The 72089-nt window shown below is 40.2% G+C and overlaps 3 protein-coding genes and 1 non-coding gene across 6 annotated transcripts; 3 read left to right on the forward strand and 1 right to left on the reverse strand.

The window, feature by feature from the left end:
* Positions 1-1651: 1651 nt before the first annotated feature.
* Positions 1652-1723, reverse strand: trnaw-cca (transfer RNA tryptophan (anticodon CCA)). Its single transcript has one exon. It is a non-coding gene; the product is annotated as a tRNA-Trp (tRNA).
* Positions 1724-3317: 1594 nt separating this feature from the next.
* spon2a (spondin 2a, extracellular matrix protein) lies at positions 3318-15419 on the forward strand. The gene is made up of 6 exons (XM_030145778.1): positions 3318-3478; positions 6592-6820; positions 8633-8853; positions 11913-12104; positions 12432-12603; positions 14456-15419. Exons 2-6 carry the CDS (start codon positions 6592-6594, stop codon positions 14641-14643), a joined length of 1002 nt encoding a protein of 333 aa, XP_030001638.1. The 5' UTR covers positions 3318-3478; the 3' UTR covers positions 14644-15419.
* Positions 15420-19418: 3999 nt separating this feature from the next.
* kdm3b (lysine (K)-specific demethylase 3B) lies at positions 19419-40639 on the forward strand. Of its 3 annotated transcripts, none has more exons than XM_030144891.1 (25): positions 19419-19918; positions 27173-27337; positions 27730-27843; positions 28225-28330; positions 28694-28818; positions 28898-28957; positions 29061-29762; positions 29935-31129; positions 31218-31434; positions 31537-31751; positions 31896-32048; positions 32251-32358; positions 32480-32607; positions 32704-33004; positions 33128-33381; positions 33823-34095; positions 34182-34353; positions 34743-34833; positions 35069-35199; positions 35312-35437; positions 36754-36777; positions 38373-38512; positions 38658-38834; positions 39287-39421; positions 39650-40639. In XM_030144891.1, exons 1-25 carry the CDS (start codon positions 19712-19714, stop codon positions 39728-39730), a joined length of 5400 nt encoding a protein of 1799 aa, XP_030000751.1. In that variant the 5' UTR covers positions 19419-19711; the 3' UTR covers positions 39731-40639. The 3 variants fall into 3 exon arrangements, with proteins under 3 accessions (XP_030000751.1, XP_030000752.1, XP_030000753.1); XM_030144892.1 differs by having other exon boundaries at positions 32707-33004; XM_030144893.1 differs by lacking the exon at positions 36754-36777.
* Positions 40640-41198: 559 nt separating this feature from the next.
* reep2 (receptor accessory protein 2) lies at positions 41199-55169 on the forward strand. The gene is made up of 8 exons (XM_030145771.1): positions 41199-41432; positions 43883-43955; positions 46580-46656; positions 46954-47074; positions 47462-47575; positions 49261-49441; positions 51792-51958; positions 52574-55169. Exons 1-8 carry the CDS (start codon positions 41401-41403, stop codon positions 52643-52645), a joined length of 837 nt encoding a protein of 278 aa, XP_030001631.1. The 5' UTR covers positions 41199-41400; the 3' UTR covers positions 52646-55169.
* The last annotated feature ends 16920 nt before the right edge of the window (positions 55170-72089 follow it).

Here is a 72089-nt window from a genome sequence, read left to right on the forward strand (position 1 = left end):
CCAGAAGAGCGGTCCTGGGTCCCTGCGTCCTTCATCCTGGACCCGGAGCTCATCAGGGATTTCCATCATCGCCACCCTGAGGTTCCTGGGCCGTCTGGAGCCGTCCCTTGAGGGGGGGGTTCTGTCATATCAGTCCCTGGACTTTTTCTTGTTTTGTGTGTTTCCTGTTTTATTTTGTTAGTTTCCCTCATGTGTCTTGTCTGGTGTCTTTACTTCCTCTTTGTGTTCACCTTTGCCCTGATTACCTGCCTCCTCCCTGATTGTCTCCACCTGTGTCCAATTGTCTTCCCGCCCTCTTGTGTATTTAAACCCTGTGTTTCCCCCTGTTCGTTGCCAGTTCGTTTTCAACCCTTGGTGTGATTACTTACCAGCGTTTTTTGATCCTGTCTGCCTGTTGTGACCTGTTTTGCCCCTCGACCTCCGACTCTGCCTGTTCCTCGTCTGCCTGCTCGTCTGTCTTCGACCTGGTTTGTCATCACACCTGAGTATACGCCTGACCCCTGTCTGTTCCTCTGCCTTGGTGCCTTTTCCTGGTTTGACCCCTGCCTGGACTACTGGTACGTGAGCCTGCCTGACCCTATGTACGTTTGCCTGTCTGATAGTCTGCCCGTGTATGACCTGGTCTGTCCACTGATTCTCCTTTGCTCTCTCCTAGTCGGGTTCCCCTCGTGTGCTCCCGACCTGGGCCGTAACGAGGTTCACTTAAGATCCGAAGCCGAGACGATTCCCCATCTCAGTCCAGCTGAAGATACATTCATTACCATTCTGTGTGAACCTGTTACTCTGATTATTTCTAATAAATCCATTTTAATTGTACTCCTGTCTGAGGGTCTTGCATCTGGGTCCAGTACTCGTACAATCTGTCCTAACAGTAAAGGTTGGATAAATGAGACCTGCCCATTCATAATGAAGTCACATTGCAAAATAATCAGATACGTATTGGATTTAGGACAACATATGAAAGTGGCCTGGGTCAGATTTGAAAAAAATCGGATATATGCTGTTAGAACTGTCTTTAACAGATCAGATACAGATCACATATTGGCAAAAAAATCGGATTATGGCCACATTTGCCTGCGGTTTTAGTTTTTAGTGTAGTTTATTTCAGACACAAATGTAATACAAAATATAGGAAAAAAAACCCAAAACTGTTGTGTCTGAACGGGAGTAGGAAGAAGCCACTGCTTATCTAGTTCTACCCTCCGTTTCCAGTCCTCAGACTGTTAGTACCTAATCACATAATATACAATATAAGATTGTGATTATCTATAAACATATATATATATACCCCCACATACCTGCATACTTATACACATACCGCCACGTACACATATACATACATACCAAATTATGTATACCTCTGTACACCAACCCATATCTGCACATCTATGTATACATATGTACATACATACTTCCACAAAAAACACAGTATAACAACCTGACAATCCAAGTAACAATCACTCCCTTCCTTGAGGAATATATTGTGACATAACTGTGTCTTTGTACATTATGTTGAATTTTTGGACACTCCCTGAGGTCTACCCCCAACCCATTCTAAAGCTTAACCCTGCAGTCTGAATGTAGCCTATGTGTCCACTGAAGTACATTACAAATATAATCATGTGTTCTGAGTAGGAAAGAATAAGGTAACTGACCCTGACGTGATTTGAACACGCAACCTTCTGATCTGGAGTCAGACGCGCTACCGTTGCGCCACAGAGTCTGGTGTCACTGCATGTTCCTCCTCAAAACAAACTGATCACAGAAACAGGTCTGTAAAGGCTTTTTGTTAGTTTAATTAATGGTGTACCAACAATTCTTAATGACTGTAGCCATTAGTGCATAATACATATTTTAAATTGTTACACTCATAAAACATTTAAAGTCATAAACATTATAGGAAGGAAAGTTGAATTGCACATATAAAAGAGGAATTTATTGGCAGATAGATAGATAGATAGATAGATAGATAGATAGATAGATAGATAGATAGATAGATAGATAGATAGATAGATAGATAGATAGATAGATAGATAGATAGATAGATAGATAGATAGATAGAGAAGGGAAAATGAGGAAAGCAGATGATGAAAGGGGATGAAAAGAGTAAGAAGAAACAGATGGAGTGAGAATGTAATTGTTTATTTGATTGTTAACATCCGCAGGACACAGACTTCTGCAAATTGTTACCTGATCTTCTCGTGTTCCCTGCCTCATTTCTCCTCGTTCTTTGGAAGGTTCATAGCAGAACCCGGCAGTGACATGGCCAAGTTGTTTTTAAGGCCCGTGAGTCCCCAGATCCAGACTTGTCTATTAGATCTGGTTAATGTTAGTCGGGTCATCTGCAGTTGAGTTGATAGAGTAGGTCTAAGGAGTAACTGTGCCTGGTCCACATAGCTCATAGTCAACGTAGACCAGGGTGAACACGTGTGCAAAGTGAATTCTTCAATGAAATGTCTGTCCTGCTGAAAAAGGCCATCTGCTCTGTTGCATCATCTGGAAGCGAAATAATCAGTAAAGTAGCAAAAGTAACTAAAAGGTTTTCCGCAGAGTCACACATGCTCACACTGCCTCATTTAGTTTGAGCCTTGACACGTTGATAAGTGAGTGGCGGCTGGTAACAGAAACCTCCCTGGTTGGCCATGTGTGTACCAGCTGTGGTAACTGGTGGTCACACATGTCTCATATACACACACACACACACACACCATGACTTAAGGAAAAGGGGTTCCTCGACTGAGATCACAGCTGGATCAGCCACAGGACGCAAGACCTATTTGGAAGGAAAAAGACGGTAACCATTTAAAAGCCTCTTGATTCTCTGCAAAGTCCAATCAGTAAATGAACTGCAGAAATAAAAGGCTGTGCTCCTGTCTACACTCAACTCAGCTGTTATACAGGTTGCATATCTGTGCGCAAGGCCTATTTCTCATTTCTGCCCTTATTTTACTGCCATTATTCAGCAACTCTACACCTCGTAAGTCTGACAGTGTGAGCAGAAGAACAAGGATAGGAAAATACACAATGCTGAATGGCATATATTAAACGAAGCCAATGTGGTGTTGATTACCTTGTCAGCAGTGAGGTTACTTAGTTTACCACTGAAAGAGGGAGAGAAAAGGAGTGAGAGAAAGACAAGAGGGAGAGAAGGACAGTGGAGAAGAGGAGTCAGGCTTTAACTGCCTTTCCATACAAGGAGAAGTAGGGGGAGAAAAGAGAAGGAGGGGGAGGAGAAAAGTAGAGGGAGCGAGAGAAAGTGAGAGAGGGGAAGGTAATCTGAGGAGATACAATGAGAGAGAGAAGGGAGGAGGAGAAAATTTTGGAAAGAGAGATAAAGACTGAGGATAGAGGGATAAGAGCTGATAAGGTTGCAGCAGCCGACAGCCAGTTGGAGTAAAGAAGAAGAAGAAGCTGTATCCTCTCTGAGCTGCCGACACAGATTCTGCTGCAGGTTTTGTGACTGACTGATCCAACACAGGTAGGACACACACTGAGCCTCCATTCATTCAGTCTCATGTCAGTCCTCACTGCTGTCGAGAACTGAAAGTGTGCACGCTTCCTCAGGAATCGTATTCAGATTGTCAAGTAAAACTAAATCAATGTTGGCAGTAAAATGTATCCGTGGTTTTATTTTCATTCATGCATTTAAATGTAAGCAACAATTCAATGTAGCAGCAAATTTGCAGGTTGCAGTACTTAATATACTGTGGATGGTAGAATGTCATAATTCATCACATGTTTTAAATATAAAACTTTGTCTGAAATCAGCTGTCTCTCATTAAAAGTCTTCTTCTTTGAGTATGTTAATGACATTTTTCATTATTAAATGAATGCCACATTTGTTTCTTATGCAACAATAGTGTGCCCAGATGTCCTTTTATGAGATACATCTTGCTGGCTTTGCAGACTTCTCATATCTGAATGTAGATCTATTTCCTTTGAAATCATAGCTTCAGGAGATCCTTTTAGTACTTACTTTCGCCTGTTGCTGTCACGATTTCTCCTCTGCCTCCACTGAAACAGTGAGATTTCTGATGGATTCCAGCTTGAGTCTGTCTATGTACCAGTGTACAAGAAGTAAATGGCACCAATACAGTATGTGGACTTTGTAAGATGTTTTTGGCAAGAAACACTTTGTTTCTTCATTCTGTGCAAACTGTTCAGTCCGCTGCTGTTTCCTTGGCTTAAAGAAAAGCAGCTAATTACCTCCCTGCCCTCTCCTTGTTAAAATGAACATAAGTCCTGCTGCGTTCACAAATCTGTGTCTGTGCCCGAATACCTGCATGCCTGTGTATATGAGCTGAGGTGAATGTGTGTATTATCTCTGCATGAGTTTGCTGAAATTGCACAGTAAAGGTGCCCACGGGGAGCCAGCCGCTACTTTTGGCCCCTCGCCATATCCCCTCATTTTATTGTGTTTTGTGCCTAAGAGAGAGAAAAAAAACTCCCGTGGCTCTGTTTACGTTGAGTGACGAGGCCCGGTCTGCGGTGTGAGTTTTTTATTTATGTCAACTGAAATGGTCATATAGTCTGTTATTATTTCTATACTTGTTTTCAGGTCTGTGTGTCAACTGATGAAATGCCCAGGGTCAGTGTGACAAGTTCAAAGGGAAGCTTTCAGAATCCACTCATGTGTCTTAGAGCAAATTTGGGCCAAAACCTAGAAACTATATACAATAAGTGTTTTGTTGTTAGCCTGCAATTAAGACATACTTCTTTATATAGACTGGAATGTAAATGTATGTGTGTATGCGTAAAACAGGCTGTAAAAGCTAAATCTTTGCAACAGCTTGTTACAAGACTGACCTCTTTTCCAATACCCAAACAGAGTTGACAGAACAGACAGTAAAGTAATAGTTAAGATCACATACTAACGTGAAAAACTTTCAGTTCAAGTGGGTGAACTCCCATTAACCCCAGTTTGCGTAGCTCACAAATTCATGGAAAAATGTATGCTTATGATAAGTTTCTGCAAGAACTCATGTTTGGTTGCATGCTTAAGCATCTTCGTGCTGAGTCTTTTGTGCTTCCTGCAGAGTACTGGAGTTGCAGCTGATCAGTAAGATCAAATCTGAGCACTGTATGTCTCCATAACTGCAGTATTTTTATGGGGGTCTTTTGAAATACACAGTGGTTAATATACATTTAATGGAGATGGGGAATTGATAAAACACTCAGTGACATATAAAGTTGTGATCAGAAAAGTGTCAGAGTTGGAGTTTTGCAGCTATACTGGCAGAGTAATACTATCTGACCTCTGGAAATAGACTTCAGGGACAATGTGCAACAAGACATGAGTGTTATGTGTATGTGTGTGTATGTGTGTGCATCAGTGCATAGGTGTTTGTGTGTTTGTCCACTTGCCCAAATGTAACTGTCTGCATTCTGCAGCTGCTTTGAGGTTTAGTTGTAGAGTAGTAACTCATAGAAACACCACTGCACACTACAGCTACAAACCATCACTCTTACTTTTTGTAACATGCATAAAAAAATCACAATCTGGCATCAAAAGAAAATGAAAAGCATCTGCAAGTCAGACAGGCAAACCAGTGTAAGGGTCAGGCAATTTTTTTTCCCCCGAAGTTTCAGCGCCAATGACTGGAACTGGAACGTCCCAAAGCCGTATTTGCTTTTGGGATTTACAGTGAATAGACCCCACAACTCAAGTAAATTGTTAAGATGAGAAAATGAAATTATTTGCACAAACCATGCAAGCAGGAGAGAAGAGTGATGATGGAGTGATAATACAGATGAAGAAAGTTAAAGGATGATAATGTACAATGTAGGATGTTCACAGAGGAAAGGTGATAAGAGAGATTACTGGCAATGAGGGAAGCAACAAAAATGAATAAACAAGTGATTAAAAAACAGTATATTTTTAAGTGATACAATAATATTAAGAACTAAAATAAGTTCAGATCTGTTTGATGTGATCATCCCGCCCACGCCTGCCTCCTTTTTCTGTCTCTTAATAGAGTGTGAGTCTGACTCAGCAGTCAGTGGTCAGTGCATGGTCAGTCAGTGAGGTCAGTAGAGCAGAGCAGACGGTACTCATCTATCCTTAGGATGTCATCCATATTATATTTATTTTAAGGCGCCTTCTGTAGCAGACATTACTGTGACAGCTATGAATGTTAACCATTTTGCCGTGGAGCCACAGATTGGCTCAGGACCAGCACACTCAAGATAGGAATAAGAGGATTTTTTTAATCAAAAGCTGGAGGGTCAGCGAGTTCAATAAGCTTTATCCTTAAAATGGATGTGTTGTGATATGAAGCAGGAACCAGGAATTTCCTTCTTTTACTGTTTTTCCAGTATTGTCTGGGTTGGGTTTCCTAAATTTTTAAGTTCAGAGCCTTTCATTTGCTTGCATATGGACAAAGATTATACAGCCCTAGTCCTTCTGAGAGACTTCTTGCCACACATTTCATGATGTTCAGGAAAGCTCAATAGTGAGAGCAATATTTCATGAGGATACATTTTTGTGTTTTGCCAGGAGCCTGGCAGAGGCAGAGCATGCTGCGTGATACTTCTTGTCCACTGGTGAGGAATACAGTTTTTTTTTTTTTTTAATTTCTCCGTGTCTTTCAGATGATGTCATCAGAACACCTGACCTGCGGTTGGCTGCAGCAGCTCCTCTTTGTGCTTATGAAGCTTTCCCTCAGTTTTGCTGGGCCTCTGCGACCACTCAACGGGACCGAATGCACGGCCAAGGGTCCTGCTTCCTACATCCTGGTCTTTACAGGTCACTGGAGCCCGCAGGCTTTCCCCAAGCAATATCCACTGTTCCGGCCCCCTGCACAGTGGTCCAAACTCATAGGTGAGAAAGGCCAAAAATCCTCCATTTCTCGCTCAGGCCTCAGCTTTAATTCAGCACAGATCCCTCTCTCTTCAGCCTGAGTTAAACACTTGTACACAGTAGCACATTTGAGAGATGTTAATGAGTAAAGCAGCAAGAAGAGAGCAATAAGAAGGACAGCCTAAATGCTAACAGATGGGGCGTCTCTCTGTTTCTCTAATTTCTATCCCATCATATCTTCAATATTTCTCTATTGCTTTCAATCCTACACGCCTTCCCACATTTCCGCTGGTTCACCACAGTGTTGGCGGTAAAGCCTGCAGACAACGCTTTGGGACTAGTGAAGGTGGGTGATGATAGTCAGGGTGTGGTGGGGTCAGACCACTTACCTCTATGCCAGGAGGAGTAGAGGAAGAGGAAATTGGGGCTCGCCTTTTTTTCTTGTTCTTTTTTTTTTCCAAGCCAGGGAGTATGGGATGGATGGCAGATGTTTGTATGCGTGTACATGGATGTTTTTTAGGTGTGTTTTTAGTCTACTCCTGTGCATCACTGTCTGTGGTGATCGTGGCTTTGTCTGTTTTCCAACTCTCACAATAGCCACCCTGCCAGAGGATGATGGTCAACTTACTGTATATAGAGACAGGCACCAGAGATTGAGACACACCCCTAATGGCTTTTAACGTCCCTGTGTGCTAGACCCTGCAATGGGCTTTGTCACAAGAAAAGAAAAACACCAGACTGATGTGTGGCCAGTGGGGACAGGAGGGAAAACACTTGGAACTTTGGACATGGAATTTGTCACAGTCCAAAAAAAATATAACCTGCCGAGAGGTTTAGGGGCCCATGACAGTTTTGTATTGTTCAATTGTGAAACCAGGGTTCAAGGGACCAAGGACACTGCCAGAGGAGAGAGGGAATGGAGTTTGTCATGGCCAAAGAAAAAACAGAAGCAATTTAGGAAGGGCGGGAAGTGGGCTTTAACGTCTTGGTGGGGCTTAAATGTGATGTGTTATTGAATTTCAAGGACTTGACGCTTGTGGGAAATTTGTTGGGATGGAAATGCAATTAAGTGAATAAGTAATAGCAGTTCGGGGAGAAACAAGATAGTGTGTGAAGTGTGCTGGGCATGTTGTGTGTGTGGCTTGTGTGGTGTGTGTGTTAATACATGTGTCAAGAGTGCTTAAATATGAGTGTACAGTTGTGTATGTGTGCCTGAATGCAGCTCTGAAAAGTGAGGTAAGGCAGAACCATCAGAGCATTTGTCAGCGTGTTTCTGGCTAACCTTACTCTGCCCTTAAACCACTGGTCCAGGCCAGTGGCTCTGTGGGTTTCAGTTCTGAGATCCTGGACCTGCGGCACAAACAGTTTAACCTCTTGATTCTTAACAGATTTCATTGATAACCAGAACTAAATATCTGAATATGGGAATGTGAAGCAGATGTTCTATTGGCTCAAAATGTTCAAAAAAGAATGAGGGTTTGCAAAATTGTTTAATTTTTTTTGTCCTGTTTGGTTGCTGACTTTGAAATCATGACCTATACTCTGGCAGCTACAGCTGGTGTTGTGGTTTTATCAGTGATAGAAGAAGAAAAGATGTAACTATAGCTGTGCAGTAATGCTAAAGACACACATGTGGGCAATTCCTTAAGAATTATCTGTTTAAGTGAAGGGAAAAGGAGGCAGCCATTGAAATACATACAGTCTCTGTGGTGGAAATGATCTCACCCTCTGGCTCAGCCTCAGTGGTACTTTACTGACATTGATAGGCACTCACAGGAATAAGCATCTTACTCCTGTGTTTTCTGTTTTTTTGTGTTTCTTTTCTCTCTTTAGCGGTCAGCCATAATCGTCATTTTCGACTGTGGGAAGAGGGGGCTTCAGCCAGTGCAGGGTTGCAGAGCTTTGCTGAACTCGGGGTGACGGTGGAGATAATGAAGGGGGCCAAGGAGGCAAGAAAGAGACGTGCAGTCGGCGCCATGTACAGAACAGCCGGGATCCCAAATGGCATTGGCCACAGCTCCACAGAGCTGCTCATGCTACCTCGAAGCTCACTGGTAGGCACAAATAAAACTTTAGTAGAAACAATATTCCTTGTTGAAGCATATATTCCCTCGGAAAAGCACACACATGCTCAGACACGGTAAGTCACTCAAACTGTCGGCTTGACTCAATCTATTCGGTCATCAGGGACCATGGCCTCCCCATAACGTTGCCCTTCCGCTCCTACCAAACACTTCACCACTTATTTCCACTATCCAATCAGGCTATGTTTAGCCAATACGCCGTAGTCCTGCAGCCACAAACGCCCACATCCATCCTGTGCGGTCTGCACTCTGTCTGCTGCCTGTCCCACTGAACTCAGGAGAAGGGCCCTGGAAGACATTTAGTCAAAGTTCAATCCAAGGTAATGGATAGGTTAAGAATCATTTAAGCCCAAGATAAACAAAATACACATGCCAACATGTAAAATGAAAGATTTTTACTTTAATCGTTCCTACCCCTGGCACTGACGCGACCCCTTTATACCGTGACTGCAATATAAGACAGTTTTTCATACAATAATCTTGAGCTGAGCAGTAGCTAATATGAGGTTTCAGCAGTCAAAGCAAAACCAAGTGGATATTTTAGCGCAGAATTCCCTCTTTATCACACAATCCCTTTAGCACAGCAAGAGAACACTATCTAGAAAAACAGAGTATATACAGTATGTATTCAGCTGTTTTTATTAAACACTAACTTATCCTCTGAGCTCATCTAGAATCTGGATTGTTTCAATAACTCAGGTGTGGAGGCATCTGTTAGCTGATGATATCTTCAGAAAACAGGCTCAGTGTTCAACCAGACTGTAATGTAACTTTGCTTTTTTGTAAATTACAGACTACCTGCGCTGCTCAAAGCTGAAGGTGTCTGAGAGCAAAGTTCACAGTTGGCGTCTGTTTTGAGCCTCAGCCTAAATTTAGGATGAAGGCTTTTAAACAAAGGCAGAGGATTTGAGGAGGCATGACACAGTGGATACAAGCAATGTGTTGCAATAGTCACACAGTTTAAGTTATTAAATGAAGTATTAAACCATGTGTATGCATATATAGCTGGTGAATTAGCAGAAGGGTGTGACAGGGAATAGAACAGAAGAGGATGAAGAAGAAATGCTGTAGGTGCATGCCTGCCTGAAAGTCTGGTGACCTACATTTGTTTATTGGTTATTCCACTGCTTGCAGGCTTTAAAAAAAATCACAAACAACATAAGACAGAGGAGACTTTAGTAAGTACTCGTCACGGACAGCAGCTTAACAGCATGCCGTCGAGGTGCGTGATGTCTGCAACTGCATTTAAATTGGCTCATCTGTTTTTAGATCAGTGGAAAACGCATGGTAAAACAATGTATTTGTGCAGAATGTGACTATGACAGAATTAATGATGTGTAACCGTTGACAGCTTGATCTGTTAGTCTGCTTTTCTGTCTCTTTCAGAGCGAAGGATGAGATCCACTTATATGAATCCCATCCTTTTTCTCTTTCCCACTAAAACAAAACATTCACATGCAATGCCCCAAAAATCCCAAACACATGAGTCAGTTCTCCATATTCATGAGCCTTCTGCTATTGCTGTTAAAAGTGTAATTCAAAGCAGACAGATAACAGAAAAACAGAGGGTCCAGTCGGGCTCATTCTTATAAATTCAGTATTTTCTAACTGGCACCAGAGAAAGTGCAAACATAGCACCTGTCTATTAAGTGTGTTTTTCTGGTTAATTTGTTTTCTAGGGCGCTTCGTTTTCATTTTTTTTGGTGAAAAATTTGCTGTGATGGAGACAAAGTCATAAGAATCATGGGAGCTTTGAGGAACTGTCTGCCAGGTCTGGTTAAACCTGTGATGAGGGATAGCCCTTCGGTAGACATCCTTGCTGTGTGACCCAGTGGATAGAGCAGGACGGCTTCTTGGCTTCTTGGCAAAAACGTTTCAGAGGAGATTGAAAGGTACAGGAGGAAGGAGAGATGTTAGAAGAGAAGCAAAGAAAGCAAAGAGAAAGGAAGGAAGTGAGGAAGGAGGGGATCAGTGGAGGATTCTGAAAAGCAACAGAGCTGCTTCTGATCCGGCCTCTCTGTTTCTCGCTGTGCGTCACAGGCATGAAACAGACCCGGTGTGTCATGCTGACACTGCCGTCCTCCTGTCCCAAGTGGTCTGCTCTGCCTGGTGAACGGTTTTGATATCTGTTCCAGCACTCTTTCATCCAGCTCTTTTCTCCAGCCCGTCCCACTTCATCCAAGTCCGTCAGGAGTTTTATAAGCCCACCCATCCTATTCCAGTCCAGAGAGGCTCAGGTCTTCAAACATCAGGCTGCAAACAGGGAGGCGCTTTCCACTGTTCACTGCTGTTTTTTGGGTGTCTGCCACCTCAGCGTGTGCTGACCCCCAGGGCATTTCCTGTATGAGGTCACCAGCTTTCAGGAAGCATACATCACAGAGGAGACGCAGTCTGACCTGCGCTGGAAACTGAGTGGGTGCATGCATGTGTACACACGCAATCCCCAATCCCTGCAAATATAAATTACAAAGTTTAAGAGGTCTGGCATTGGCTATGTGTGTGTGTAGTCATGTGTGCTATACCATAGTCATTGACCTGCTTTCTTAACTTACTAACTGCACACAACATATGAAATACATAAAAGATGAGGTGGTAACAGAAAATTGCGAGTATGATTGGTTTTCATCACTTCCTTTCTGTGCTCCTAAGAGAACTATTATTCAGCTGGTACACTTCCAGAACTGCAGTCAGACATCTGATTGATGTTAGAACTATAGCTGTTGGCACTGTGATGTCTGATTTCAATATACTTTTTGCTTGATGTAATTGTTTTATTTAATTACAGTTTGACAAAAAGGAAAGAGAAATAAAGAATATAATGGGTTCAGTAATATGAGTAATATTATTCAAAACATAAAAAACAATGATCCTTGAAGAAATATGCCTGAAATCATTGTTCTTGGCAAAACAGGTACATGTTAAAATGAGGATGACTAATGATCTGTTTTATGGTTTAAGTGAAACTCAATGTACCCCTGCAGTGCAGTAAAGTATGACATTAAGGTGCTATCTTTCTCTCTGACCACCAGTTGTCCCTGATGGTGAAGATGATTCCCAGTCCAGACTGGTTCGTTGGTGTGGACAGCCTAAACCTTTGTGACGGTAACCAGTGGAAAGAGGAAGTGACTGTTGACCTCCATCCTTATGATGCAGGGACAGACAGTGGATTTACTTTCTCCTCTCCAAATTTTCCCACCAGCCCTCCAGAAAACATCACCAAGGTACGTCAGCTTTTCCCTCCAGAAAGTTCAGAATTTCATAAGTGGTTATGATTTACTGTCAACTCTTCACTCATTCAGTCCATAGTGAGACAATACAATGTGGAAGGTTCACCTGATTCTTTAAATAGGCTCCTGTAGCATATGGGACTTCATTCTTAGCTGTCTCCACTTAGGTGATTGCTCTGCAGACCGTGTGACCAGCCTGAAATGATTTTAGTAAAAAGGGCCTCTGTTACATAATAGATCATCTATCTTTGCCGTGCATATGTTTCAAAGCTGAGATCTTGCTGGCTTTCCTGATGAATTATCCCTGCGTGTCTTGCTCAGATCACATCTCAGATGCCAAACCATCCGGCAAACTCCTTCTACTACCCACGCCTTAAAGAGCTCCCACCGATTGCCAGCGTAAAGCTCACGCAACAGAGCAGATCGCTTCACCGTCAAACTGTGATGTCCAATCATATTTTACCGAATTCTATCAGCCCCCAGCGTTTCTCAGGTAAGGGACGTTTATTTGTAAGTGAAAAAAACAGGTCATCAGACTTCAAGAAACATATATACTTATATTCACTTCATATAATATAGTAAGAATTCTTACGCTGTGTTTGGGGGTTTAACCCATAAAGACCCAAACAGCCATTGGCGACCAAAACCATCTACTGATCTAAACTGTTTAATACCTGCTGATCCACTAATCCTATCAATCCATGTAAATAATTGTTGTAAAATAGTTACTCATTTTTTCATGTCCAACAGATATGACCCATTTGGACGTTCAGAAGCTCCGTAGTGAACGTGGAAACACCATCATCTTCTACAACATTGATTCACCAGTAAAACCCATGCAGTTGGTTCAGTGACAGTGGATGGACACATTGGGTTTATGTTCAGTTAATGAGAGATTTTGCTGAAAAAGTCACTTTTTCATCAGTTTTCTCTGGTATTGATATAATAATGATCAACTTTAATCTGAGCTTGTATGAACATCTACTTGATCAGTGAATTAAATGTTGGAAAATACCTGATTTTAACTGGAAAAAAAACTACAAAATACAAAAGATAATATTACAGTAAATGGGGATAAACCACTTAAGGATGGTTAAATATAGAGGAAAAAATTATTTTGGAACTGCCACAAATGTCACACGGTCCTCATGGGTTAAATCTCATTATATCATTAATTTCTTAAATATGGTGAATGCAAACCTATATGATTAGATGATTAATCATGTAAAAGCACATATTTGGAGATAGAGAAGCTCACTTAGTTTAGCTGTGTTCACAATCAATAACAGTACTGTATAACTTCTACTATTACTTGTGTTATTATTATTAATCAGCCATAATAGGGCACTAAAATGGGAGGTGACGGAGTGAAACCTTTCAGGACTTCAGTTAATGCACATACAGATAAGAATGCTATAAGTGAAGCCTCCTTCAAATAGATCCTAGTCTGCTCTGTTAAGGTGATCAATATGTGACCTACAAATTATATCTTTAACCCTTAAAGACCAAGAACTATTTTCATGTTGACTTCCAAATGAGTTTCTGTCTACATTTAACCATTCCTAAGTGATTTATCACCTTTTATTATAATATTAATCTCTGTATTTTGCATTTTTTCAGTGTAAATCAGGTATTTTCCTATATTTAATTTACTGATCATATAGATGTTCATAAAAGCTCAGAGTCAGTTCAAAGGTTATTCTATCAAAACAGAGAAAACTGAGAAAGAAGTGACTTTTTCAGCAAAATATATCAACTGAACAAAATAACAAGCATCTCCAACCACTGTCATTTGTCACATTACTTGGGTTTTACTATGCTGGAGAAGATGATGGTGTTTCCATGTTCACTATGGAGCCTCTGAATGACTAAATGGGTCATATCTGATGACCATCAAAACATGAGAATCGGACTTTTACCTCAATTAGTTACATGTGTTGATAGGAATAGTAGATCAACAGTATTTAAACATTTTAGATCAGTAGATACTTCTGGTTGATTTGGTGTTAAGAACCTAATATGCATTAATATATCGTGTAATATTCAGCAGTTGACTTTTGATATGACTGAAGACACCTTTATGCTGTGCTTGGGGTTTTAAGTCTGTTAAGTGCTCATTATGTCATTTATTTCTTAAATATGTTTAATGTAAACTAAATGGCTTGATGATACATCCTGTAAAAGCATAGTTTTTGGAGATAGAGAGGCCCATATCTACAGTGCAGGTTTACGTCACGTCTACTCTCAGCAGTAGTGGAAGCAGTTTTAGCCACAGATGATGCATTTACATTCTTTGTCTTTATGATGAATGTGTTCGTTTTGTCACTTCTCTCCTTCCAACACAGCAACACCACTTGACTGTGAAGTGTCTCTTTGGTCGTCCTGGGGTTTGTGTTTGGGTCCATGCTCCAGAGGTGGTGTTCGCCACCGTACACGCTACATCCTGTTGCGGCCCGCTAATTCTGGGAACCCCTGCCCTGAGCTGGAGGAACAGGCCGAATGCGTACCACACAGTTGTCTGAAACGCCAGTAACTAACACAAACACCAACACTGCCAGTATCCGACACTGGGACTTTCATTTGGTCGCTGCTGGACTGAGAAATGTTGCTGTATCTTGAAAATCTCTTTGATTAAGTAAAGGATATGTGTGTGTGTGTGTGTGTGTGTGTGTGTGTGTGTGTGTTTGTGTTTGTGTGTGTGTGTGTTTGTGTGTGCGTGTGTGTGTGTGTGTGTGTGTGTGTGTGTGTGTCTGTTACAGCCGGGTGGTGGAAATTAAAAGATGCTGCATTTAATGAATACAGCATGTACTCCTTTGTGTCGGTAATTACAGTAAAACAGAGTTGAACGTGAAGTGTAGCAGAGCAGTTTTAATCTGTTGGAGTAAAAAGTGGATTTAATGAACTGTCTTGTACTCAGAACAGAGTGGAACATACATAATAAGAAACCAGTGCTGATAATGTCACACTAAAGTCACATCTTCAACACAGTGTACGCGGGTGAACACAAAAATCTCCACACAAATGCCGCTGCACATACTACATACTTTAACAGGCAGAGAGGCATTAGTTTACATACTGTAGGTAACCTATACATGCTTGGCACATGCATGTCTTTCAAAATAACCTCACACCCTGGTTTATTAATATCATCTTTCATAAGTAGAAAATAATGTCTGACTTGGAGCCAATCTAAAGAAGCTGGCCTACTTTTGTAACGTGATGCAGGTTTTTATAGAAATAAATATTTGTATTATGATCTCTTTTGATATTTTGTATATACTGTATATGTACAGAGTGGGGAAGCAAAATTTACAATGAACATTTAGTTGTTTTTTCTCAGCAGGCACTACGTCAGTTGTTTTGAAACCAAACATATATTGATATCATAATCATACCTAACACTATTATCCATACCTTTTCAGAAACTTTTGCCCATATGAGTTATCAGGAAAGCAAACGTCAAAGAGTGTGTGATTTGCTGAATGCACTCGTCACACCTCAGCTTTCGATTTTGCGATAAATCTGTCATTTCTGCGGTTCAGTACAGCATCGACAGTGAAGATCTTTTCATCTGAAAAGATCATTACAATGGAGGACTTTTTCTTGAACCATGTAAGAATTTTCTTGCACCTTTCCAATCTCTTTTCCTTCATAGCTGTTGTCAACAAGTGTTTTGGTGTTCTTGTGTAAGAGTTTAACTTCAAATCATATTTTACTGCATTTCTAACGGTCTTGTTGTCTACCTCAAGTTCAATTGCCATTTTTTTCATGGATTTGGTTGGATCCTTTAGGATTTTGGATTTGAGAGTTTTAATAAAAGCTTTGGTACGTTTTTTTGTTGCTTCCTCCACTTCCAGACTTTCTCGTAATAGTTTTGCTCATAGTCATTCTCTTCTTTCCATTATAAACAGTCTTTATGGACACTCCAACTATTTTTGAAATCTCCTTTGGTGTGACAAGTGCATTCAGCAAATCACACACTCTTTGACGTTTGCTTTCCTGATTACTCATATGGGCAAAAGGTTCTGAAAAGGTATGGATAATAGTGTTAGGTATGATTATGACATCAATCATCATGTTATTATTATAATCTATGTTTGGTTTCAAAACAATTGACGTAGTGCCTGCTGAGAAAAAACAACTAAATGTTCATTGTAAATTTGGCTTCCCCACCCCGTATCTTGTCTTGTATAACTCTTGAATAAAGGTAGAGGTGTGTTTTTCAGATGGGAATGGTCTGTCTTCCTCTATTATGGATTGCTTTCTTGTTATCATGTGAATGTAACATCTACATTTAAAGAACATCCTTCATCAGCATAGCTCCAGTAATACGTGAAGAAGTCAACTTATTTGTGTACGCCAGAACATAATTTCACCAGTATTGACACGTCTTTATTTGGGTTGAGAGAACTCACAGCCTAAACGCAAAAATACACAGCCATAAATATCGCCGTATGAAACAGTCATGATGTTTTAGATTCACCAAAAACAGAAGTCACACTTCTTCATGGCCCTGGGCTGCTTTTCTTATAGCATCTGGGTAGTTAACTGAACGTAAATGTTTTTGTAGAGACTGCAAGGTTTAATGTCACTCCAGAGGAAGACGGATTTCATTTAACAAGGCTCATTTCTGTTTTTTAGTACTCAATGATCTACTTTTTTGGCAAAACATCCTCCATTCATGTTGATTTCTTTTGGCAGGAGAATTCTGAAAAACTTCAACTGTGCCTAAGGAAGGGAACCTTTTACTTTTATGTGGCAGATTTTATTTGACATGCTTGGAAGAGACCAAATGTTAAAATAACCTGTCGTCTTCCACTTAAATGTTTGACCACTGCAACTGGTGTCATAATGGTTGAACGTTGCATGTGCATGAGACAAGAATTAAAGCATCAGTTAATTTTGTGAATTAAAATTTAGATTGTGTGAATGTCAGCCTGAACTAAAGGTTTCATGTTTCTTTTAATGGCTGCAATGAGGGGATTGTAATAGTGTAGCACCTCCTGTTGGTCGCAACAAACAGTACTGAGAAACTCCTGCAATTACGACTCCTGTTATCACTGTTACTGCTGTTAATGAGACATAGCCATAACCTTTGAGGATTTCACATATGGAGAAACGTAGGATGCCATTAGTGAAGCGTTCTTTAAAGAAGCCAGAGAATGAGCTGTAAAGATGGTAAGGTTGTTTTTCTAGGTCCAAACTTAGTGTAAACGGTAAAGCATCACAACCCAGCTCACTGTACCTGCATCTACGAATAATAAGAGGACATTTCTGCTTAAATGTTCCTAACCATTTTAACAACCACTTCCTCATTGCCTTACACCTGCCTCTCCCAAAGTAAGTGTCATGACCCAAAATGTGTCACAGAACTGTTAATATGGTGTCACAGTATAAGACAAGAAAACAAGATATACCTGAATTCATTTTCCAAATTATAATAGTAGAAGAGTGTTCTGTGGATGAGTTTTGGTATGCTGACTTCAGCAAAGCCATGTGAAATGCAGAGGGGAGTTAAGAGATGGAACAAGAGCAAAATGATGACAACGGGATGAAAATGAAAAGAGGTAGATGAAACAATGTGAAAGACATAACAAGATAAAAACAACATACATTAAAACTGTAAGCAGTGAGGAATTGGTCATTGCGTCCACATGCAACTTGGGATGGGCCACTGTCACAGGGGCCCATGCAATATGGGGAGGGGCCTGCGTTCCACAGATTTATTTTGTAGCCATGCAGACATCCTAAGGCCTGGTCTTGATCAGATTGTTAAGCATGGACCTGGACTGACAGTGTTTCCCAACCAATAATGTGTCATATGGCTGTATATCCTGTGTGGAACACATACATAACATATGCAAATGTCCACTTAGTGTTTGTCACGAATTAATAAGAATGAAAAAGAGAAAACCTTTATTCAGCCTTTAAGAGAAATTCATACAGCTCAAAGTCATGATTGCCCCACAGGGTTTACATTCTGTTACCAGTAGGTGGCGCTATATCTCAATATTGGCATGTAAATGTACTCAAGCCCAGACTCTTAAAAAGCACAAAAATCTGACAAAAGACTGGATAAATTCCTTTCTGAGTAATAACAGGTTCGCAATCAATGGTGGAAAGACCAAAATTTTACACAACACCACACACAAACCATGTGGAAAACATTTACACAGCAAACAAAATAACAAAAAAAAATGTTCAAATGACCTGGGTTTCTTAAACCTCTCTCCTGTGATAGGCGTTACAGAATGGAATAAGCCAAAACCAATAGATTCAAGGACAGATTCTTTCCCCAGGCAGTCACTCTGCTGAATGCCAAACTGAGACAGATAGTATATGGATGTATGCACCTATCCTGGATTACACTATTATCCTTGTATAGTGCACTATTGCTTTTCATTTCTGGATTGCACTACCACTGCTACTGTAAATAGGTTTGATTTATATCTTTTAAATTCTCTTATTCTTTATCTTTTATGCCACTCTGTGTATTCTTATTCTATTTTTACCTCTCTTTTTAATTGTATGTCATTTACACAATAAGGTGAGAGAGAAACAGCATCTCAATTCTCTGTGTCCTATGCAGCTAGTGAATTGATAAAAGCAAAAAAATATATTTGAATCCTGAAAAAATTCTTGAATTTTACTCTTGCACTATTGTTCTGTTTAGTGTTTGGTCCCACACTACTCGTACAGTTTTATAAAAAAAAACAAAAACAAAAAAAAAAAAAAAAAAATCTTTTATAACCAATGAGAACTAAGGTTAAGTCAAATTCCTTGTTTGTGTGCACACAAACTTGGCCAATAAAGCTGACTGATTCTAAAATGACTAAAACAACAGAAATTCCAGGCTATAATATGCATGAATGCAAAACTTTCATATCATCCTGAGCCCCAGAAATTCATTTTTGTTATCTGTAGGGGACAAGAGCTTTACATAAAAAAAATAAACAAAACAAAACCGCTGCCCTGTAAATGACATCCCACAAAAAATGCAGCTGAAGAAATTGTTACACCATTCTGTTTCCAATCAAGACAGTTATTTAACATGAAAAAGCCAAAACATTTCCTTTCTGAGTTCCATTAGGATGTATTGATACTGATACTGGATCCTAACTGACTTATATTTTAATTTCAGTCACTTGCAGAGGTGGTCCACCCTCAACAAAACACTGCGGGTAATCCTGAAAACCCATGCGTTTCATTGTACATTAGTAATCATTAAGCTGGTTCTGGGACCTACCGCTAGAGGTCGCCGTTTGCGCAGACCTGCCCTGTGTCTCCGCAGTGCTGCCTGTGTACGAGGAGTGCGTTTGATTGTTGCAGAGCTCAATGGCGGACAGAGTAGGATAGTCGTTTAGCACCGAGGACAATAACATCGACACTATCTAAATTCCTGGCGTGACTCGGTCCGCCGCCCCGTGCTCCCGGGTGCGCCCTCTAAAAGGAAACCTCTCTGCAGACTGAAAAACAAAGTCGCCGCAGCTTTTTTCCCCCCTCGCCCTGCTTTATCTTCCTCCTTTCTTGAGTTCCATCCCGAGCTAAGAAGTTACACTGTTCATGGTGGCTCTCTGAGGCAGCTAGCTAGCGAGCAAACCATGGGGGACTCTCTCGAACTGATAGGGAAGCGTCTGCTTTTGCTCCTCGACGACGGCAGGTCCGCGAATGGATCCGAGGCTGACCAGGCTGCACTGGCTCGGGACTGGCTCCGGGGAACGGTGCGGGCGGTCAGCGTAATTGGTCTGGCCGCCCCGGAGGTTAGCGGAGGAGAGGCGACAACAACAACCGCCGCTGCAGGGCTCACGGTCAGTGTTTACATACAAGCGCTGCCGTACTTTGCGGATAAAAGCTAAATTAACCGACAGTTTAAGTGTTTGCAAGCTGTTAACTATTACTCGAACCAAATTTAACACATTTTTAACCGTTACCCATGGTGCGTTTCGTCGGCTTGTGCAAATATTAGCGATCTAGAAGTCGCAGGCAATGGGGGCGAAGCTAAACTCGAGGCCGGGGATTTTCGGGCCTTTGCTTTGTTCGCTTTTTATCTCGTCAAAGTATTACATTTACCTTCACTAACGGTAACCGCAGCGTCGTAGCAAACATCTACATAGTACTTTTAGCCGATATGAATATCTAAACGCCGGGGGAAATGTCACAAACGGCTATCATCGGTTGAGAATAGCAGCATTAGCTTGTCAAACTGCGAAAGCTAATGTCAGTGGAGTAACGGCCTCACAAGTTCAGATGAGGATCGGGGTGAACCGTGGATTCCTTCGACAACATCCACATCGTTATCCATTTAACTAACCATCTTGTCTGGAATCAGTGAACACGAATAACTTAATTAATCTGCTGACGCTACGTAAAGTGTAACGTTACATATCTTCGGGCTATGTACTTATAGAGACATTTGGGTTTGCAAATACTGGGGTGGTGGTGGTGGCTGACCTACATAAATATACTCCTCAAAATGGATAAAATGTACTGCAATCATGCAACGAGCTTTTCATAGTAGCTTTTTATAAAGTAAAACATGTTTTCAGTGAACAACCTGTGAAGGTTCTTGGAGAGTGCAGAAATGTAATTTTCACTGGCAAGTATTGTGACTGGCAGAAAACATAAACAAAAAGCCTTGAAAAATAAACGTATTGTTGTCATGTGAAGAGCAAGGTATGTTTAACATTTGACGTACTTTGTGGAGAATGCATTTATTTTGCAACTTTAAACACCACTGCAGTTGGTCTGATCCTTCAGGATGTGTGGCAGAAGGAGCAGAGCTTTTTAATAAGTTACTAAACAAAAATAAGCAACAAGTTTAATAAGTTAACAATTGTTACAGAAGAAATTTTCTGGCTGCAGTGTCTAAAGTGTATATATTTCAGTTTTTCTCTGGTTTTTGATTCAAGATTCAAAAGTTTATTTGCCATTCATGCATACACTCATAGGAACTCTTGTGCGGTCGCTCAGAGTGTCAGACAAAAGATACAAGAAAAACACATAATTCTATTTAAAAAAGCCACACACATCTATAAATATATAAGTGCATAAACTAGACTGAAAACTTTTGATGGTAGTACTCCACTGGGAGAGTAGGATGGACTGTAATATACTATCAGCAAATGTCAGAATTGGCTGGTGAACATCACTGCAGGCTAAATTTGAAGGCACCTTGCTAATGGAAAGGAGCTTTGCCTTGGATCAAAAGTGAGCACAGTATCCTCTGACTTTACAAAAAATCAATTTATGCTTCAGGCGAATAACATTGCTGTGCTCACCGCTTGCCCTGTACACAAACTTTTATTGGAGACAATTGAAGAAAGATTTAGGGTGATACTGCTTTTATCATATTTTTGGACAGTGGAAGATTTTTCAATAAAGTGTAACTTAAAAAGAGAGATCCACATTGTATCTGGATTTTTGCATTTGTAGGTGTAGAACAGTCTAGGTGTCTGAATCATTACCCAAGTTCACCAGAGTTAGGATCCCCTTCTGTTACCCAGTCGGACAAACCCAAACATAGTTACCATGCTATGTGGAACTCCAAATGTAGTTATCACCTCACTCTGTCAACCCAAGGCTTGTTAGTGTGTTCAGGTGACCAATCTCATGGACATGGGTAACTTTAGATCAGCTGCATATTTCTCACCGGAGGAACAAATTCATTTTAAAGAGATATGAAGAATTAAAATACAGGCAACAAAGTAACACAGCTGCTGCATTTGAAGAACAGAAGAGAAAACTGACAGCTGACTAAAAAACTGTTAACTGAGTGAATCTGTTAGTTAATATTCTTATCCTTGTTGCATCATTACGACAGAACTGCATCTAACTGTGATTGATTGATTATTCTTTTAAATTAATTTGAGCCTCATTATTTTTTCAGTTTTGCCCAGTTTCTGTTAAAAAGTCTGAAGTCTGCTTTCATTTTTATTCTGTACTTAGTCTCAAAGTGCACAATATATTATCAACAAGTCAACCTTACCACACGTTCCCCACATTCCCTCTTGCTATCTTTTCTTTTGCTTTAAAAATATCCACCAAAGTCTTTGAAATAACCTAGGAGAATTGACAGGTCAGTAGTGATCAATGGGTGGTGTGTTTTTAAGTTTTAATCCATGTTCTGGAGCATAACGTGCAGGAGGAAGTTAGGTTTGTAGAGTAAGTGTCTATTGTGGTTATTATCCTGGTAAGAATTAAACCACCTTTATGACATCAGAAATTCTGAGCTGAGCCAAAAATTAGTGACCTTAAAAGTGCGGGAGACTTTCGTCACCAATTTTTCATCAAATCTGTGAAACCTCAGTCATAGCCTAAGTATCATGAATCTGTAAGGCTTTCTGTGGTTACTCACCTGAATCCCTTCCCTCATGGTGAACAATTTCGAACTGCTATCCACCATAAACAAACCTTGTGTTTACAAACAGAGCCAGGAGGTAACTGGGGCGTCTTCGGAATTTTGTTGTGATGTGCATTGTGGGAAGCAAAGGCTCGTGCTGCTGCCTGGCAGCGGAAGCGCAACCATATGATATTATATGGATGAAACAAACACAACGCGAAACGGCTGAAAGGAAGCGGAGATCCAGCCGTTTCTGTGTCGTGTTTCTTGCAGCTGTTGCTGCCAGGCAGCGGCGTGAGCCTTTGCTTCCCACAGTGCACGTTGTGACAAAATTCCGAAGATGCCCGAGTTACCTCCTGGCTCTGTTTGTAAACACATGGTTGGTTTATGGTGGAGTACACTTCGAAATTGTTCAACGTAAGGGAAGAGATTCAGGTGAGTAATCACAGAAAGACTTGCAGATTGGTGATACTGAGGACTGGGGTTTTACAGATTTGATGAAAACTTGGTGGCGAAAGTCTACCGCAGCTTTAAGTGATGTAGGTCTCAGGTGTAACATTTGCAATCACATCATGGGTCTTTAGTGGTTTGAGGGACTTGGTTTTATTGGTACAGTGTCCTGATTCTTTGTTGTAGGACATTTGTATAGCTGTTGTCCACAGTTGGACTACTAGTACAGTCTTGGTCAGTAATACTGTAGCCAGATATTACCCACTTGAACTCCCATAAGTTTGACTGTTTTCTGGGGATAGAGGAACATTTGCATATGTTTCAAATGTTTTAATCACAAGGTGGTAGTTCCAGCTTTTTCGTGAAGTTGACAAAACATTTAAATACACAGAGGGAAGGTTTTGGTGTCCTCCCACAAGAACATTTTCTGTAAATTTTATGTCATTATTATCATACACACATTACAGATAACAACTACAACCATTAGATCAGGGAAAAATCAAATCAAATGAGCTTTATTTGTCACATAGACAGTTATACATAGTACAACATGCCGTGAAATGTATTGTATGTGTGTCTTCTCCGGATACTTACACACAACCAGACAACAAGGACAACAGTAGAAAAGAAAAAAAAAAAAGCAAGTACGTAATACACTAAGAAGTATATGAATATAGTATAAATATAAAGTGTATTATATGTGCATAAAGTGGATTGCATGTGCTGAGTGTGCAAAGTGCAGGTGTAAGAGCAAAGAAAGAAGTCAGTGTTTGCTGACGATGCGGATGGCCTGAAGAAAGAAGCTCCTCCTCATCCTCTTGGTGTTAGCCTTCAGGCAGTGGTAGTGTCTCCCTGAAGGTAGCAGTGAGAACAGTTTATTGCTGGCGTGAGTGGGCTCTCTCAGGATTTTGGTAGCCCTGGTTCTGCAGCTTCTGGTATAAATGTCCTGTAGGTTAGAGACGGTGGTTCTGATGATGCGCTTCGCTGAGCGAACTACCCTTCTGATGGTCAGTAAGTCCAGGTTGGAGCTGCTGCCCATCCAGGTGATGATACTGCCCGAGAGGATCCTCTCTACTCTGCAGATATAGAAGTTCTTGAGTATCCTGCAGGGGAATTGGAAGTCATGCAGACATCTGAGGTGGTAGAGACACTGATGGGCCTCTTCACCAAACACACCTCTTGGTGTGTTTGGACCATGTCAGATCCTCAGAGATGTTGACTCCAAGGTATCTAAAGACGTCCACCCTCTCCACCGGTGTCCCGCTCCTTCTGCGGTTTCTGGCAGAAGTCCACAATCACTTCTTTAGTTTTGCTGATGTTCAGCTGGAGGTTGTTGAGCTGGCACCAGTCCTCCAGGTAGCAGATCTCACACCTGTACACTCTCTCGTCGTCGTTGGAGATGAGACCCACCACAGCTGTTTTATCAGCAAACTTGACAATGAAGTTGTACTCAGATGTGGCCAAGCAGTCGTGAGTGTAGAGTGAGTATAGCAGGGGGTTGAGCACACACCATTGAGGGGCTTCGATGTTGAGGGTGAGAGGGGATGAAGTGTGGTTGCCCACACGAACCACTTGTGGTCTGTCAGTCAGGAAGCTGAGAACTCACCTGCACAAGGAAGAGTTCAGTCCGAGGTCACTCAGCTTAGTGACCAGCCTGGAGGGAACTATGGTGTTAAACGCTGATGAGTATTCCACAACCAGAGTCCAGATGGGTGAGAGCCGTGTGGAGCAGGAAGGCAGTAGCATCGTCTGTGGATCTATTGGGGTGGTACCAAACTGCAGGGGATCCAGGGCGACAGGGAGAGAGGAGGTGAGGAAGTTTTTGATCAGCCGATCAAAACACTTCATCACCACGGATATCAGGGCTACTGGGTGGTAGTCATTCAGGGAGGTGGGCTGGACTCTCTTTGGGACAGGGATATCGAAGTACTGTTTAAAGCAGGTGGGGATGATGCTCTCTGAAAGGGAGAGGTTAAAGATGGCTTTAAAGATGGGTGCTAGCTGGTCAGCACAGGTTCTCAGGGCCCTTCCAGTAATCCCATCTGGTCCTGCAGGCTTCCTCATGTTTACACTCTTGAACATCCCTCTCACGTCGAGCTCTGTCAAAGTGAGTGCCACCTTCTCTCTGCTGGGTGGTATGTCTGATTGAGCACTGTTCATTTCAAAGCGGGCATAGAAGCTGTTAAGCTTCTCGTTGTTAAGAACTGAGCACCTACATCATATAATAGTAGGAAAAACCCTGTAGTGTGATTCTGCTTGTGAAAAGTCTGTTTTCCATTGGTGGTCTAGGTCTGCTTGTTTGGTTAGAATCAGAGTTTGCATGTTTGCATTTGTACCTACAAAAAAGTCCAGACTTTCTGGGGAAAAAAACTCTGGTCCACTTTAAACGGACCAAGTGAAGTAGGTCTGTATACACCCATAGATATACCACCTCAATAATTTTAGACCAATACCAACAACATTCCTATGTACGGTGGAAGGAGGGCACATATTACATTTATATTAAGACATCTGATTGTCTGTGCAAATATTTTGCTTTTTTGGCTGTCCCTGGCTTTTTAAAAAAATCTTTAAACAAGTGACAAAGTGGCAAGTATGTTTACAGAATATTTTAAAGCATCAGTAACATGATGTGAAATTCCCACTCTGATTTACAATGTATGTGATTTGAAGGAGAAGCAGTAGGGAACACGGAGCAGACGGATAACGGTTCATTCTGGTTCTCACTGCTTGCTATGTTAAATAAAACTATTTAAGTTAAACATGTAGCTGTTTCTGTGGTAGTTTTCCCCCTAACAACCTGCAGTATCAGCTTTTCCACAGTAACAAATGGTTCATGTCTTCAGTTAGAGTGATTAAAGCCAACTATAAAAATCCTGAATCCAGTAAACGTGATTCTGAAGTGTTCTGTTAAAACTTAGGTTTAGTTTGTCATGTTGTTTTTACATTGAACACATGACTATATTAGATTGTTCATTATTATGACTTAAGGTAGAATTGTGGCACAGTAAAGTGGTTACTTATTGGCTAACTGGATCATTACAGTATTTGGACACAAGATATTTTTTAGCAATGGCTATTGCCACAGAGCCAATCAAATGATCCAAACTCTGCACTCTGAATGTTGTCCCAGTGGCTGATTTATAGTGATCAAAAACCTGGGCAAATTCCTCATATGAGGCAAAACAGTCACCCCGTTTCATGTAGTTTGCCTCCATGCTGAAACTGAAAGTGTGAATAGGTGCACAAACCAGCTTCCGGTAACCGGTATCCTTGCCTTTTCCTGTAACCAGATAAGCACATGGCATGTGCGATGCTTATTGTCACAGTACTGTGGCAGCAGGGTGATAGGTTACCTTGTCTACACATGATATAACGAGGGCACTGATTGGCTCTGTGGTAATAGACAAATGAGAAAGTAGTCCCACAGTACTGTGGCAATAGCCATTTTGATATTTTTTAGCATTGCTTTAACTTGATAACAAGTATGGATGTATGCCATTTTTAGAAATGTAGTTACGAACCTGAAATATTTCAGAACTTTCAAAATATTATGTTTATCATAAGGTGTGTGTTTTAGTTCATAATTTCATCATCAGCTTAAAGAAAACCTAATGATGTTTGATTTGGAGAGATGCTTTGCCATTACAAGTAAATCAGCCCATAGTTTTATGTAAAATAGAATGTGAAATCCAGCCTTTACTCTACTTTTACAGGCCACTGAAGTTTGATTTGCATTAAATATTCTTGAGGCATCACTTTTATAACAAAGAAATAAGTGTCAATCCATGCTAATGTTCCCATGTAAGGAAGTTTTTCCACTTCATGTCATGGATTTTCTTGGAATTAAATACTGAGAACTTTTATGAAGGGGTCTTCCAAAATCCAAAAGCTGTACTCGTGCTTGTGAATTTATGTCGTGTGACCCTCTGAGATAAATTTCATCATTACTTCTTAACAACTGCTTATTTCTCACTGGGTTGAGATTTGTTTTAAACTTCCAAGAAACCCCCATGAATAATTTGCAACATGTATTTATATTTGCATTACCAGGCAGTAGATGCTGGTTCCATTTAAGTAATTGTGCCTCATCTTAACTTTTATACAGTATATCTTAACCTTTTATTGAATTTGAATGATTCACAATGTCATTTGCACCCTTCTTCAGGCTTCACACAAAGGGTCACTCTGAAAAGATATGTCAATCCTACATCTTTCTTTTATACTTATTTCAGTCTTTATGATTGAGTTGTGGTTCTTTTTCTGGCTGCAGGTGTTTGTAGAGTTTGAGAATGCCTCGCAGCGATGTTCATGGGTGCAGGTATATGGAGAGGGGGTGAAAGCTGTGCTGGTGGAAGACACCATTGTGTGGGCCAATCGACGTGATGTCACTGGAACTCCTGGATCCCCAACATCAGTTGCACCGTGGCCAGCCCTGGTGAGTAAAGATGAACATGATTTTTGTGCATAGAGTAAGTCCAGAGAACAGTGAGCAGGCAGCACTGTTTTATTCTATGTGAAAGCCCAGTATTTCTTAGTGGGTATTCATCCCCATTGTTGCTTTTAAAGTTTGGATGTTATTATTTATATGACTAAAGATAAAAAAAAAAACACTTCTCCCAGAGTTAATTTAACAAATAGAATCTTCATTTGAAAAAATGTTATGTGTTGGATTTATTGTTGCACCTCTAGTGTTGTTTAAATTTGTGAAATACATATGGAGTATTTAAAAAGGAAACAGGAATCGAGTGTTAATTCTTACTTTTTAGAACTGAGTATTAGTACTTTTTCTCAAAGTAAAACAATTATATGGTGTTTGCTTTTTTATAGGCCTTCCGCTCACTTGTGGACAGAGTGGGTTTAGGAGCGTTGGTTCCAGTGGAATACTTTGGAAGCAAGAATTTTGAATTGCTGCCTGATAACAAATCAGTCCAGAGGTTTGAGGTGTGTAACTTTAACAGTGCTTGATGATTTTTCATTAATGTTTTCGGAAATAATTTTTATAATGGACTTATGGACAATTATTATGTACTGATGGCACTGTTCATTTCGATTTTTAGTGTGCTTTACTGAAAAGCCAGATACTTTTAAGTACAACTTTTCAGAAAAGCATACTTGCCTTTTCAAATGACAGATTTTTGACATGTATGATGTTTTTTTTGTATTTACACCAGACAGTGATAGTTTAAAGACAAAGTCATTTTTAGAAACAAAAGGATAAGCATGTGACAGTAATTGTTAGTTGTGTTTTGCATTCATTGTGTTTGTGTTATTGTTGTCCACATGACACACTTTCAGGACAGTCTGGTTTGTGTCCTTGTACAGGTTGATAAAGATATAAGACACCCATTGCTGTTGGAGCAGCCCTCCCTGCAGGCTGCCATCTCCAGCTGGTGCAGTGACTTTGAACTACAGGAGATCTTTAGGAAGGGTGAGATATGCACTCTTATACTATTAATAGACTATAAATTTCACCCTAAAAACTAATGTTGAACCTACAAATCTAAACAAGTAGCAAAGCCATGTAAAAGGTATATTTACGAGTTTAGGTCTTTGTCATTTACCCACAACTGAGACATGGATAGTGACATAATCTTCAAATTTCAGGCTACTGCTAGTGGAAAGTGGAAATGCACAATGTTTATGTTGCAAACAGCAATGCTCACAGATGACACTCTTATCCCACAACAAAATGAATCTGTCCCCATGTGAATTCAATTCTGTTCACTATCCTTTCTAACTCTATGGTTTCCAAACTGTTTAAATGTGATGTCTTATTGCATCTGTCGTTAAGGATCATACACTATTCAAGGACGCAGGGTTCGGGTGTACCAGCCAGAATTTGAAGAGTGTTGGGCCTTAGGACTTGTCTCACAACACGACCCCATCTCACACATTATGGAGATTACCATGGATAAGGTGTGTAATGTGCTAATGCTATATTTTTTTGTTTAGTCTTGATATGAAATAATGCTACAAAACCTTTTTGTTAATGTAGGGAGAAGAAAATCAAATGGTAGATCCCAGGGTGATGCATGTAATGCTTGCAGAAGAGGAGGTAAGTTGTTGTAATGTACCATACAGTGCTGCATAAATAGAATATGCATTTGAATTTTCACTATAAACTAAACTGTGCCAATGACATTCCTCTCCCATCTCAGCTCGGTAAAAATGGGCGTCGTAGGAAGGACAGTGAAACAGTCAAGGGTGATGGTGTACGCAGACGTAGGACTGCCTCCGAAGGTGAGGATGACTTGAACTTAAAACGTTTTAAAGGAGCTGGAGACATAGGAGCTGATGGGCAAAACTGCGGAGATTCCAACAAAACCCCAGCAGAAGGAATGGGAATATGGGGAGGAGATTCAAGTGAGAGAGTAAGCAGCACAACCAAAAACGGAGGCCCTTCAGATGGACCTTTTCCTCAGGGCAGAGTGTCGTCCCCCAACATCACTTCCTCACTCCAGATGGACCAGTCGAATGCCACTCTTCGTTATCCTGCCCACGTCAAAGAAAATGGTCGTTCACTCAGCACACAAGGGGCTGCGGACTCCACATCCACCATTACTCACACCCCCACCCCTCCTCCCCTCAAACCAGCCCCCTCCCCCTTCTCCACTACTTCATTTCCCTCTCTAGGCCAGATGCCAAGCCTGGTCCCTGGTGCACCAGCCCCCAAGGCCTCCCCATCACCACAGCCAGAGAGAGAGGAGGCCTCCCAGTCAGCTTATTCTAAAACGGCTGCTCTTGTTTCACCTGGGCCTGTCACCATTTCTTGGTCTTCACATGACAGTGGCCCTAGTGTGGCCCTTTCTGCTTCTGTGGGTTTCACTCCTAAAGCTCCTGCCTGGGGAAACCAGACTGAGGTAAGACAGATGGTATCATATGTATGATTCTTTTGAGATCCAGGACACCTCTTTTGCCCATTTATTCAGTGAATAATTTGTAATTATCAATTACATGCTTAACTATTAATTACTTATCTGATTGTCATAATTGTTCAAATGTGCATTGACTTTGTTTTTTTTTTCTCCTCAGAGCAACAAGGCAGGATCAAGTTTTCGTGTGCCACCAGCAGTGTCAGCTGCTTCTGTATTTGGAGACGTTAACCCTCAAACTAACGGAGCACTTACCACTACCACAGCTTCCCAGGACACTTCCAGGCCCTTTGGCTTTGGCTTTGGGGGAGCAAAAAATGAAACCCAATCCCAGCAAGACCAAAATTTGTTTTTCCAATGCATGACCCAGAATTCTGGCTCCAGCCCAAGCCTAGCTGCTGCTCAGGCCCAACCCAAGGACACCAATTACTTCACTGCAGTGTCTGAGAGCCTGAGTAAAGAGCCCCCAAGCCTGTTCAAGCCTGCGGCTTCTGTGGAAGGGCTGAAAAAGTCAGAGCAGCCCAAAGTGCCTGAGACCCATACAACAGGAAATGGTGTGCTCAACAAATCATCATTGGCCTTTCAGGGCATAGCTGTCTCGTCAGGGGTCCGAGGCTCTGGCCTTGCCGTTGGTGGTCTGGCTGCAGCCACTGGAGCCCAGAGTACATCTAAGAGAAACAGCAATAATGGAACTGCAGGAGGCCTAGGACTACAATCTGGCTTTAACACTTCAGATAACCACCAGAACCTTTTTCTTCAGGCCTCCAAAGAGCCTACCAATCCATTTCTGGCATATGGGGAGAAAACTCCCCATACATCCTTTGCTGGCCTCTCTGGGACTGAGCCACAGACCTTGGCTTCTGTCTCAGACAGCAAGCCAAACCTCTTCACAATGGCAGAACCACCTAAAGGCATTCTGTCCTCCACTTTCCCAGCACTCTCCACAGCTACTTCACCCAGCTCTTCTTCCTCTCCAGCACCAGCCTCATCACAGAGGTCACAGAATGAAGGGACTGTGAAAAGGGAGGAGCAGGATATTCAGGAGATGCCTACATCCACTGCAGGCTGTCCCATGTTTGCAAGTACTGGCACAGGTGGCATGGAAGATGTGCCTGTACCCTTTGATCAGAGTCCATCTCAAAAGTTTAGCTTGGAGGAAAGAGGCCAGTCATCTAAACGCGACTCAGAATCCAGCAGCAACAGTGATTTGTCAGACCTGAGTGAGAATGAGGATGGTCCAGAGAAAGGGCCAGTCCCCGGAGGACCACCACTTCCTTCCAAGGATGCGGCCATGCTTCAGAAAGTTAAAGCACAGGGTGCTCCCAAGAGCCGTCCTCGTAACAAGCCTTTCAAAGGTACGACTTTTATTTACTAACAATGAAATTATTTGTTGTGGGTCATACAGACTAAGCTTTGGAATTAACACCATGTTGTCTCCTCCAGTGGGCCAATCGGTGCTTAAAGATCAGAGCAAGGTGCGTCGTCTGAAACAGTCTGGGGAGTCTTTTCTCCAGGATGGCTCCTGTATTAATGTGGCTCCACACTTGCACAAGTGCCGGGAGTGCCGCCTGGAACGATACCGTAAATACCGAAATACAGATGAAGAAAGTGATGAAGATGATGATCCTAATGTGGCTTGTCGTTTCTTCCACTTCCGAAGGTACATGTCAGGCAAATGCAACACACATTTATATGTTTGCAGATACAAATTAGATGTGGTGTGGGTGTGTGATGTTACTGATCTACCTTTTTACCTGCCCAGATTGGCCTTCACTCGTAAAGGTGTGCTGCGTGTAGAAGGTTTCTTGAGCCCCCAGCAGAGTGATTCCATGGCCATGGGCTTGTGGTTACCTGCACCAACTGTCCAAGAGGGTCTTGATCTTGACACGTCAAAGTACATCTTGGCCAACGTTGGAGACCAGTTCTGTCAGCTGGTCATGTCAGAGAAGGAGGCCATGATGATGGTGGAACCGCATCGTGAGTTTAATAAGAGCTTACTGATTTAATCTTTATTTACTGAACATTTAGAACTAGTCATGCCTTTGTTTTAAATTCTGTCTCAACATACCTGTTTATTGTGTCTTATATGTATGTAACATGTTTATTTGGTCTGTTCTTCAGAAAAAGTGGCATGGAAACGTGCAGTACGAGGTGTCAGAGAAATGTGTGATGTTTGTGAGACTACTTTGTTCAACATCCACTGGGTGTGTCGCAAGTGTGGCTTTGGAGTGTGTCTAGACTGCTATCGACTTCGCAGGAACAGACCAAGAGAGGGTGAGTGTCCACATTGAGACATTTGGGGAATTTTTTACTGAGTTCCCACTTGATTGATAGCCAGTACTTCAGTATGACCCTTTTAAATTGTTTTTGTGCCATATGTGTTTTTTGCAATCATGCATGACAAAGTAAATTTTCATAAAGAGGTTATTAGGGTTTCAGTTGCTTTAACACATTGGTTTTTGTCTTCTGTCATTAGATGTAGATGAAGGTCCAGAAGATGAGGTTTTTTCTTGGTTAAAGTGTGCTAAAGGCCAGCCTCATGAGCCTCAGAACCTCATGCCTACACAGATTATACCTGGGACAGGTAACATGTGGATACACGATTGAATTAAATATTCATAAATCCTTACTTGTGAAGCTTTACATGTTAAATACAAACTTGTATTGATCAAGTTAAGTGATTTCATATTTCCTTTTTTTCTTAGCTCTTTACAACATAGGTGACATGGTGCACTCAGCAAGAGGCAAGTGGGGTATTAAGGCCAACTGTCCCTGTACCAGTCGCAATACCAAGACCCTAGTGCGCCCTAATGCCCCCAATGGGATTTCACAGGTATTGTATCTCCTCTACTATTTTCTAGCTTTGTGCTTCTCAACACAGCAGTGTGTTGAACTTAAAGGCTCAACCGTCTGGTTGTGCTTGTCTCAGCAGTCTACAACAAACAGTGGTGGTGGCCTTGGGGCAGCAGCGTCTGGTGTTGGCACTACTCCAAAACCAGACGGTGAAACATCAGCTATCAAAACAGAGACGACACAAACACCAGTCTCATCAGACAGTGGGGGTGGGGAAAGTGTGGGCAGTACTAGTAACTCCACCAGTGGCACATCCTCCCCGTGTAACCTCACCCAGTCCTCTTCCAAGGAGTCACGCTCATCAGGAGAGGGCAACAGCTCTGCTCTACATTGGTTGGCAGACTTGGCTACTCAGAAAGCCAAGGATGACACCAAGGGTGAGTGCAAAAGACATATGGAGTCATTGTAACTGAAGTGCATCAAAACTGAAGTTGAAAATCGTTTTAAAACAATTTTAAAAAAATAAGTTTTATCACCATCTTCCTGCCTAATTCTTTCAGAGTCCGGTTCACTCCGCTCCATGATGAGTCGAGACAGTCGGCCTCCCTTTGGGCTGGACTCCCTTGGTGCCCTGTCAAAGCCTTCTGCTTCCAGTCCTAAGCTATTTAATAGCTTGTTATTGGGCTCCAGCACTGCTCAGTCCAAACCTGAGGGCTCCAGTTTGCGAGACCTGCTCAACTCTGGACCAGGAAAGCTACCACAGGGCCCAGGAGAGAGTGGAGTACCATTCCCATCTGTTTTTACCTCAGCAGGCGTACGTATAACACACTCTTAACAACTCTAGCCATCAGCTAGGTCAGTTTCTAGTGTTTGGATTTTCTATAAATATGTTTTATTACACTATACACTAAAACCCAGCACACAATAGTAATGAGGAAAAGGAAGCAAAGGAAAATGTTTTCAGTTGGAAAGTCTGAATCATTTGACCAAATATTTTTCTTGGTCAAATATATTGAATATGTAATCGATACGAGTTTTTCAGTGCATCTTCACAATATGAGTAACTAAACATGTTCATGAGAAATTATGTAAACAGCAGAAACACCAGCATTAGCTGTACTTGCACCATTTATGATGATACTGCAATGCATGTATTATGAATTAAATATTCAATTATGTGTTTATTTGGCAGGTTTTATATCTGTAGTGACAAGTACACAACAAGGTAACCAAAAATTTCTTGTTGGTCTTTCAGAGTGATAAGCTGAAGAGCAGCCTCCCTAACTTCCTGGATCACATCATTGCCTCTGTTGTGGAGACCAAGAAGGCAGAGGGCCGTCGGACCGGGGCCTCTGAGGGCGGGGAGCTCAGTGTATTAGGTGGACGCAAGGATGGAGTAATTGGTCTTAGTGTTTTGGAACCACATACCTCACACTCCTGGCTCTGTGATGGCCGACTCCTTTGCCTGCAGGACCCTAGCAACAGCAACAACTGGAAGATCTTCAGAGAATGTTGGAAACAGGGTCAAGTAAGCACTGCAATGAATAAGACTCCTGAAACATAATAACTGCTCTTATTCTGTCAGCTTTCTAATGTTTTCTGTTACGTGTCCAGCCGGTGTTGGTATCAGGGATCCATAAGCGCCTGAAATCTAACTTGTGGCGGCCTGAGGCTTTCAGTGAGGAGTTTGGGGGCCAGGATGTAGACTTGGTCAACTGTAGAAACTGTGCTATCATTTCTGATGTGAAGGTGCGAGACTTCTGGGACGGCTTCCAGGTCATTAACAGTGAGTACACAGGCCATTTGTTAAATTATACTTTATTTGTTTTTGTGTCTGTGAAAGCTTTGACCAGAGTTGTTATGTTTTAAGATCCTACATTCATCCATCCATTGTTATCAGCTGTTAATACCTGATTACTCTTGCACAAATGTTCACTTTTTTTTGTTTAAGGTCAAAAACACTGACCTCACAATACATGCTTTTGCCCATAGCCCAAGATTTCACTTTTTTTTTAATTGAGTAAAATATTACAGTTTTGTTTAAGTTTTGTTAAGTTTTCACTCCATATAATGAGTCTTAACAGCCACCGTTGGCATGGTCATATAGCCTGGAAGTCTAGGAATTTTGTTTCTCTGATAGTAAATGACCACTGATGTGTTTTTCTGTGATTCTAGAACGACTTCAAGATAATGATGGCCAACCTATGGTGTTGAAATTAAAGGACTGGCCTCCGGGAGAGGACTTCAGGGACATGATGCCCACACGGTGAGGAACCTCAGAAAAATATTGCTTTGTCTCTTTTCTCACCACCCCTGCATTATTTCAGTAGGATTACTTATACATGAAAAATTATGATTAACTAAAATTGCACTCGATTAATTATGAAAACAAAGTTCTTGTGACAATTCAGACATATCCTGCTTTGATTTTGTTAAACCATTTCAGAATCTTATTGGCCAAGTGCCAAATAATTTATTCGGTAATACCTTCTCTGTCATAGATTTGATGATTTGATGGAAAACCTCCCCTTGCCCGAGTACACAAAAAGAGATGGCCGTCTAAACCTTGCTGCCCGTCTGCCAAACTTTTTTGTTCGGCCCGACCTTGGACCCAAAATGTACAATGCCTATGGTGAGAAATGGTTCACTTTATGTTCACTTTATTGTTTATAAATCATCCCGTCTCCTGTTTAAGCTCATGTTTGCATTTTCTTTCTAACTCACTGTCTCTCTCTTATTTTAAGGGTTGACTTCAAGTGAAGACAGGAAAGTGGGGACTACCAATCTCCATCTGGATGTGTCTGATGCTGTTAACGTCATGGTCTATGTTGGCATCCCTTGTGGAGGTGAAGGTGGAGATGAGGAGCAAGGTCAGCAGTCTCTCTGTCTCAATCTGTTTGAGGCACACACACATAAATGTACTCTTATTACATAACACTAAATTCTTATTTTTAAAAAAAATCCACTTAAATCATCTATACACTGTCTGGCCCAAAAAAGATCCTTCCATTGTAGTGATTATTATGTTTAAACTGGAAGCAAGTTCTTTTACCGTAACTGATGCAGTGAGTAGCTTCTCATTTCATAAACATCCATCAGTTTGATAGAGAGGATAAAGATTGGACTGTATTTCAGTGGAAAAAGGTCATGTGGTCTGAGTCTAGATTGACCCTGTTCCAGAGTGATGGGTGTGTCAGGGTGAAAATAGAGGTGGATGGAGAAGTGATTACCCATCCTGTTTAGTGCCTACAGTACAAGTCTATGGTGTCAGTGTTATGATCTGGGGTTCAGTTGGTCAGGTCTAGGTTCAACAATGTCATATGTCCATAAAATGAGGTCAGCTGATCCTTAATATACTGAATTTGTATTTTTTGCACTCTTCAGCAAAGCAATTCAAAGTGCTTTACAAATAATGAAAGCATTTATGACAAACGGACATAAACCATAATAAAAACAGTGTGAGACATAATGGAGCATTTAAAAAAATTAAAAATAAATATACATATATATATATATATATATATATATATATATATATATATGTATATGTATGTATATATAAGTGAAAAGGTAAAAGCAATGCCAAACAGATTTGTCTTCAGTTTTGATTTAAAAGAACTAAGAAGTGCAGTTGATCTACAGTTGGTTCAGGGATCATGGCACATCGTTTTCATATATGGATTGGCCATTGCAGAGTCCAGATCTGAGCCCCTTTTGAGAAGTTTGGGGATGTGCTGGAAACAGCTTTATGCAGAGGGCCGACTTTCCCATTATCAATACAAGATCTTGGCCAAAAACAAATGCGTTCTGCAATCGAAGTTAAAAGCAGTCCAACAATATGATGTGTGTGTGACTTTTTTCTTGGCCAGGCAGTATATCTTTAAACAACTTGTCATACCAGTTCCACATATCTTAAATTTTCATTACAATATTCAGGTTTTCTTGTATAATATAATAATTAGGAAGTAAAAGGAAGAACTCCCCACAGTTAATTTACATTATTCACTGGCGGGTTTCCTTACTGATTGATCCTGAGCATTGTGTAGTGTACAATTGTAGTTTTGTGCCATACACCATACTTCTACTGTTGTAGCTGCTCCAGGCATCATTGGCTTGAATAAGGCCCTAAAGAGACCCTTCAGTGTGTCTCAACCATTTACATTGTGGTAAAATTTCTCATTCACAGAGGCAGATATCTCTGGACGCCAAGGTCTGTAGACTTTGAATTGTATCACTTGAGTAGCATGCCCTTCTTCTTGACTAACTCCCCCTTCACTCCTCCACCCCATCCTTCTATTATAGTCTCTTCAGGAGGGGCCAGAGCACTGGGACCCGACTGTTTCTACTGTGGCATGTTTTGTTCCACGTTTTGCATTTCCTTGTAAATGCAACCTTTATTAACCTCAGAAATGCTGTATGCATTGCAACTTCCCTTATTGCTCTTTTGATATCTCCTTTTATGTATGTTTTAGTGTGGGTTCAGATGTTTTGTTTACAGATCACTCATGAATTCTGTCCCCTAACATGGGGTTCAATCAGTATTTGACTGAACTGAACATTTACCTTCATCTCTGAAGTTGGCGTATTTTCATTTCCTGTAAGCTTTGGGTGAACTGTGCTCTGGTCCTGACTATGTAGGAGAAAAGATTGAATGAAGGGCATCTAGAACTGGCATTCTTGCTACCTACGCCCATGCGGGATTCCTTTGAATCTTTGCAGTGACACTGTGACAGCAGTACGACCATAGACATACTGTCCTCATTCAGTGGTCCTTCCTGATTTTACATACATCAAAAAACATGAGAAATATTCATGAGAAAGACAATGCAATGACGATTTAGCAAGCACACAGCAACACTTCAACTGTCTGATACTTTATTGGTCACCCAGATAAATGCACACATTTTCAAATGCACAGCCTTGGACTGGTGGAAGATGAACATCCACCAGAGTACACATATCATGCTTGATTTTTTTTATTTTTTTTTAACCATCTTTCTGAATCACTGATCAGTCTGCAGTGAATTGAGAGGTTGATGTATATTCAGGTAGCAGTGTTTGCTTCTCTGTACATCAGTGTTAAGAAGCTGTCAACGTGAATGTTATGTCAGTAAATGTGATTGTGTAGTGTGTAATTTGTCCTTTTCTTCACCTCTGTAGTTCTCAAATGGCCTACCTACTGACCCACATTTTCAGTTAATTATAAGTCACGCAAAATGTAAACTTTTTCAATAGATTTAATACAAATGAATACCAGTACTTCAGTCTCCAGCTCAGACAATAGGGGTTGGGGGGTGTTAATCCATATGGCTGGTGTTGTGTGTGTCATTAAAACCAAATAAACATTTTATGCAAATATGAGCATGTTACACAGACAGGTCTGTATCTTAGAATTTATATATATTTTTTAATGTTTTAGTTTAGTTTTTAATATTTTATAATTGTGGAGTACTTGAGTTGGAACTATGTGTACCACTGGGCTGTGGGCCACCAGTTGAGAACTGCAGAAGTTTTCGTCAAAACGATTTGATGGATATATGTTAATTTGATAGTTTTCATATTTTGCTTAATAGAAAGTGAAAAGACAGTTTTAAATTGACAGCCCAAGCTGTCACTGTCCAAATAGACATAAAAAGTAGAATAAGTCTTTCATGTACAGTAAATAAAAGACAGCAATGTTTTTGTAATTAATTGGTAAATGAGATCTGAAACATGGCCATAGAATGTTCTTATCTTTCAGTCCTATAAGATGACCCACTGGTGCCCTGGATGTGTTTCTATTTGTGTTTATCTTTGATCCTCCAGAGGTCATGACCACCATTGAAGAGGGCGATGTAGATGAAATGACTAAGAGGAGGGTGTATGAGGGAAAGGAGAAACCTGGAGCTCTCTGGCACATCTATGCTGCCAAGGACGCAGAGAAGATCAGAGAACTGCTCCGCAAGGTCAGAGTTCTGTCTCAAAATGCAAAATACCTGTAATTTCAATACACTACGAGTAATATAATATAAATTTTAGGCAGATTGAGACTTGTTTCTTTCTTTTTTTTTTTTTTTTTTTTTTTAATTTTCCTCTTTATTTATTTCTAAGGTGGGAGAGGAACAAGGTCAAGAAAACCCACCAGATCATGACCCCATTCATGACCAGAGCTGGTACCTGGACCAGGTGCTCCGCCGCAGACTTTATGAAGAATATGGAGTCCAGGGCTGGGCCATTGTACAGTTCTTAGGGGATGCTGTCTTTATCCCTGCTGGAGCTCCACACCAGGTCAGAAATGTTGTGTTATTAGACATTATGTGCCCAAACACTTGGTCATGGCATGTGTTTTGTTGGGGTTGCTAGATAAATTTGTGTTAGACATTTAAAAAGATTCAAGAAACAGATCCTCTTACCTCCAGCAAGATGCAGTTTTAATGTGTAGATGTATTAAATAATGTTTTTTAATATAAAGTTGTACCTTACTAAGCTTTTTGCAATGATTGGTTCACCTTTTTAAAGGGATGAGAAATGGTCAGGAATGTCATTTATGCACATTGTGGGAACCTTCTTGGGTTTTTTAGATAAGGTCTATCATGAACTGCAATTCTTTTGCAATTACTATTGTGTTTTTTTAAACCAGTAAAAAAAAAATTCTGGAAAGCTGCATCACACAATGGTGGCATAAATATAACATGTGCTTTGTTTTTTTATTTTTTATTTTATTTTATTTTTTTTGTCAGGTTCACAACCTTTACAGTTGTATCAAAGTGGCCGAAGACTTTGTATCTCCTGAACACGTGAGACACTGTTTCAGACTGACACAGGAGTTCAGACATCTGTCCACTACCCACACAAACCACGAAGACAAATTACAGGTTCGCACGTCTGTTTCCTTTTATCAATCTTTTATTAATTAGTTTTATTTTATATGTTCTCCATTGCGCTAGGATAGTCCTACTGAGGATGTCAGAGTAACTGAAGGTGAAAAGAGTGATAAAATAAGTTTGGTTACATTGGTTATGTCCCAGTTAGGTAGACTCAGAAGTGTTACAAGATAATACACATATATAGTGTTTAACAGACTTTTCCTGTCCTTTCCTCAGGTGAAGAACATCATCTATCATGCAGTGAAGGATGCTGTTGGGACACTGAAATCCCACGAGCCTAAACTAGCACGCCCTTAGTTCCTCTCACTTAATGCTGTCCCGAAACAACCAGCCTCTCAAGACCACTCCTCTATGAACACAGTATACAGTACATTGCATACCTACTTACACATGTACATGCTGCAGAGTGCAGCGTACAGGCATAGAATGTAGGTTTATTGGGGGGTGGGGGGCTGTGAAGGTCGGGGTTTGAATAAACAGAATATTGGATTTGGGGAGGGATTAGACAGCGTAGGGCTTGTCAGTTCTTCGATGAAGGAAGTCCTTTACCGCTGTTACACAGTACGCTCATATTTGTCTAGTTGTTTTCCAATTTTTTTTTTTTTTTGAATAACTCTGTATTTAAGGTCAGTGTGTTTGTTCTGTTGTTATCATTGTGTGTGTAAGATGTGAGAGTAAGGGAGGTAAAAGCTGACGTGCCTTCAGAGCAAATGTTCAGCTACCATATAAGCGACTGGCAAAATGTGAGTACTGGACTAACTTTTCCTATTTTGATGAGGTTGATATTATGTTCTTCAATAGGAGCAAGGTTAACCTGTTTCTGTAGATTTTTCCTGTTGAGTTTTTAAACAGTTGATTGCTTCTGCCCTCTATGGCTGAAATGAATTTGAGAAACAGCCAGTGAAGGGAAGCAGACCAAAGTTTTGTACTTTTAGTTTTCTTATTTCACTTTTAGAGTTGATGTCCTTTCTTTTTATACACCAGAAAGTAATGATGAGAAGGACTACAGAGAGGGCAGTCGCTTTGTGTCACGGGTTAAAAATCACCCATTTGTCCCATAGGCTGAAGGAACTACAGACTTCCAACAACGTTGTTCAAGAATCACAATTGCAGCTGAACAGAACTACTGGCCATTAACATTGTATCAATATATATATTGATCTTAGCAGTCTGTTTGATTTTTCACAATAAAGTTTACAAAAACAACTGTTTGCTTTATGATTATTTATACCTAGTAAAACAACCATGTATTTGCAACCAGGTTGTCTACAGTTCCTGGGTAAAATGTCTGGAAATATTTTATCATGCATTTGCTATTATATTGCTTTTGAATCAGCCACATTTTTCTTCATCACTGAGATTTAAATAAGTTTTTTTTGTGTGTGTGATCATGTGCTTAGTGCCCTAGCTTTCACTGCTCATTGTCTGATTTAGTAAGTGGATCACAGAAATGGGGCAGGACATATGAATAATGTACCAAATGGAGGAGGAAGGTGTGAACTTTTTAAAGCAGCATTTCCAGTTCAGTATTCTCCTCTTTCCAGCTGTCTATAATTGTAAGGATTGGTGACTGTGATCTGTTGCAGCAATTTAACACAAGGCAGAGCTGTTTGGTGACGCTAATTAAATGGGTCCATTTGATCATGTGCTGTACTGTCACATGGGCGGAGCGCTTTTTTTTTTTTTTTTCTAATATATATATGAATGTGTGGAAGTGATGTTGCCCAGCCTGGCCCTTTAAGAGCAGTTTCCAGTGAGAGCAGCAGCAGCTCGGACTCGGACTGCACCACATCCACATCCTCCTCCGCCGACCTGACAGCACAACGGCGGGCAGACAGCAGCAGCAGCAACATCCAGCCTCGCATCATAACAAACCGCGTCCTGGAGGGGGATGGGGGGGCTCTCGGCCCGCTAGTAAACCGACTACATTTCCTAGAAGCGGAGAAGGCTCACGGAGGTCCGACGAGATGGTTTCGTGGATTATTTCGAGGATAGTTGTGTGAGTATGGGCTGGGCTGCATCTGTTGTGTGTGCAAACGTTAGCCGGAGCTCCTCCATTCATCAGCGGTCTGATACTTAACGGTCCGCCGCGACACAAGCTAACCTGCTTAGTTTGTCATTGTCTGTCTGTCCATTTAGTCACATTAATGAAGCGTATAAATACAATGTTAACCACCGAACCAAACCGTAAGTGTTGTGTCAGTTATCTGTAACGAACACTGATGCAGTGCAGCCTGTTAGCCTGTGGTTGTTAGCATATGTAGGCTAACCAGTGTCTCACCACCTGACAGATAATGTGCTGGCAGGGAAACGAGTTGTTTAGCCTGCCACGTTATTGTCAGCGAAAACCTACTTAATATGCCAGCCTCGGTGCAGACAAGTAAACACACTCCAAAAAAGGGCCTCTAAAAACCCACAGCCTGAATATTTCTACTTTAATAGAGTGAACATTTCTGCAGCATATGGCAACATGAGAAGGTAGACTGTGAAAATGCTAAACCCAGCAGCCCACTGGGAAATATATGTGCATGTACTCCTCCACCCATGACCAGGCCCATTAGAAACTTGTGGATGACATGGATGTTTTCTGTATTACAATATGTGGGAGTGACTGTACAATCCTGATAGGAGATCTGGCTTTCTTGCTATGATCCCACTTGAGGCCTCATGTTCCACCTGTGCAGACCATATCCCGACACTGTGGATGACTCAACTAAAGCCAGGATCTGTCATCATCCTGACCCTCATGTACACCCTTCAGTGAAACTGTGCCTGTGTCTAACAGCAGATATCATTTGCGCTCTCAGTGTATTTGTTTGTCAGTGATGCCCTCATGTTTGTCTACATTTAACAAGGCGTGCAATCCATAAGCATAGATTTTAAAGCTCCAGGTGTAAAAACGTCCTTGGTTTCATCCCTATAAATATTCTGCCTGTTACATAAGTAGAGGATATACACTGGCATACTGTTACTTCAGTGGTTTCCAGCTGGCTCTTCCACTTCACTGCACCTCAGGTAGTCACGCGTCAATGGGAGACAAACAGTGTGACCAGATATGCATCATAATGACTGCAGCACATCTAACACAGGATCAATTATTTCTTAATTACATGCAATCCTTTAAAAATGCTCATGCATCTAACTAGACAGCAGTTTTGTACAAAAGCTTGTAATTATGCATCCAAAACATGAAGGGTCCCACACGGAAAAAGCCTTGAATAAAATTACAGATTCTTGCAGGCTGGTTTTGGAGTCTCAGTGGGAACACCGTATGTCGTCAGACTGTGAGCAGTGAACCTGAGGTGGGGACACAAAGAGATGTGGGGAGTCTCCCATGGGAGTCTACTGGCCTGGACTCTTTTGATGAGATGCCACAACAACATACTGTACAGAGCTGAGAAGCACTTCACACTCAGCTGAGCAGCATACTAGGACAGAAGACTATCTTAAATGCCAAGAAAATGATGGTGATGCTTTTAAAATACCCAGTTTTTCCACAAGATTTATTTTGAGACACTTTCAGATCATCTTTAGTTGGGCTTGATACTGAACTGTGATTTATTTTATGGAACTGATAAAATTGCTTTGATACTCTCAAATATTATAAAATTTCTAGTCATTTGATACCATATTTTAGTACTGAAGGAGTAAGTTTCATCAGTGTTGGTGCATGTAGGAAGTACACATAGATTTTATAGATTTATATTAATAATACTATGCTAACAGACAAATTTATGAAATTGTGGTGAGTTTATGGAATTCCATAGTGCTGAAAAAAAAAACTATGTACTGTAATGGGTAATTCACTTTTGTTAAAATGGGGGGGAAAAATTATTGAAGAAAGTATTGTTGAGGAAGCACTGTCAGTATTGGTACCCAACTGTAATCTGTGGAAATTATTGAAAGCCAAAGTCAGCAGTTGACACTGGCCACACAGGCACCCTGGTGATTTTCGGTGGAATCGGTGGGCTGCATACTTCTGCCGTCCCCTCACTCAGCATTCAGCTTCCTGTCACATCAGCACAAATCAGCCCAGTGGCACAGGATGTGACCAAACACACACCAAAAGCACAACTGTGTGTATCGTGACCTGCTCTGCACATGAGCCAGCGTATGGTGACCCACCCCAGGCAGACTTTGGCCTGTTTGTCTGTTTTTCCACTTGGTCTCAGTCTTCCTGAATCCATGACGATAAGGCTGGTGTGTTTTAACAAGCCACTGCCTGTCAGTTTTCCACTGTGGCATCAACTCAACACCTTCCAGAAACTAACCCGATCCCCAAAAGACAGAACACAGCTCGTGTTTAGTTTCAGTCAAAGTAAACATGGCTGAACTGTTTTTTATGCAGGAACATTTGCTAGTTTCACTGTCGACACAGAGAAGTGGGTGTTCTGCTGATAAGTGACCCTCCTCCTCTAACCCAGACTAATCTGCTTTTTATTTTTTCAGCCTTGCCTTTGGGACACTCTACCCAGCGTACTCCTCATACAAAGCTGTCAAAACGAAGAATGTGAAGGAATATGTGAGTATCAGCCCTGCTTCAGAAAACAGACTATTTTTCACCCCAGTCTTCTCTGTTTGACATTTTTTGTGTCAGCTACTTGAACAGTTTTACATTTAAGACGCACTTTACATGAAGGATTGCAAGATTAATCATACTGACATTGTTTAGGTGTTGGCATGCTTTACATTTACGATGTTTCATCTCATGACTTTGATTCTTTGGAGCTGTCTTCTGTTTCTTGTTGGCAATAGCTCTGAACAGTCTTTGTCAGAACTGCTAGTTATTTGTTGGTCAGCATCACCTAGAGAAGTTCAGGAGCAAGATGGGGTAGTAATTCCTAATATTTTCCACACAATGACAATAAATTCTATTCTATTCTATTCTATTCTATTCTATTCTATTCTAATGAAGGTCAGACAGTCTTCATTTAGGCTAAGGTGGTCTTGATATGGAAATCTAAGTTGAAGTCCAATTGTCATATAAATAATTACAATTAATGCTATTATTGTCTGTTCTGCTCCTTTTTATTGCACCACTGTAGTATATATAAGTCTAATGATGACTTGATCTTCTGCAGTTTATGAGGAATAGATGTTTATTAGCATAGAATTTTGAAACGTGTAAAGCAAATAATTATTATATCCTTTTTTTCCTCTTTGTTAATAACAGTTGGAGTTGCAGGGTTTAAATATGTGCACTTCACTAAAATCTTCCCGAATATCAAAATAAACCTCAGTTAAACTCATTGACGAAGAATAGGGTGCAATGAGATGATCCATCAGTAACCCTCAAAGACCTGATCAGCTGTTGGCGTTTAAAACCACCCATGATTCTGAGGTGTTTAATAACTATTTAACCATTGGTCACATCATGAGGCTTCAGTAATTCAGGTAAAATGCAGTATCTCAGGTTATTAGAGGAATCATGTTAATCATCATGTCTCATCTGAATGTTCAGAGAACATGGAAACACTGATTCATCAATAAAACCCTTGTCTTTTGCACCAGTGACGGTGCATGTAGATCTGTTTTATATTCAGTTAATGATGTGTTTTGCTGCAAAACTCCCTTCAGTGTTATCTGTTCTGCTTTAATAACCTGTTAGGAACATCTGTTAGTGATTAATTACAGGGAAATGCATGTTCTTCACTGAACTACAGTGGATTATATTACAATAGATGGAAATAAATCACTTAGGAAAGGTTTGATGTAGAGATTGTCATTTAACAGCTACAGATCTTTAAAGGGTTAAAAGAGCATTAAGCAATGTGAACATAATTACACTGTTTGTTATTGCTGTTCCTTTCATCCAGTTGCTTTATACAACTGAATAGAGACAATTGTCATGAATGTGGAAAATAATCACAATTGGTTCAAATAATTGCAATGTGATGATTATGTAATAATTGTAACAGACCTGGCTGAAGCAACATAAAAAGGCTAAACATGGATTAATATCCACACATCAGTCCTTTACATGCACACAAACATGTTTTTACTTGAGTTTTTTCCAGTTTGCCACAAAAGAATAAGATGAGCAGAAAATGTCAGAGTAGGTTTAGAATTGTTGACTTGATGACAAAATCATTGGGTGACATCAGTGTATGCATCTGGAAATGATTAGCTTCTAATATTTTATGGACCAATCTGTTTAGAAACTTTAGATGAATTAATCCTCAAAAAAACTGATGCAATCCTTGATTAAAACACAACTGTTTTTCATCAGGTAATACTATATCAGTTTATACTTTTAAAAAAAAGGGTATGAGTCAGCAGCGTATAGATATTCCTGTCCCTTGTGAAGATCAATTTTAGCACAATCGCATATTTGGTATATGTTTCAGCAGATTTGTAACACAATCATAAAAGCACAACATGAATGAAATGGTAATGAAGATGGGATGACATGAGCAGTGTTCCCAATAGATTCTAGTTTCCTCCTCAGTTGAGTCTTTGGAACTAAACTGGGTCCTCTCTGCATACCTCATCACTGGAAGAGAGGAGGAAGACAGGGTTCAGGAGGAGGAGGAGAAGACAGCAGCCCTGGCCTTCCGCCTAGATTTACACTGGAGAACAGTCTCCTCCTAGCAGGTTACCATGGCAACCACCCCCTTCTCAGTAGCTACTCAAGCAGACGGCCACAGAAGGAGCGAATGAGGAAAAGAGGGAGAGGGAGAGAGTGGTTTGACGCCATTTTTAGAACCGATGTTTTCATTCCCTGTCCCTCCTGTTTGGCTCGTTTCTAATGACTCAAATGATTCAGTATTATGTGTGTTTAAATACATGGCGGTGGCCTGTTAATGCAGTTAAGCATACCAACACCATCCTCTAATATTCTTCCATGTTTGAGCGAAGATACAGTAACATTGGTCAGTCTGTGTATCAGATGCTAATTTGCTTCTTAGTGTACAGCATTTCAAGTGATGTAAACGTTGCCCCAGATATCCTTTGTCTCTGGGAGACAAACGAGGCGTAATGATGGGATCTGAACGGACTGAAACATATGTTGTGCATTCTGCATCAGCATGTCTGTGTTTAGTTCCACGTGCCGCCTCACGTGTTCCCTGGATGCTGTGGGTTCTCACATGCTATTTTAGTGATGTTCTCTCTTTCACCTCTGTGTGTCTGTCTGTGTGTCTCCAGGTGAAATGGATGATGTACTGGATAGTATTTGCATTGTTCAGTACAGCAGAGACGGTCACAGACCTGCTCCTGTCATGGTGAGTCAAGAGCTTCTCATGATCATGACCCTCATGTCTAACCACCCTGTAATAAATAAGCAGCTTATGTAATATCAATACAAGCATTCATGTTATCATTATCTAGTGCTATGGTTGTTATTTTTAGCACAGTCTTTTTTTTTTAATGTGCCTTGTTGTCACAATTATTCAACCCTTTTTGCATCAGATCAGTGTTTTCTCCTACTCTTATCCTGTTGGTTTTGCTACTCCAGCGATGCTTTCCTCACACATTTTACCCTTTTCCTTCTTCCTGTTGTGTTATGTTGCATTACCCAGGTTTCCATTTTATTTTGAGCTAAAGATTGCCTTTGTGATCTGGCTCCTGTCCCCATACACTAAGGGCTCCAGTGTCCTCTACCGCAAGTTTGTTCACCCAACCCTGTCCAACAAGGAGAAGGTAGAAACCCAACCCTTTATAACTCGTTAAGTCAGAAATGTAAACCGGTGTGCATGTTGACATTCAAGGTTCAGTATGTAAGATGTAGAGTTGTCTAATTGCAGAAATGGATATGTTGGCAACGCATAATCATCTGAAAATAAGTATCATTTATATCATACGTAGGAAATGATGCCCTCCATGCCATGTACCCTGAAACATCAGTTTTCTATGGCTAAGGGTTTCTACATGTAAAGTGTGGACGTACAGATGTTTGGCTCTTACTTCTGTAGATGTGACTTCAGCCAAAGTCCAATTACAAGCTGGATTTGTCTCTCTTCTACTATTGTGTCTTCTTTATCCTGATTGTTTTTCCCTTTTCCTCCTCTGTGTTGTCTGGTGCTGTAGGAGATCGATGAGTACATTGCTCAGGCCAAAGACAGGAGTTATGAGACCATGATGAGGTTTGGAAAAAGGGGTCTCAACCTGGCTGCTAATGCTGCTGTCACAGCAGCCACCAAGGTGAGCAGTAAGAATCTCTTATTTATCAAATGAATCACATCTTTTCTTAACAGGTGAGGAAGTCAGTTATGGCCAAAGCTCTGAACCCAAGTGTCTGTAATCCAGTGGTTCTCAGTCTTTTTCTCTCAGGCCCCCTTTTGGAGGATGAAAAATCTCTAGGCCCGCCTCAACCCCAACATAACTAACATTGAAAGAAACATCAATATTGTAATAATACCTTTTGCTTGTCCTTGAATAATTTGTTGTGCAAATTAAAAATAACTTTTTCTTGAACAATACAAGAACAATACAAGACTTTAAAAAAAAAAAAAAAAAAGTAGGAAATATGCAATTATCTTACAACAATGACAATAAAGTTACTTTTTTTTTTAGAACAACAAACACATTTTGGTAACAGAGATGAATATTTTAACAATATCAGTGGTTGCAATGAGCCTGTTTCCATTGCATATCTCAGAACATTAAAGTACAAACTGTGCAAAAACAGAAACATTGCATATTTTTCTTTTCCAGTCCAATCCTTGTCCATTCTCCTAACTCGTTGTCTAGTCTAGTGACAGATCACCATGGCAGTAGATTGGTTTGTTGTATGTCCCTAACATGAGTCCAGGGTGCTCCAACGCTAAAACATTAGTTCCACCTGCTACATGTTCTAACCTGAAGGAAAAAAACACACCCAGGAGTGATCCTATAACCCCCCTGGCAAGCCTTTGTGCCCCCCCCCCCCCCCCCCCCCCCCCACAGTTTGAAAAACACTGCTGTAGCCAAACATTTTATTTCCACCTGGGATGTTGTGTATTATAGTGTGATATTTGTACTTGAATCCTAAGCCTTCTGGCAGAAACATTTTTTCCATGCTTGAGCTAAAATGATGACAGTAAAGCCTCTATTCTAAACAGTTGAATAGCAGCTATGGAACTGAGAACTGGAATCATTAAGGTTTTACTGATGCTATTGCTCATACTGATGCAGATTATTGATATAGTACTTCAACAGAATTCTTCTTGGTTGTTTTGAACTGAATTATTCACTTTATTTTCTCATTAGTGGCGTAGGTCTATATAATTAATAGATGATTCGTATTGTTCTGAAGGAAAGTGCAGCATTGTTTGGAACTAATCATGATCATAGACTGCCTTGGTTAGGATAGTAGTGCAAAACAATTATAATAAATAATTATTCACTGCAAAAGAAAATAGTTGTTCACTCATCAATGTTACGTATAAAACTGAATATAGGACTATCAGTATTTGACATTTGGTGTTTTTCCGGCAGCTTCCTGATCTCTAAACCTCCTCCTCTTTTGTCTAAAAGTATGAGTTTCTGGACAACAGATCAGATGATGCTCTGACCATTTCAGATTCACTTTCAGGCCCACAGTGTAATCAGCAGACTACCAGTCACCTCAGGCATTAACTCATGTTTTTATTGGGGTTCCAGGCTGCTAGCTCACAGGTACTTGACAGCTACAGGGCAGACATAAACTGAGTGACACATCAAACTGTGCATTTCCTTGCTTGTACTTGATAAACTTTCACTAGGTTTTGTGATGAATCGCTCTTGTTTTCACCCAAATATGCAAAGATTTGTTGTATTCTAAAATCCCCGCCTTATAATTTCAGCCTTTTCTTATTTGTGGACTAGTCAGTGACCCATGTGTCTGTCTGTTCTGGCATGATGCTCAGGGGCAGGGTGTCCTGTCAGATAAACTGCGGAGTTTCAGCATGCAGGACCTGACTCTCATCAATGCTGACGATGACTTGGCTCTTCACACGTCAGACGCCCGCATGAGACGGGACCCCATGGATGACATGAGCTCAGGGGCCAGCACGCTGCCCCGGGCCAAGAGCACTGCTGCACGGCAGAGTAAGTCCACGCAACATGCACAAGTACACACTGCCTCATGAGCAAGCATCAACACTTTTACATGAATATACTGCAAACACCCTGTGTCTGCTGTTTGCTGATTGGGCAGTGACACTGACTTTATTTAGCCTTAAGCAAAGTGGACTCATGTGATTTTATACACTGCAGGATGGCACAGTGGGAAAAAAAGAGGTGAGAACAAGGCAGACTTGGTCAAGTTTGGGAAGGGGGGGTGGGGTGAAAGCATGTGATTCAAGTAGGAGGAGAGGCTTGGAAGGCCTGCCTTTTGTGTCTTTACACTGCTGCCTGACTGTGTGGGCCTGACTGTGAATACAGAGACTGTGCAGAAATGAGTGAATGGGGCAGTGGCATATTTACATTTATTATTTTACTAACAAAGAAATCACACAGTTAACACTGAAAGAGGTGGAGTTAAATAGCAATCAGACTTTTTATTTGCTTCACTAAAGGAAAATGGGAAAAACTTGGTTGGTTGGAAACTCTGTTTCAGGCCATGATGCAAATTGACACACACTCAAATGAACTGGTTTGATATTGAAATTCTTCACATTTCTATTCTAAATGTGTGTATTGTTGTGCACAAAACAGAATATTAAACATTTATAAGTAGTTTGCATCTGTTTTGCAAGTACATTTACTTAATTTAACATCTCAAATGATCTCCAAATATGTGCCAATTAGCAAAAAGGGAATCATGTTAAATATAAATGCAGTTGTTGATGAAAATTAAAATCTGTTTCAATTCCCATAGGGACCATCTGTCTCTGAGTGCACTAAAACAGATGCATCACAAATGACCCATCTGTATTTTTATCAGCTCAGCAGATTCTCCCACCTACAGCAGAGTATACTGTTCAGGCCTGTATGGTCAGATAATATTCAGCTGAAGCTGGATTTTAAACGTCTGCTAATGAGTGTTGTCTTTTCTGTACTAATCTGTAAATGCATCGCAGCTTCAGTGTATATATATACCTGGTCTGAGCTGCAGTAGATTAAAATAAGAAGGCAGTTGTAACAATACTAACTAATTTGTAAGGGCGGTTATGACGTTCCACAACAGACACTTTACCAACCTGAGGTATTATGACCCCTCCCCTCCTGCCAAAGCAGGTGTCAGTGTTTACATCAGTGACAGGATGAGGTGGTGCTGCTACCGTCAAAGTGTTCACAAGAAGAGGAAAAACATGAGTCTGTATCAAAAGCAGCAGTCTGGGAAAATCTGTCTCCATAGAACAGTAACGTTAACTGATGTTGCTGATGTTCCCATCGGTCTCTCTGGGTTTTACTGACTGTCCAGACACCTCACTTTAGCTACACACTGCCAGTTAAAACAAAGTTTCTGATTCTGGAGTGCAGCAGCCACAGTGGCCAATGGACAAAGAATTCCAACCGTAGTAGTTAAAAAGTTTTCATTCTTTTTCGTTGTTCTTGGTAGGTAATAGAGTAAATATTTTCTATGATGCAAAGTGGATGGTCACATGAATAGTCAAATAAACTGAATGTGAATGAAAAGGAATGCGGTGATAGATATGTGAACCCTTTTAGCATTTTCGTGCTGTTTTGTTTTGTTGCCTGAAAATCCCATTACAGTATTGAGCTTTCAGAACCAATCTTAACAGAGGGGGGCAGCATTTTATCCGAAACCAGTGATGTTGATCATCCATTGCCGGTCAAACGGCACCTTTCATATAGTCATGTGTGACTTTGGCCTGTAGTTTATTTTATTAGCGAGAAAACTGACCCACATTAAATATGTATCAATGTCATTTTGAATGTTTTTCACTAGATTTGTCTTTTCAGTAGCTGGATGAAAGACCTATGTTGAATTGTCAAAAAATTAAAATTTAGATGTATTTAAATTTTATTCTATTTATTTTATTTTGTATGTTTTTTGCTGCATGAAGTACATTTGTACCAGTTTGTTAAACAACTGGTCTTGTGTTTCATCATCATACAGCTGTTACTTCTCATGGTGGCCACTACAATGATTCAGTTGTGATGTACCAATACTTACCAATTACTTATAACACAATGTTTCTGCCATGCTCACCCAAGTAGACATCTTTGCAAACACAATAATTTCATTGATATAACATGAACCCTATTTTTCTTCTGGCTGTTTTTTTCTTTGTTGTTAAATTAGCACTATTACAAAATGCCCCTTTAAGAAAAGGCAGGAATCTGACGTTTGTCTCTTCAGTGGTTTCAGCTCTTTCTCTTCATTTACTGTGGTGAATCATCTGCATATTACACTTCCAGTTTGAACCCTGATCTTCTGTCTCATTGAGTGATCACCAATTACCCCCCCCCCCCCCCCCCCCCCCCACAGCCCGTTCTTCGGCAGCCACGTCCCTCGCTGATGACGCATCATCCCAACACAGCTCAGATCTGTCAGACACGAGGACTGAACATTCTGATGAAGATGTGGGAGAAAAGACTGCGAAGCGCAATACTGGTGTCAAGACGACCAAGAAACCTGCTGCTGCTAAGACAGAGGTAGGTCATCTCTGCACTCACTTTACAGGTTTTGAACTTTTCTCCTTTGTTTGTTCTTGGAGTCTCTGAAAATAGATTCCTCAGATTCTTTTACTGCTTCATAATCTGTTCATCCTAGTCTGATTTTCCACTTCTTGTAAAATAATCCTACATACAATTTGTGGACTACCCCTTCAAATAAATAAATCTACACACACCTCTGGAAATCAATAGTAATATGTGTTTAAAAATGAATAGACACTTTTCTTTACATGATGTGTTGTCTGGAAACACTACACTTTTGTTATTTTGACCAGTTACTGCTAATAAATGCTCTAAGTGACTGTTTTATTTTGGGATAAATGTTGGAAGTACTTTCTAGAGCAAACAGTTGTTTGTCATACTGAAAAAACGCATGTTATTCTTCCATTTTTGTCCAATGTTATACTTTTATTTCTCTTCATGTTAATGTTTTTTTTTTCCTCTGGGTGTTTACATTACAGAGAAAAAACAATTTCTGCAGAAACAACATTATAATACAAATTTAAAAAAACAAAGAATAAGAAAAGGGGGGAAAACAGTGGTATTAATGACTTTTTTTTTTTTTCTTTTTGCCTCGTGTCCCTTTTTTGTAAGACTCAAACCAAGACAGTGAAGAAACCTGTAAAGAAGAAGACCACGACTAACACCGCAGAGACGCCACCATGAGGCCTGTTGTCCACATTGACCGGCCTATGTTCTGTCCACCCCACAGCCTACAGACCCTCTCCTCTGTCCGGTCTACACACACACACATACACACATATATACTGTATTAACGCACCAAAACTGTGTCACTGTTGCTGGTTTTTAAAGAAAAGTGCAGAACTAGTTTTAAACAGTCCGTGGCTCTCCCTTTGTTACATTTCCTCAGTTGCAGTCTTACGATCTTCTCCTTTTTTAAACCCAAAGAAATGTTTGTAGTACTAGTTGAGTATATATCTATATATGAACTAGTCATGTGTTTTCCAGCTGTGTTGACCTTAAGAAATCTGATTCACATTGCATTGCCTGCTGGGATATTCTCCAGGTGAAGCTCGACTAAATCTGTCAAATGTGAGTTATTTACTCTTTGTGTTTCCAGTTGATATAAATCCCTCTCAGTGAGTCCAAGAAACAGGTTTGAGTACTTATCTCAGCCTGCCCGAGACAATAGAAATCCTAGAGGTTGTGTCCAAAACACAGGTACCATCATAATATATTCGGCTTTAAGTGCATTGTAACCCATCAGTCAGTGTCATAGCTCATGTAACAGTCTAATTTTACCAGGTTATTACTGTTCTACCTTATTTTGCTTCTATGTTTTAAACCAGGTGTCTGCATTTTCAGTTTCAAGCCCTAATTCCTGTGAAATAACCTGGCTCTGCTATGTTCAATTCCACTCACAGCATCTTTTTTTTTTTTCGTCACTGCTTTAAAGGCAAAGTATGTAGCATTTCTGGCTTGTGTCTGTAAACAGAGCTGGTTGAACCTGATGACTCCTCTCCTCTGTCTACTGCATGAATAGACCAAGTGTCAATAACAAGAGGAGATAAAGAAATAGAAAACTGTTACGTCGTGGTTCTATTGTAAAAAAGTAAACGCACCATCACAAAACTGTACAAGAATGGTCTAGAGGCAAAATAAAGCCAAAAGAGAAGACCAGATTCACTTAGTTGTTGCCTGTACATGTTTTACGATGCCATTATAGACTACAAACTCGCTGCTGAAAGTCCCTGTGGATGTCCAAAAGGCAGCAAAACTGGAAGGAGGACTAGAGAATACAGGCAGAGAGCAGATAAATACACAATCACACACTGACAGGGTAAGAAATGACGACTGAGATGGGTTATTATTGTCTATATTGTGCTTCTTAAGGACAATATTACATGTTTCGCTTTTTAATGTGAATATTTAGTATGAGTGATGGAGGAGTTTTAGTGTTGGTCTGTTATCCTTCACATAAACTTCACTCTCTAATGTTATGTTCATCCACAGTCATTTGCTCTGATTTTCACTTCTGTTGGTTGTTAAATATAACTGAGTTGTGCATAGTCAGACCTGTAGTTGGACAGCGATAGGTCTGTTCTAATAGATTCATAGTCATAGAGGAGTTGCCAGTGTTTGTGAGGTAACATATCTGCTTTAGGTATTTCTACATATCAGTTGTTAAACATTGACACCGCTGCACTCGCCCTTTTTTGCCCAGCTCTGTGCTGACACTTTGCCCCTACAGTATCTGTTTACTTAGAGCCCAGGATAAAGCAATATGAAGATATTCAAGCCAAAACCGACACTGTCCCGTAAGGAAACTGGTCTCTTGTCCCTGTGATGCTGTTTCACATGTGGAGGGAGTGTCAGACTAGGCTGTGGGTGTTTCTGATCACACCACACTCTTTTTGTGGTCGACAGCTACTGCATTAGGAGCAGATTCTCCAGAGTGCTCTTTCATTAGAGATATAAAGCATGAGACTACTTCTGCACTCATTACTGCTGTCAGCAGTGTGGCACTAGTATGAACCAGTAGGGGGAGACAAACCCCACCTCAACCGATGACAAAGTTACTAAATAATATGTAAACACGATGTAAATAATAACCTTGAGTGTATATACAGTATGAGCTTGCTTGCCTTATTCATTTCCATTTAGTTTTCTAAAAAGTTCTGTATTTTTGATTTCTGACAGTCTGTGTTCTGAGGCTTGGACTTCATTACTATGGACCGTAATGTTGGTAATGTTTTTATTTTCAATTGATGACTTTATTTCACTCTTATCTGTCTTTACTTGCTGAGATATTTTAACTCTTCTTTATCACCAAGTAGTATACTTTTGAGTATGACCTGATGTTTACTCTGACTGGTTAACAGGTATTTGAGGACCAAAGGTTCACCAGTCTTAGTTTAATTTAATTTAATTTTTTTAAAGAAATGTTTGCACTCAATAAAAGAATATGGCACACAGTTCGATATTTTGTCTTAAGATTTAACTCTGCATTTTTTTTTTATCCTTCTTTTAATGTTTTTTGGGGTATTTATTGCTACTTATTTTCTGTTTAAAATAGGTATTGTATAGAAGGATGTTCTTTTTTTTTTTTTTTTTTTTTTGTGTGTGCCAATTCTTGACGCTTCCATGTCAAAACGGATAACCGTATGTGTGCTGGGACAATGATATTAACAAGGTCATCTATCAGTAATAAAACTACTAATAAAGGAAATTAAGCTGGTGCATTTCTTTCTGCTACTTCCAAACATGTAAAACATTATTTCTGAAAAGCTTGGGGCTTTGGTGGTCAGCAAATTTAGAAGAAAATAACTGTATTATTTATTTAAACCCCCCCCCCAAAAAACAAACAAACAAACAAACAAACAAACAAAAAACAAAAACTTGGTGATCCCAGCTGGCAAAAATGGGGAAACATGAGTTATAATTTATGACTTACTTACAGAAATTAGGGAAATAAGAGAGCAGTATTGGCCATGACAGGGGTCTGTAGATGGTGAGGGTTTATTTAGGACATGAAACTATGATAGATCCTACAAACTGGAGAGAATAGTGTTCACTTCAGGACACATTTGCTGTAGCACTGTCGATGCTGTGCGATGTCACAAATATCACATTTATTTCCACCCATACTTGATTTTAAGTCAATATCTTGTATTGATGATGGGAGTCAGACTACTGTGTAAAGTCTCCTTCTTATTCCAAAGATTCTTAATGGGGTCTGGACTCTGAATCTATGTGTGAAAGTGATTTCTCAAGTTCTCTGAAGCAGTCATTTTATTTTAATTTTGTATTTTTTATTTGGTCTGAATTCCAAATTGCTGGTCCAGTTTTTATGTTTAAAAATTGAGAAACTACTCACTGCATCAGTCAGGGTTAAATAACTCATTACAGCTGAAACATCTTAATCTTAGAGGAAACAAAATGTCATTTTATTTATAATGAGGTAGATAATATAGATATTGTGAAATATTAATATAGATTGTCAGACTATGAGAGAATTACTGTTGGATTAGTTGATAAATACAGTTAAATTAGTATCTTAAGGAAGCAACATTTTATTTTTCTTGAGATACAGTAATGACATATTTCATGAGATAACAGCAGAAAAATAATAATAGTAAATAATAATTACATTTATCAGCATACATAGTGGATGCAAATCCAGTCAACGTAAATCGGAATAATCTAATTGGAAGAACAGATGAAAAAGGATGTTTCCATATTGTTACATAAGAGTGATACAAAATTGTTGAAGTAGAATAGTACAGACCTCTGTGGTTGGTTGTTCTGTGAATGCCCATGTCCTTCCAGGTACATCCATGTTTCACATCATTCTCAGAGACGGATTTAACATCCTCATTGTTTCTAAATCTTTTCTGAATTTCTTAGTAACAGTAACATACAAGCACAGCATACATATAGAATCATCTTTTCTCTCAAAACATGGGCTGTGGTATGAATAAAAAAAAAATAAAAAAAAAACACCTTCTGGTTCCATTTCAGAAATGTATCAATTCTCTGAAAACAAATATTGCTCCCAGTGTTGGTCTACTTGGTCTAGAAATACATGTTCACCATTTTAATTAAAAACAAACACATATTCCATTTGGTCTTTTTTGTGTGTATTTTTATTCTCCCACAGTTTTTGTTGTCATCATGATTCATGTCATGACTAATGGGTAAATCTGCAACTCATGACACTGTTAAATGTTTCTAAATAAAATCTTGGGTCTGACTAAAGAAATCACATTTATTCAGAGTTACATGGATTGTGAGATTATACCACAAGGTACAGTTTTCTTTTCTGTTTTCTGTTTAATTTTTGTACAAATCAAAAACTGTTATACATAAATGATATTTTCTTTAACATTCTGAAGGAGTACTGAAGTGGACTACGATATATCCTAATATGTAATAGATTACTTGTGGGTGGTTAGCAAATAACATATACAGTGTGAAATTCTTTTTTAATATGAGTGAAGTTTGTTACTAATTCAAAACATCTGATTATTTTATCTTCTGAATTTGAGTTGAATAAGGAAAAACAGCAAACACAGTTGTTTGTATTACTGCACTGTGTGTGTGTGTGTGTGTGTGTGTGATAACAGGCATTGATTCTGTTAAGACTCATTGAATGCAGTGACGTGACAAACAAAAGTATTTTTCTGGGCCAAGATGTCTTTTATTCTGCAGATAGCTAGGCAAGCAAGATGGAGCAAAAGAGGAAGTAATGAGTGACGTTGAGTGATGCAGTCTCACCATCTGGAACAATGAGGAAATGACATAGTCTCCACCCACATGTATGTGTCCAGTCGAGTGATTCACCACAGAGTACTGAGATATTTCACAGTTCAAACTACACCATTCAAAACAATCACATTCTTTCTTTGCTCACCACTCTGGAGGTATAAATATTAACATCAAGTGTCCAGACTCTTTTACACCACAATAAGTACAGAATAAGTGAAATTAACCCTTTAATCCCTGAGACATTATTTTGATGACACTAACTGGTTGCTTGGGCTGTTTCAGTGGTATAAAAGCTGCTGTGAGTATGTGCTTGTGTTCCTTTTCTTCAGTGGTTTTGTTTTACTGTATGTTTTTGGGTCAAAACAGGGTGGAAAAACAGAAAAAAAGGAGAGGAATGGAAGTTTGACAGGTTTTTACTAAATAAGGCACTCAGACTGTACATCAATAGGAGATTTAGGATGTTGAACATGAACTGTGAACTGGAACACAAGAATTTGAATTTTGCCCCAGTAGTTTTTGTTTTAGGGCTCTTTTTTTCTAAATCAGTCGAGTTGTTTTTTGGCACCTGGTTGAACTCCAAAAAGCAGTTACATGGTCAAAACTCAGCAATAACATAGTAAAATAAATAAATAAATGAAAATCACCACAACACTGAAAATAACAGTAAAAACAAAAAGACCACTAGGAAAACGGTGTAAAAAAAAAAAAAAATCTATTTTTTATAGCAAGTCCGTCTCAATCACTGCTCTATGTTTTGCCCCCATTCCACAGGCAGTGGGGGGTGCACTGAGCATGCTCAGATGTCTATGCAAGGAATAAGTTCTATTCTATCAGCACATTTTGAAATGTTTCCTACTGAGCAAACAGTAGAATTTTTATGAATATTTAACATAAATCATACATACAGGACGCTCACCACAGACACGTCAGGGTTTAAAGGGTTAACAAATGTTAGATTTCTGTCATGGTTTATTTGTTTATTCATGGGCAGTGCACATCAATGTGCCAGTGTTAGTCACATGGATACTTTTCATCTGTTGTTCTGTGACCAAACTAAACTATATTCAAAGTTTGGACAGAGGACACAGCAGAGGTGGTGATGTGGGGTGAGGGTCAGTGGATTAAATCTGTTGATCAGTCTGATGGCCTGTGGATGAAAACTGTCGGTCAACATTAAGGGTCTGCGTTTGACTCCTCTGTACCCTCTGCTGAAGGGGTTGGAGGGGGGTGTGATGATGCAGACTGGTGTCTTCAGCCTTTACCGCCCTCTACTGGTGTTAGTGGTCCATGGCACCAGAGGTCTACAGGTCTATGGAATACAAATACTTTATTACCACACTCAGGTATTCATCAGGTACTGTTGCTTTCAAGGTACTTTATCATCCCCTGTCAGCAAATATATTCAGCAGTTCACACATCAGCACAATTAACAGATACTTTACTAACTTGGGTGTTCCTGTTTTAGATGACTTTTTGCTTTCACTCTATACATTCATTCATTCATTCATTCATTTTCTGAACCCGCTTTATCCTCACTAGGGTCACGGGGGTCACTTGGAGCCTATCCCAGCTACATAGGGGCGAAGGCGGGGTACACCCTGGGCAAGTCGCCAGTTCATCGCAGGGCTCACTCCATACATTTTACCATTATTACTTTTCATGAAAAATGATGACTTTAAATGAGCTGAATGAAATCACGGTGCTGTTTGATACCTGATTCTGTCCAATACTATAGAAATATTTTAGCAAAATTAAATAAACTAGTACAGGTCAGGTACCACTAAAGTGGTTCTTAGTCTCTGAGGGTTAATGTCTGAAAATGTAATATACCAATGTCAAGGCCTACAAAGATCTTTTTTTTTTTTTTTCTTTAATCATCCTCACTCCAGCACCATATGTACAATATAGTGTTGTAGTGATGATTTTTTCGTGTTTTGTTGTGTCTTCTATACTCACATTCTCACTCTCCTACACATCCATAAACGCACATAATACATGTATCCACACACTGATAATAAATACAACAGAACAGAAATAAATACAGATGATCTCAAAGTATTATGATGAATAGTAAGACTGAAGCAAATTCCTAGTAATGTGAACCCTGTTTATTTACATAACAATAAACATGACTCTGATTCTCTGATGTCTTTTCTTTGGACTCTACTCTCTTTACTATTTCACCTACAGAATATTTCATGTTTTTGTTTTTTACAGTGTGTTAAAGCGTAACATTCACTGATGGACACACCAACTGGCCACCTTTTCAGTGAAATAATGTCCCACACATTTAAGTGTGAATTCAATCTTGATGCTGTGAAGGTGTACATCCATCCATCCTTGTTTATTTATTTATTTATTACTTGTGAGGGTTTGGAGGGAAGGCATACAATGATGCAAATAGATGTAGGTAGTAAAAGTAAATATAAATAAATGAAATATTTATCAAAAAATTAAAATAAAAGTAGTGATACATGACTAATTTTAAAACTATTAACCCTTCGAACTACAACCTAAGTGATTTCTGCCTAGGCACTTACTATTTTATTTTTCTTTATTTTATTATTTGTTTTGAGCACAAGAAAAAACTAAACTTTTGTGTGTACAAGGAACTAATAGCAGACCAAATAAATTAATAAATAGAGGTGATCAACACAATATAGCAATTACCATGTACACTTAGAATAACAAAATAAATTCAATATGTATTGCTTGAAAGGCATGGGAAGAAGAAAAGTTATTAAATCCCACTCCCACCTCTCGTTTATACAACATAACACTTTACTTTTGCTTCTTTAGTGATAACATTAAATCTGTTTAGATGTAAACAGATAGTAAACAGATTAGGAAAGCTGATTTATATTACACTTAGTAACTATCTAATTGATAGTCTGCATAACTTATAATACAATATATTTCAACAATAATTACATATCAACACTGGTAATGGTAGTGACACATAGCAACATAGTAAACAACAACAAGCACATACCAACAAAGGTAAGAAAGAGTTATTCACATAAAACAAATATAACATTAATGAGACAAAGGACACATGAAACACTCTCCTTTATGGAATAAAGCCCCGGAGATGAGATGACTAGTCCATGATCTGATCTGCAAGACAGCAACACCCCCCCCCCCCCCCACACACACACACACGTTTTATTTTAATATTCTAATAATCATTATGAAATCATAATTGCAGATGTCAATTTCAAGGTTTCAAAATCAAATGCACAGCAAATGAAACAAATCCACTGAACACTTGGTGGAGCTGTCTTCCTCTCCTAGAAGCTGAGGGGAGAAAGGTGAGTTACAATCTGTATATAGTGACATATGTGCAAAAGACAGCAGTGAGCTGAAGGGGGCAGCCACACTCTGTGAAATACAGCCCATTTACACCATACTTGTCTAAACTCAAAATGCAGAGTGGCGGAGAGCTTTGCGGAACATATTGACATATTGCTTTCGCTGAGCGTAACCCCATTCATTACACCGAGACCTCAAACATATTTCCACATACAACCTTTTATAGATACAGGTATGTTTTCTCATGTTTGCGATGTACACTTTATCCATCTTTAGGTGTCACATGTAATACAATGCCCTTTAACCCACATGTTGCCCCATTAAACCCCCATGTCCACTTAGTCACATCACCACTGAGGTGTAAGGAAGGAGGCTACCGTCTCTACTACACTCCACCTCGGTGAAATACAGCTTTCGACAGCTTATGTAACTTGTCAGCTAAACAGGGGAGACATTTCAGTATGTGTATGCGTACACGTGTGTTTCAGGATGTATAATATTAGTAGAGGTTTGCAGGTGTTGGCAGGGGCAAGGAGTCAGGTCAGAGTGTCAGGACCTATTTGTACTGTCTTTACGTGTGTGTGTGTGTGTGTGTGTGTGTGCTCCAGGTGGTGTTGCACATGTGCTGTAACATTGCACATGTGTGTTCAGGAGTGTGTGTGGTTGCTCATTGCTGTAGCAGGGGTCAGTATGTCAGATCCTACTAAACTGTTGCCCTCAGAAACACCCCCATAGGCTCCCAGTGTGTGACCAAAGAGGTGAGATATAATTAATAAGGTATGTGATGAGCCAAGTAGTTGATAATTACAAGATTTGAACAGATTTGTTACACTGCAACAGATAATTGGACATTTTCGCTTGCTTATGTACAATTAACGTGTTATTGTGTGCAGAGGAGATGCTGTTTATGTATCAGATTGTGAGCTGTTTTAATGTTAATAAGTGTTTGGAGTCAGATTTGGTGCTTGTCTTCTCAAAAGTCATTCTTCGACAGAGAGTTTGTTGTTTAAGTGAGTCTCTGACAATGTGGCCGACGCGCACAGCCATCCACCTCCTCTGAACTAAACACTGTTCCTACTTCCTTTGCCTTTGTAGAGCTTTGTTTGCTTTTTGCCTGTTTCTTGTTTCTGCTCTTGTTATTTCCCCTCACCTCTTTTATCTATTTCTATCTTCTTTTTCTGTTTTTCCAGTGCAGTGATAGAAAGGATGGCAGGTATCCATAGCAACATGTTTGTGCGTGTGATGTGCAGTGTGTCTGTGTCTGTGTGTGTGTGTGTGATCTGCGTGTGTAGCCTCTTGTCCGAGACACAATGTGGTAATTACCGGAGCTTACCTCGGCGCTAATTAACCGTCGCCGTGGTAATTGGAAGGGTCAAGTGAGCAGGACGATTGGCTCACCTTCCTGCATCATCCACCACCCTCTCCTCTACCATCTCTGGCTTCCTTTCCCCTCTGCTGACAACTTCGCTACTCCACCTTTTACCCCTGCATCTCACCCCTCCTTCCCCCTCCTCTTCCCCCTCTGTGTTGCCCTTCCTCTCAGCCTCATCAGTCACTTCCAAAAGGGCCACTGCTCTCATCTCCCTGTGACTTCTTGGTGTTGTTTTGGATGGAGGAGCATTATGAATTTCACAACTGGCCCAGGTCCCTAAAAAGTCCCCCCTCCCACCTCCGAAAGCTCCTCCTGATTGGGCAGACTGACAGCTGGCTGCCAACCAGGGGTGGAGCTTTTGACCTTCACAGCCTCCAGGAGTCCACAGCAGCTCATGATTAACTTACCTGGAAATGTTCACAGACACTTTGAATATTTTAAGCCTTACCTATGGTAGAGGCAAAACCGGCTCTAGCCATTTTGACGCCCCCCCCGCCCCACCAAAGACGAAAAGAGGAATTCTGAACAGCCATCTTACACACCTTTGCTGTTTAATCCTTTCTCAAACAAACAACACTTACATATACAATGAATTCAATAATATAAATAAAAACATTCTTCCAGTACAGATTCTGTGCATTGTCACATAATTTGAATTAAAAAGGTGCCAGGATCAACTTCATGCCGTCTCCTCCTCTCAGCATCTATTAGTGCCATTTCTACTTTGTCTATTGTCAATATGCATTGTACGAGTCTCTAGTTCTTTCCATAATGTTATGTACCTAGAATGTTCTGGGCTGTTCTCATGAGTTTTGAGTATTGCACTGCAATTTTTCCAGTCATTAACCCCATCATTAATTAGTTTTAATGTTTTGTGGGAGAAGAGCTTGCAACAGAACCAGTGTAAACTATTTCTCGTCCTAAAATAAACCACCCAGTTTCTTTTGATCTTCTCTCCATTCACTAATTGTCTGTAGAAGCGATGGTGATGGCAACTTCTACCATCTTCTCTATTTGGGAAAATTGATGGGCTGTCCTGAGGCTGTTGAATAGTAACAGTGCATGCTTTGCTGGTTCCGTCACCTGCTGCAAGGAAATCAAACAAAGATGCATACAGAAATACAGATACCAATCTTTAAGTAAGGATACATATGAACAATAACATCAGTAATTAAAATGACTACATAGTAGTGTATTAGAGACCACTAATAAATGTATAAACTAAACTAAATTCTTCAGAGTGGTGCAGAAGTGGGAGCAGAAGTCCCCTCTCCAGCATCTGGACAAAGGTAGAGTAGGTACAAGCAAAACATGTAGCTTCAGCAGACAAACTATTAACCTTACCAGTGATTATGCAACATAACATTAAATATCTAGTTGTGGTTAAGCATTACTAAAAAAAAAGAAAAGAAAAAAAAAGGCAACATTAATTAAGAATAATTATTATTTCAGTGTTATTTGTCCCTACTGATGATTGAATTTCTTTTTAAAACTTTTTATTTATTGGGATACTTGAAGTTCAACAGCACAATTACTAATAATGGCGTATACCTACTTATTTTTCAATTAGCATGGCGTATACCCACTTCTAAATCCCCCTGATGCACACCATTCAGTAACATCATCGAGACAAGTGGGCTCTATGCACAGCCCCAGTACTTCCTGAACTTCAGGTGGGTCCTTTATTTTCTGTCTTTCATTACGGGACACACTGATCAATCCAGGTGTGTCTGCTACTTCTTGTTGTGACTACTGATTAATCAGGCACACCTGTAATAATCAGTGTGTCCAATAATGAAAGACAGGAAATAAAGGACCCACCTGAAGTTCAGGAAGTACTGGGGCTGTGCATAGAGCCCATTGCCCATTTTTTTCCCTCGGGTGGTGACGCCATGACCCGCCCTACTCTGCCTCTAATTGGCTAGTACTCAATGCCTTCACTGATTAGATTGGTTAACTTTAGGCATGAGGACTAATGAGCCAATCAGAGGCAAAGTAGGGCGGGTCATTCCAAGGAAAATATTGCTAACTAGCGCTGTCCACCTCTGGAAGCTGACTGGACACCTCAGGTGCCCCTGCCACGCCAGCTGATTGACAGGTCACTGCATATCTCTTGAAAGATACTTAATTATTGGAAATGTGAACGAGAAAGGCAGAATAACCGTCTTTCAAGTGAGTGACACAAATTGAGAGAACCTACTTTCATGGAATACATAATTCTGAGGTAAGTTTTAAAGTGGTTTCCAAATTAGCCACTGTTTTAAACTACTGGTCATATGACTGCACATTTAGAGAAGAGATTTTGTCACCAACAGTTAAACTGTGTGAGTAAGCTAACGTTTTGAAAGGCTAACGTTATGAAAGGCTAATGTTATGAAAGGCTAACATTATCCTGTGTTTGCCTCATGTTGAATACGTTTACATTCATGCAGCTGCTTGTGTGACCAGTAATACCTACAAACTGCTCTTGATCAAGTCATGATCATTTCATAATATAGAGCAAATACTATGATGGATTTTTGGTTAAACTAAATAGAGTAGTCTTATATGTCACCATTTCTAAAACAGGGTATTTTTCTGGACTACTTAAAAAAAAAAGGCAAACATTTCAGAGTATACCCACTTCTCCAGGGTATACTTCTCCATATATAAACCAGCTCAGCAGCAGTTAACCAGACAGAAACAAATATAAACCAGTTAAGCAGCTGTTAACCAGATAGAAACATATATAACCAGCTTAGCAGCAGTTAATCAGATAGAAACATACATAAAGCAACTCAGCAGCAGTTAACCAGATAGAGACATGTATAAATCAGTTAAGCAGCAGTTAACCAGATCAAGTCATGATCATTTCATAATATAGAGCAAATACTACTGACGGATTTTTGGGTAAACTAAATAGAGTAGACTTATATGTCACTGTTTTTAAAACAGGGTGTTTTTCTGGACTTGTTAAAAAAAACGCAAAAATTGAGAGTATACCCACTTCTCCAGGGTATACTTCTCCATATATAAACCAGCTCAGCAGCAGTTAACCAGACAGAAACAAACATAAACCAGCTCAGCAGCAGTTAACCAGACAGAAACAAATATAAACCAGTTAAGCAGCAGTTAACCAGATAGAAACATATATATACCAGTTAGAAATATATATAAACCAGCTCAGCAGCAGTAAACCAGATAGAAACGTATATAAACCAGCTCAGCTCATGGTGTGTGTGACACCTGATGTCTGTCATTCAGATCTGCTCTGTCTCTATAGCCCCTTTAACACAGCACTTCTGTCCAGGAATATTTCACCTTTATTCTGGAACGACATCTGTGTAAATGAAATGGTGGATCATTTGGCCCCACCTCTGTCATGCCTCTGTAACACCTCTGGAGGTAGTAACAGAGTCGTGATAAAGGTGGAATCATGATTCTGGAACGCTATGTAAAAGGAGTACCTCTCGTTCCATAACCAAGGTGTGACGTATTGATGATGTATTGCATGTGCAATCCCCGTGCAGGGGGGATTTAAAAATGAGCATGGGCCGTGTACGGTAAACAAACATATCAACACGACCAGAAAGATGTAGAACTGGGGAGATGCCGAGATCTGCGAGCTGTTGTCACTTTGGGTGTCACCACTATGCTTGGGGTGTTTCCGACGCACATGGTATACGTTGCACTATACACTGCGCTGCATCACCGCCCCTTTGATTCCGAAAATGCAGGTCCACTGTGTAAAAGTCCAGCCTGCCTCTGTTACTCTGTTGGCTTGGCTGTGGAAATCGGTCAGTGGTGGCAAAAAGGGGGGATCACCATCTCACCCTTTTTCCAGGATATCTGTGTAAAAGTGGCTTATCTCTCGCTCACACACACACACACACACACACACACACACACACACACACACACGTCACATGACTGAGCAGTGAGCACCTTGTCAGGAAGAGCTCACCTGAGGAAAAATTACAAGGGGGTTGTTTTGTTTTTTGTTTTTTTCTCATTTCTTTATTTTTAAGACAGAACATGAGAAATTATCACATTATCAGTCAGTAATAGGATTTCTTTATTTACTATTATTATTATGGTTATGATTATTATGATTATGATTTTTTTTTTTGCCTACCAGTGGTGCCTCCTCCAGGATTTGATGCCCTAGGCAACTGCCTATATGACCTATGCCAAGAGCCGGCCCTGGATAGAGGTAAATAACATTTGTAATCTCTTTTTGTGGTATTCTAAATCCAAATATGCATTTAAAGTGTGTGTTTGTCTTTTAACATGTAAATGCAACAACCTATATGCTATGATAGGGTACTTTTCACTGACAAAATCTTCAGGCGAGTTGGGGACAAACTTATATTTTAACCAATGGTCCACAGATAGTCCTTCCCCTCTGGCGCTACATCTGCTGCTGGCATTTAATCCTGTCAGGGCTTTCTGTCCTCTGCCTTTACCTTCTCAACCTGAATTTCTCTGCTTTTTACTGATTTATATGTGAAAAAACCTGAATCTGTTCCTTACATTTTAAGGAAGAGAAGACATTTTGTTAAAATATCAAAAAACTCTGCTTTCACAAATATCTTTTTTCGTCTTTTGATTTCCTGGCACAGCCTCTATCTTCAAAATTTCCACGATTCTGCATGATGTGCCTGTATCTTTCCTCCTTTCTAGCAAAAAAAAAAATTAAAGGTTACAAAGGTGTCTGCTACTTTCAACGCATCACCCACTTCCTTCTTCCATCCTATCCCCTCTATCGCTCCTATGGGTTTCACATTCTCCTCATCTTTCTTCTTCTCTAGGCTCATGAAAAGAAATCCATCTGCCCTTTAGGGGAAAGAGTAAAAAATAGTCCTGCAGCTAGAATTAGACAGAAGTATGGATAGAGGTTCTTGTGGAAGAAGGAAAAGGTGGATAGTGAAATCTGAAGTGCTCACTGCTTCACTGAGGCGAGGATGCATTAAAATGTTTGGTGAGAAGAAAAGAGAGAGCTATGAATATTAGGGAAAGGAAGGTGGAAAAGACAGAAGTCAAAGGTGTGGTGAAAGAGAGGTCATGGAATAGTGTGTTAGATGCAGATGGAAGAGAGGGCAGTGTGAAAAAGGAGCCATGGGGGGGGCACAGATTGATGAGGAAGTGGACAGACGAAGTGAGCGATGAGAGAACTGGAAGAGGGGAGATAAGGTGAGATGTGGGTTTGACATCATTACCGTCAGCGGGGCTTGTGTTTACCGCTCGGCTCCTGTTTACCGTGGAACTCATACTGAGAGGACACCTGGTGAGCTGTCAACACACACACTCACATTTACACACACAAATATACACAAACACACACACACTCACATTTACACACACACACACACACACACACGCATGCATGCACGCACACACACACACACACACACACACACTCACATTTACACACACACACACACACACACACACACGCACGCATGCACGCACACACACAGATAAACGGAGCAGCCGTCACAGGGTGCTCTCCATGGTGCTGAACCCGACATGAAGGAGCCCAGTGCGGAGCAGAGCGGGGCAGGTCTCCTCCTCTGTTCTCCATATGGAGAGGCTCCTGTCAGAATGGGAGAAGCAAAAGGGGGAGACAACGAGGGAGAATCTATTTTTAACTACTCTCTTCATTGTATATTAATGAGCCGGTGTTTAGTCAGACCTGGGGTGCTGTTTAATGTATGATGACAATGTCACTCTCCGGGGACCTTTCCCATAATCCTCACCCCGCGTTTTACATAACCGACACATATTTTGGGGTGGGGGGTGGTTGGCTATGTGTGGAGACTGTGTAATTTTATGTGTGTGTGTGCAGACGAGAGGATATCCTATCCCTTGCTGCTGAATGGTTTACTCATGGGGAGGTTTAACAAGAGGCCACACTGTGGTTCTTTTATGCTGCGAGCAATTTAGAAATGCAACTGAAGAGCAGCAGTCATCGTTTGATATGACATGGATTCACACATTTAAGAAGAAAATAACACACTGACACATGTAACAGTAGATATCAAACGAGGCCGGGTCACCATCCTATTCTGGAATCTGGATTCTTGGTGTTTTTTGATTAAAAACATGAAATCAGCATAATCTTGCTTCTACCAGCCAGGAACATTTCTCATTTTTCTCTGTTAAACCTGCAAATTGATGTATTTATTACAGTCTTTACTTCTGTAAATCCCTGTTCATTACCAGTGTTTTATTTTCCCATCTGCAGCTTGTTTACAATTCAGCTGCCAGGATTGTAACCAGAAACTAAGAAACAACATCATTACTGAAATCTTTTCAGGGGCCTTGGATTGAATTACGAGTTTGAGTTTTTAACATCAGATCAAACACAGATCCTTTTCTACGGCTGTATCGATGAGTTCTCTGATTTAAGGAGAACTGCTTATGAACATGATATAGAAGTATATGTGTGAGTTTGAAGCTTAAAAATGTGGTTAAATATGACTTTAAATGCAGCAGGTCATTCCCTCCCTTTATGTCTTTTAGGATTTGTAACTGGACGTTTTGAATCAGTCACACTCTAATCCTTATTAAACAGCTTTAACATTTGGCTATTATCTCATTATGTCGTAATTACCTCACTGTTTGTAGAGTTTTCTGTTTTTTGACTGTTTGCAAACTGATATACACACCATGCAAGCACTACACAGCAGCACAACAACACACTGGATATAAACACAGACAGTGAATGAAGAGATCCTGCTGAGGCATTCATGAGTGACACAGGCTCGTCCTGACAGTTGCCTATAAGACCACTGTGGGTGCAGAGCAGGGGAGTGAAAACAAACCAATTTGTTTCCCCATGCCAGGCCAATGAGCATTCAGACAAACACACACTCATGTATACAAATGCACTCACATCAACAAACACACACAGGCACACAGTAGGGGTGAGTCACGAGAACTGAGGGCATCCACTGAGCTTTAATGTGCTGAACCGACAGGAACGAGACAAGCAGGAAGAAAAGCTGGAGAAAAATAGAGGAGGTTCAGAAAAGTAGGGAAATGAAGAAGTGATCGCAGTCAGGTTGGTGAGGTGGCAGATGATTACGAGGAGGTTCAGGGAGAGATATACTGCAGCTTGATTGTAGCATAAATACATAATAATGTAACATAAAACAGAATTTAATTAACATTCAAATAATCTTCACTTTAATAAGGCTGATATTACTATGGGGACATTTAATTTGCATGTAAGACACACATACCCGCATACACACACGAACATTCACAAAGCTTATTGTATAGTGCAGAAGAAACCTGGAAAGTACTGCAGCGTTCATCAATAATTAAGAAAAGAGAATTTGGAAGAAAACGGAGCAAATGAATCATACTGGTCCTAAGAACAGCACAGACAAATGGTGGCATTAACACCTGCATTTGTACGCGTTTAAAGAAAGTCACCAAATGACAAAACCACAAAAGTAATTTGTCTCAAATGTCAAGAAAGGAGTGTTTGTCCTCTGAAGAGTTTCAGCCCATTCCAGATGGAGAAGAAAGAGGCTGAGCACCAAGTTTAATCAAAGGTCGATGTTAGACCTTCAACCTGTTTGAGATCAAGAATAGAAATAAAATCTGCATGAAAGTCATTTTTATTTTGTTAACCTTTTAGATTAATTCGTAAAACTGCTCCCACTACTTCTTCCATGCTAAAATGTGCCTTTTGCAAATGCACTGTTGGCCATAAACTTGGAATAATGTTCTTTTCAGACATATCAGTCTTTTTATTCCTATTTGTACACATCAGTAATCACCTTTGACCACATTCATTGATATCATACTGAGTTCCAGTTACACTTTGTCTATCAAGAATAAACAACAGTGTCACAGTAATTTCACGAAAAGGGGTAAAAATATTTTATTCTAACTTTATGGGCAACAGTAAAAAGTAAGGTGGACCATGTACTGGTGTCTAATGTTGATGTATTTTTTGTGTGGGATATACAACAAGTCACACATGATGCAAGTTCAATATTTTTATTTTTATTTTAATAATTCACATTTTTAGAAGTCATTTGCATCAAGATCTTTCACTCACTTCTCCCCAACTGACATTATTTGCTTTCATATTGCATCATTATTTAAGAGTTGTTCATAATCCATTTTTCAGCCTGTCCCCTGGCAATTTAATATAGACTTTTAGATTTGATTGTGAAAAATGTTCCTCTTCATCCCGTTGCTCACAAAGCCAACTACCTGTGGCTACAGAGAAAGCACTGGAAATAAATCAGCCCAATGAAATGGCAGCCATTATTACTGATTTACTTGACTGTTCAGCACTAACAATAGACATTGCTGGCTGAAGGCATCATTTTACTCTCTCTATAAAAACTCATCTGTTTTTTCTAAAAACCCTTTTTACAGCTCAGGGCTCTGTGTGTGAAACTCCAGGCATGTGTTTTTGCTTTGACTGTGTCACAGGTGTTAATTAAATTCTGCTGCAGTTTTTAAAGGTTAGGTTTTAAGCAGGTAATGTTAGAGTTGTTTTCACTGCTGATGTTTTTCAGGGTGGTTGTAGATGCTTTTGTGGCTTGCTAAACAGGTTTCAAGGATTTGTTCTTCACAGACAAAAAAAACCATTCAGCCCCTTAGCTTTCTAAACCTTAAAATCTTTGCAAGAGTGTGAATTTTCAAAGTTATTATTTTTTTGTAGCAGATGATTTCAGATCAGCTGTGTTATTCGTGGGGATGCATGTTTGTGTGTGTTATGACCATGATTGTGTGTGATTATGATGTGCTCTGGTCTGCATTATTTAAATCACAGCATTTGATTGTCTTTATGTAACAGCTGCCCTGAGCTGCTGACATGCATCCGTCATGTTTGGTTTGTGTATGTGTGTGTGTGTAGGTGTGTGCTGTACAGTAAAGATCCTTTGAGTCTGCGTTTACATAAGACTGGTAGATATTTTACTGCTCCATGGCATTGGGAAAGCCCTTTTCCACCCACATTCGCTGCTGCAGTCTGTTACCGAGAGCCGAATCCACACACGCATATGCACACATGCACGCATGCACACACACCTACACACACACACACACACACACACACACACACACACACACACACACACACACACACACTACAACTGCTGCCTTGAATAATGAAACACGACCCTCTTGATATGGCTTTATAAATATTACATCAATAATCTGACGTTAATGGGTTTTCCTTCCATGTAATCCTGCCTTCTTATTTGTTTGAAGCAGAAACACAAACAAGAAAAACTCCTGAAAAGTCACAACCTCGAAGTAGCACTTTGCATACTGTATGGCCTATAGACCATAAAATACAAAGCAACTAACAGCTCACTAAATGCATTGTTTAGAGTGCACAGTATTGTAAAACACTATATATTTACAGTGGTAAGGCCAGTGAATAATAGATGTTTTACATGATATCTGCCACCTAGGTATTGTTGTTTGCTCTGATATCTCACTGTGATCTCAGGCCTCACAGCTGTAACTGCATGGGGAAAGCCCTTTGTACATCTGTGTGTATGTGTGTGTGTGTGTGTGTGTGTGTGTGTTTGCTTTTGTAATGAGGCTGCTGGTTTCTGGGGAAAGCCCAAGGGCTAACCTCCACCCACTCAGTGTTTCTGGATACCTCTCTGTGCATCTCTGTGTCTCCCTCTCTACTTCTGTGTGTGTTGTTATGCTTTCCGGGGTTATGTTCACCCTCCGCAAACGGATAAATCCCCGGATTTCCCAGTTGCCCCTCTCCTCATTCTTTCCCTTTCACTGCAACCTTTGCGTAAATCTATAATCTCACTTTTATTGTCTTACCCCTTCACTTCACCTCACTGTAGTATTTTTTCAATCCAAACCCAGGCGCGGACAAGGCATGGGTTGTGTTGCCTTTTAATGGAAGTATTACAACACAAAGCCGATGGGTACGAGGTTCAGATTTAGTGAGGTACTGCTTAAAACAGCACACCAGAAGAGACATAAACAGAGAAATAAAAGCACATTTACGTCCCTGTGGTTACACTGTTCCAAGGTTATTTAAACCCAATACAGGCCCTTTCCACTCATCTTTGTAAGAAGAGGGTGATAGCAAAGTCTTATCCAATAATCTGTTTGCTGTAATGGACCTTCTCTTTGATAATGTGTGCAACAAATTAAAGGTCTTTGACAGACAAAAAAATTGAGATTTTTTTGCAGGTTGCAACCTTGGGCCTT

Source organism: Sphaeramia orbicularis, chromosome 10, assembly GCF_902148855.1.
Source record: "Sphaeramia orbicularis chromosome 10, fSphaOr1.1, whole genome shotgun sequence".
NCBI lineage: Eukaryota > Metazoa > Chordata > Actinopteri > Kurtiformes > Apogonidae > Sphaeramia > Sphaeramia orbicularis.

Excerpts from the sequence above, each read along its gene's own strand:
- spon2a (XM_030145778.1), top strand. The coding sequence starts at position 6,592 with ATGATGTCATCAGAACACCTGACCTGCGGTTGGCTGCAGCAGCTCCTC. Across the intron at positions 8,854-11,912 it reads TGCTACCTCGAAGCTCACTG|TTGTCCCTGATGGTGAAGAT; the intron begins GTAGGCACAAAT and ends TCTGACCACCAG. Across the intron at positions 12,604-14,455 it reads CAGCCCCCAGCGTTTCTCAG|CAACACCACTTGACTGTGAA; the intron begins GTAAGGGACGTT and ends CTTCCAACACAG.
- kdm3b (XM_030144891.1), top strand. The coding sequence starts at position 19,712 with ATGGGGGACTCTCTCGAACTGATAGGGAAGCGTCTGCTTTTGCTCCTC. Across the intron at positions 28,958-29,060 it reads TAATGCTTGCAGAAGAGGAG|CTCGGTAAAAATGGGCGTCG; the intron begins GTAAGTTGTTGT and ends CTCCCATCTCAG. Across the intron at positions 39,422-39,649 it reads ACCACGAAGACAAATTACAG|GTGAAGAACATCATCTATCA; the intron begins GTTCGCACGTCT and ends TCCTTTCCTCAG.
- reep2 (XM_030145771.1), top strand. The coding sequence starts at position 41,401 with ATGGTTTCGTGGATTATTTCGAGGATAGTTGT. Across the intron at positions 43,956-46,579 it reads CGAAGAATGTGAAGGAATAT|GTGAAATGGATGATGTACTG; the intron begins GTGAGTATCAGC and ends GTGTGTCTCCAG. Across the intron at positions 47,576-49,260 it reads CTGTCACAGCAGCCACCAAG|GGGCAGGGTGTCCTGTCAGA; the intron begins GTGAGCAGTAAG and ends CATGATGCTCAG.